The sequence below is a fragment of the Corapipo altera genome, unplaced genomic scaffold (genome assembly GCF_003945725.1).
Source record: "Corapipo altera isolate COAL_440 unplaced genomic scaffold, ASM394572v1 360, whole genome shotgun sequence".
In the NCBI taxonomy this organism is placed as follows: Eukaryota; Metazoa; Chordata; class Aves; order Passeriformes; family Pipridae; genus Corapipo; species Corapipo altera.
Genome location: NW_020885015.1, coordinates 104,470 through 176,558, shown reverse-complemented (window position 1 = coordinate 176,558; position 72,089 = coordinate 104,470).

The following is a 72,089-nucleotide window of genomic DNA, read 5'->3' as shown; positions in this document are numbered from 1 at the left end:
AAGGCAGATGAGTTAGAATATTTTGGCCAAGCTTATAAAATCCCAAAGTCACATTGTCTTCATTGGTAGCCGAGTTAAGAGAGACAGGAGATGAAGTTCTGTGACCTTTTGAAAACAGGCAATTACAGTTGCTGGGAAATTAACATATATTAAATTTTTGTAGAGTTACATAATTGAAGCTGTACAAATGGATTAACATTAATACTACCATTCCTCTGCACATACCTTTAGCACAGATTAAATTTATTATAGATCTTCTGAAATGTTTTCTCAAATCTGTGTGCTAATCTGAATGTTTTTTATATTCTACCTTGAGTAGATAAAATGAAATATCAGGGTAAATAAAGTAATAAAATATTTATTCTAAACTGTTGATGACAGCATCAACAACGTATTAGAAGCCAACCCAAGGAAGTACTGATTTCTATCTCGTCTGCTTAATGTGAATCTGAAAGAAGCCATTAAAAGGTAAGGGATATATTAATACAGTTAAGTCAGTGTAAAATTGGCATGAAAAGAAGATGAAAATGTAATATTGAACCACTGGTTCAGAGCAAAATACTATTTCGGTTAAATGCAAAAATTCTTATCGCTGATGAATAGCATCTGCTTCTGGATGCAAGTTATTCCTCTGGTCCTGTTCACACCAACCATTGGGACACCCTTGTATTTTGTGTATCTTGAATATTCGTGTCAGGGAGCTGAAAATATTTGGGTACTAGAAATTTAAAAGAACAGTTCTTAGGAGTTATTCCAGGAGTTCTGCAAGGTTGTTTAAAGTTATCATGCTACTCCTAGTATGCATAATCACATTTTTTTGTCCAACTATACATGGCAATTTAATATGACTAGGCTCTATTGTCCTCTGCATGACATGGCATGGGAAAGGGTTAAATCTCTCAGGTTGTGCTGGATGGATATAGGAAGTCGCAAAACTGGCAAATATATCTATTCATATAAATATGTATAATATGTATACATTTAAATATTCATATCGTATGATATGAATTAACAGAATTTTAAGGTAAGAAAGCACAAGCTCCTGCATGTCCAGCTGCATCATCATTCTTTTTCCATCCTGGCTATCTTGAAATGGCTTTACATATGGATATATATATATATAGTCAAAGTACAACCTCTATTACACTGACTTCCTGCAGATTCCTCTTGTATATCATATATGTACTTCTGTTTGACACTTCTATAACCTGATGCGAAATGTACTAGTTCCTGTAATTGGTTGATAGGTGGAGAAGCCACTGATTGATAGGTGGTCTGGCTTGACTGCAAGGAAGCACTTCATGTTCACGTTGCGTAGCTCACATCTTTGTTTCCTGTATCACTGCATCATGATTATGATTCTAATTAGTTTATTTTAATCACGATCAATACACCAAGGAGAAGCATCAGACTGCTAATATGATTTATTACAGATTCCAAGAGCATTTGTCTCAGATTTGGCCTTTCTACCGTCTTCAGAATGGCTGTGCCCACTTGACAGCAGCCTGTCAGTGCTGTTGTGATTGCTCTATGCAGTGACTTTAACTGCCAGCTTTTCCTGCAGGCTCGCTGAGTGATCGATCAGCACTACAATTACAGCAATGTGGAATATTTTAACACTTGCTTATGGCCCTGTCAATTATGAAAGGGTGGAGTATCAATACATATTGCAATCTGGTGTTGTACCATTTAGGGCTCAAACAGAAGATAAAAAGTAAATGTTGGTGACTGTCTTTATGTATATCTTTCTCTCTTCTGAAGCTTTTTTCCCTTATAGCTGCTGTTTTACACATAGCTCTGGAGGAAGATTAAGAGCTGTCTTTGTAACATTAAGGATTCTTGAAGGTATTGTAGGTACTGAAGTAGTGGTAAAGAAATGCAGTAATGCTAAGGATTTTCATAAACTGTCTTTCAAATGTGTGGAGGCAAAGGTCAGGTGAGGTAATGGTTTATTATTATTAATGAATATAGGAGCAAGAGAGGATATTAAGGTTTTGTTAAAAACATACAGTATTCTACAGCTGAGTTTCAAGGCATCTTCTTTTTCAGAACCTCTAATACAGGTGACTTGACCCTGGTTTTATTGATTAAACTTTTATTCTTCCCCAATGAATAATTTAAATTATGAGCTGTAGTCTGGCATGATTAGCAGGAGCCTATGAAAGATTTTAAAGTAGTAGACCATATACTTTTACTGCATAGGATTCCTTCTGCATCATGCCACTCTGGATCGAAAACTTAATATGCAACTTGGTAACTTGTTTAGCAATTCTCTTTCTTGAGAGACCTAATAAAACACCAAAATCTCTGCTTTTCTCTGGAGAGTTGTTATGGAGCTGGTTTTAGTTTCCTGCTTGCCATGTCAGTCTCCAGCCTTGCTGGAGTTTCTAATTTGTGCCCATAGTTTAGCTGACCTAACACAGGTCTATCAGCTGTGCTGCAGTAAAGCATTCCAATGACCTTTACATTTCCCTGAATGAGATGTGTACCAGTCCTGTTGGATGGGGAGAAGGGCAAGACCCCTGGTTCACCCCAAAGACTATTGCAATAAGTTGTGTTATATCACAGGGAATTTTTATACAGAAGGCATGAGTAAACTCATGTTGTAAGTTGCATAGCACAAAAGGCTAATGTTGGTGACCTAATATTCTGACTTAAGTCTGACCCTTAAAGCATTTCTGAGATTCTGTATTTGTCAAGAGTTAATTTGACATTGCACATAGCAGTCATTATACTCTCACTAAGATTTTTTATCCTCAGATATTTTTTTGGTTCACACTGAGATACCACAACATTAATTTTTGAGTCCTGAAAACAATTGTCGATCAATGTAATGACTGCATGACTGTATTACATATAAGAGACAGAAAGGTATGTGCAGGTGAAACTGAAAAGCAATCTCAAATTGTAAATGATATTTAGAAATATGACTTGGAAATATATAAAAAAACCCAAACAGAACAACAACGAAAGAAAAAAAATTCAAAAATTCCACAAATCCATAAACAGGCACTCAGATCATAGAGCAGGGAAAGTAAAGGGCATGGTCTGCTGTCTCAGGCATGCTTGGTTTCCCAGCCACGTGGAGAAGAAAGAGGAGGAAAAATAATTTCTTGGGACCGCAGTGCTGTTAAGTAGAGGAAGCACTCCAATATTTTTTTTCCTTCTCTTTATTTCAAATGATTGCATTTGGGTTGGTTATTTACATATATATTACAGTGTCTGCCCTATTACAAACTCTATATTTCTTAAATCCTTTGTGGAACACTTCCTTTAAAAAAACTTTTGAAATCTTTTAGTGGGCTGTTTTTCTAACCAAATAGAAGTATATATTTAATAAGAGTATATATTTAATGAAAATATAGTACATTTTTCCTACAAGCTGTTTAATGCATGGACATATTTCAAGCATTAGAACTTGGCAGTTTCCAGATGGATTCAGTTTTAATTCAGTCTTAAACAACATCTTGTTAAATATTTTTAGGCATTTTTAGAACTTGCTGTTTTGGGGTAAAATCTACTGCAGCAGAAAACCATTTCAGAGAACAGTTATTAGGGTAATCCCAGTCTTAAAATTCTAGAATTGATCCGAAGATGGTATATTGAAGACAATATGCTTCAATAAATGTTTCCTGGGAAGAGAAATATTTTAAAAAGAAATTGTATCACACAAAGGTTAAGACAGGACAATCCTACCTCTACCCACCTAAAATTTAGGAGGCTAAAAAAACAAAAGGAGTGGCATGTTCATGTCTGCTAACCTTCATAACACCTATAGTATTGCAGTATTCCATTTGCAAGGTTATCACTTTAGAACAGATTTCAGAGAATAACAAGCATCCATATTTTCATCAAATTGTCGGTCTAATATGAAATCAATTGTGATCTTAGAGGCTTTTATTTTTATTCATTGGAGGATTAGATACGCAAGCCAGGTATTCTGGTGTGTGTATATGGGAAAGAGGATTATGCCTTAAGTGGGTCACAGCTGATGCGAGGCATTAAAAGTACTGATGAGATCCAAGGATGTGGCTCTCTGGAAGCAGTCTGCTGACCACACTGTTGCTAGTGATGCTTCAAAGAATGTTTAGCAGTGCCTATCAGCTCAGCTTTTTTACAAGTTACTGTTTGCAGTGTAAGGCCTTATCTTCAATCTTTTCTGATGGCTCAGGTTTAGTGGTTTAAAACTTTCTGACAACCATTATCCTTTAGCAATTTTTATAGGGGAAGAAAGTCTCTGTCCTAAATTTCAGAGCAGGCCTATCCCATATCTCAACTGTGATGGATAAGGTTTACACATCTATGAACTTGTGATAATACGCATTTTAATTTATCTTCCTAAACCTTGGCAGACCTATTTGGACAATTTATTAATAATCTAGGGAAATAGCAGAAGACCTCCTTTCATTTGGAGCCTGGAGCTGTAAATTGTTCACTTTTCCCCAATGATCTACAGTCACTGTGAAAATACTTAAAGAATGGAAAATAAAATACCATGCAGAGATAAAAATGTGGTTTATGGATTGAATTTGAACTTGTGATATTGGTTGTTATGTATATATAGATTTTTTTTTTTTAATCTTTAGTGCTGTAATGGACTATAAGTGCATTTGTACATTGAAACTGTAAAAAAGAAATTGATCTCATTTTACAATAATTTGGTGGTATTTTAATACATCTACATCTATTCCAGCTATAGTAAAGACAAAGAAACAAATTCTGTGCTGCTCTTAACGCATTTTTAGTACCTGAAGCTGAAGAGCCAAATGCAGTTCAAATGCAAGACATTGGATGATTTTTACTAGGAACAACATGGAATTGGATCTAAAATTATAACTTTAGCTGTAATGAACTTTATCTTTTCCTATATATTTGGGAATTTGGATGCAAACCAAAAACATGCCTGGGTTATAAAAATGAAAGTCAAATTAAGGCTGTTAAATTTAAAGGATGAAGGTTAATAACTAAAATGTGCTTATTTTTAAGAGGGAAATTGTTTCTGGTGCAATGTTTAGATAAGTTTTTGGTAAAGGTACCACTTTCTAATTAAAATGCTTGAAGTTAAAAACTTCAGCATTGCCTGTAGGTTCCTTACTGTGCCTGGGGACTTTTTCCACTTTCACTTGAACATGTGAGTTTCTGCTAGTGTCATCTGAGATTAATAAGCATTCTTATTAATTGGCATTAATTTCTCTGTCTTGTTTCTTCATGTTAGTAACTTCCTGCAAGGAACAAGTAGAGTTTTCATGGATTTCAGGATAAAATGACAGGTTTACATTGTCCTGCATCTGAAATATAGTGCTGTAGTGAATAATTATTGTTTTGGTTTCATGGTTTAGCCATGAAATAAAATCAAGTTGTTCAGTTTCTGGAGTACGGAAGAGTTTTCTCTCATATTTTGAAATGAAATTACCAAAACTTTGATCTAAAATTGATTTGTAGAATTATATGTTTTGAAAGTAAGCGTTTTAAAAATTTTCTCTTTTTCAGATGAAACTTATTAGTAAATTTGAGTATTTGCTGAATTAGGTAAATAATTTTAATATGTTCATGATTCTGGAGTTTTTTTGCAAACAGACCATTCATTTAAACAATTGTGATTATAGTGTCAGATAGTATTGGTAGTCATGTCTGTTTCTGCCTGCAGGCTCACTCAGGATGTCCTCATTGTAGTGACATCAACATTTTCCTTCTGAACCCATCTTACCACATTAAAAATGTTCCTCACATCCCAGCATTGTCTTTGAAAATTCCATAAATGTAGAGCATTTCCCACATATATTTAGGCACTTGTGAAACCTTTTGGTATAAAAACTAGATTTTTAGATTTTATGTCAACTTCCTAATGTTGTGTGAGCTTAACTGTGTCAAAACTATGAATCTATTAAACTGAAATGTTTTAGTGATCACCAGTAATAATAGATCTGAAGCATTTTTAGGGACACTGCATATGACTTCTGTTCCCAGTCTCTTTGCACCAAATGGAATCGTGATGAAAGTGTTTCCTGACTGCTACAGCTGGGAGAATGTTTGTAGCCTAATCGGGTGGCAGAGGACATTGGTGAGATGTGATTATAAATACATTGATATCACTTACACAAACATGTTTTTATCGCGTTCAGGAGGAATGAAGCAGCTTATGGATTTTCTGATAGATGGGACTCTTCTCTGCCAGAAGATGTTGACTAGACAGAATTAAAATATTTCAGGGAAAATGGTAGATTGGTAGAAAATGTGCTACAGGTTAGAGGGCATTTCACCAAAGTTTTACTTTAAAAAAAAATAAAATATCAGATTTCCAAATTATTTCTGATCACTGTGATTATTCATACTAAGACCATGTTTCTTGGTAGCCCCAGAATAAGGTAATATTCACAACTCTTTGTTGGTAATTGCAGAAATCTTTCTAACTATGTGTAGCCGTCAGCTCTTTAGTCCAAAAGTTCTCTTTGCCCTTGAGTATTTTGCTTTCGTTGCTGGTGATTCTTTTCCTATGGTGAATGGAGGGAAAAACAAAATCCAAGATGTGGGAGTTTTTTTCCCATTCATTAATGAACGATCTCTTTTGCCCAAATTAATTGCTTTATATCCTTGAAAATCCTTGAGAATTAACGTTATTTTCTTTCTGCTCCTATCTCTGAATTTTTTATGTTTGTATCTGACAGAAAGAATCCACTTTGCCCAAACTCAGAAATGAAAATTATGAACTGCTACAATGAAGTCTTACAGTTAAGCTCTACCTTTAGGATCAAGAAACAATTATACTATCTGTTGACTATTACAGGAAAGAAACAGCAATACATCAACCATTTGTAGTCTACAGATGTTACTGGTTGAAATGACAGTAAGCTCCACATAGCAATATACTGTGAAGAACTAGAAATCATAAAGTTTTTAGAATCATGGATTTTTTAACTTATTTTTAAAATAGCCTAACTTTCTTAGTTAAAAAGTTATGATTTACTGTGTTAATAATTCAACCATTCTCACTTTTGAATATAATAGCTAGATATAAAAAGTATATGAATATTGTACCACTTTTTTGGGCCATATGTGTATGAAAGGAATTGTATTAGAAGTTAACCTGATTAAGTTATGTAATACCCATGAAAATGGTGTGTGTGGAGGAAAGGGATCTTGATTTATTGTTTCACTGTATCAGTTTAATTTCCCAAGCTATTCAGAGGAGGGGGGGATGGGTTCTAATGTAGGTTTCTAATTTCTGCCTACGATAAATTTGCTCTTAAGTCTGAATATGGGACACATGTTAAGACATTGATGGGGTGTGTTACTTAAACCCTGCTTCACATTTCTGCCTGTTTGTAATGGGTCCTACTGGCCTCCAGTAGACTTGCACTAATTAGTGAGTGTCAGCTGAGTGCACAGAAGACTGTACTTTTTGACTTCCTTGTTGAGCATAACTTCTTTAGGAAATTACTTTTAGACAATATTTTTGTGAGAAGTTTTTGGCCAAATCATTTCAGCTGACTGTGGGTTTCTACAAAACTGATGATGCCCTTTGGGAACGTAGTTTTCAGAATTGTTTGTATCTAGCCTTGAGAAATAAAGAGGGCAAGCATCAGGAGAGGCAGTGACTTTCATGACCATTAAAACTTCTGTGAACCTTTTAGAAGGATTTGGACCCCAATCACAGAGTATTAACTTCAGGGGCAATTATGCAAATTTGCTTTATCATCTGAGATATTAGTTGCTAAGTCAGGTTCCCATGAGCCATGTAATCCCATTGCATGAACCTCCTTTCTCTTCCTCTCTGCCTTACTTCCTGTCCTGTAAAATCCAAATAGGAACAGCCAGTTGTTAGATCTGTAAGGAGAACTAACCATAACTCCTTAAATGAAGATGTACAGTGTTCCAATAAAGGGCAAGCAGCTGTTATGTGCTGATATATAAAGAACTTAAATGTGGAGAATATTGTTAGAAGAAAGCAGTGAATATAGCATTGCAGAGTCAAAGATTAGCATCATCAAAATATGAAACTCTGATGGCATTTGGGATTAGTGCACCCAGAACTCATGATCAGTTTTTGTGGTCCTCTCTATTGTTCTGCCTAAATACTTTCTAAAGGGAAGGAATGATGAACTTAGTATTTTTGAGTGTGTAGCATAAAAAAGTAGAAGACTCATGGCAGGGATGGTTGTCTTAACCTATTATGTGAGAAATTATTCATAATATGTTCAAGAAATCTCAGTATTATAATTCCTTGTTTTCTATGTTGTCTATATATCCGTGGAGTTTTCCAAATATTAGTATATTTCCTGTCACACAGGGCTGAGTGTTGTCTTTGGGAAAAAAAAAGCTCTTGTTATTTCAATAGGATAAGCAGATTCATGTTTCTCCAAATTCAGGATATAGATGTTTACTGCAACTTTATTAATGCTCTCCTAGTGAATGATTTTGTTAGCTACAAATACCCCTGGGGTATTTTGACTGAGTGGTGTAATCTCTAATATCACTCTTATGGAGCAAGGGAGATGGACTCAAAAACATTCCTGAAGCCAGCCATGACTGTGTTCCCATGGTTTTTGAACCATAACTGGTAGATACTTTTGATAGCTGCTAATAATAATAACTTTGGTAGAGTTGGGAGTCCTAAAGTCTAATCTGAACAAAGTTTTTCCTTTCCACAGTTACAAGAGGAAGAAAGATACTGAATGCATTAGTAAGTGCAAATGTTTTATTACTTTAAATTGTACTCTCATAGTGGGTAAATCCAATTTCATTGCTATTTAGAAATATCTGTGCGAACTGTGTGATGCTATATGAGGAAAGTGGTTAGCAGTCATTCTTTTTATGGTAAGAAAGGGGCACATAAATAATTTGTATTCATGTTAACCGAAGGACCGTTTTCAACGTTTTTCTAGAAGCAGTAGCAACAAGTGTGCCTGCTGCCTGTTGTGTAAATCTCTAATATACTTTCTTACGGTCACTTGTTTTGATTGAAGAGGAATTGCCAGAGCTGAGAAGGCAAAGTGAATGCTATTATAGAGAACGCTTTAAGCACAGAGAAAAGAATAAAAATTAAAGTCCTTATGTGAGCCCTTCATACGTGAGGTCTGCCTATTACTTCTACAACAGTTGAGTGAGCATCCATGAGAGCCGTTTATAATGTGTGTGGCTGAGTGTCGGCTCCGATGGCACACTCTGATGATGGGTTAATTGAATTGTGTCAGGGAGGGCAGTCCTGGCCATGTAAAGAGACTTGACAGGATGATAGTAGCAGTCAGTACTTCATTACTTAGAAACAAAATCAGAAATTCTTCATCTTAAAGGCAGGAACTGCTGAGCAGTTCAAGAGCAAACAGTTTAATGTGTGAGGGTATGAGGTAAGGAGCTTTTATGTGTAAAGAGCTTCACTTAACCCTGTGACAACATTTCACTCTGGATTTGTCTGTGGCATCAGAACAGACAGGCCAGTCCTACCCTCACATGTCCGAGGATCTTTCTCACTTTATTTAAAAGCAACCTTTTTACTCTTCCTACATAAATCATTATCTTTATGGCACAATGTTTGTGAAAGCAAGCAGCTATATGTGTTTGGTGCAGGGGCCCAGGTGCTGGCCCTGGGGGCTGAGGGGTGGCTGCTACCAGGGGAGGCCAGGGCTGGCTCCAGAACAGTCACACAGCCGGGCACCACTAAGCCCTCGGGCAAAGCTGGTGGTGCCTCTCTGAAAGCATATCTAAGAAAGGGAAAAATGCCCCACAGGCAGTGAAGAGTGATGGGGAAAAAAGTGTGAGCTGTGTTTGGGCTTTCTGTCTCTGTTTTCACCTGTGGATTGAGTTCTCTAGCTGAGGAATGTTTTCTATAGTTAGCACTTCTCAGAGGAGAAAGTAAAAATCACGCAGACTACAAGATTCAAAATTAGTTTTGTTTTTTTTTTTTTTTTTCCTGAATTAGAACATATTAGGTATAACTCCATATTTCTCATTTTACTGTTATTTCATTTTTTTTGGTGAAAACCATTGGTTCTCTACAGAAAATTCCAGAAACTGTGAATGCTGGGAGGTGCCCAGGAAGGTGAAGAAGATGCTTGAGTGATCTGGAATGAGTGCTGCCACACTTTATACCTGGATGCTTAACCCCTCCATGTCAGATGTAGCCATACCCACCAAAGGAAAAAAATACCTCCTTTTCTGATCCTCTTAGCCATGAAAGCAGGTTTGTCTGTGAGGTAAAGTCACAACAACAGGCTGGGATTTTAAGTCTTGTCCAACAGGTACTCCTGGATAGTGCTGGTTATTCCATGATGTCCTTTGCTGTCCCTTTTACTATTTCTTGTCACATTTTTTTGTCAGTTATTTTACAAATCTTACTACTTATTTTACTGCTTTCATACATGCTGAGTTCTTCTGAAAATGTGGTTTAAATGGTCTTTGGAGCATTCTTTATAATCCATAGACTGTGGAATAGTAAACTTCTAGACTGAAAGTTTGAAAAGCCTGCTTTTACTACCATTTTCAGAAGTAGTGAATGTCAGTATTCAATCTTGGCTTCCTCCAGCTGACCAATACAAGTTTAGTTTCTTATCAGCTTTTCTATTTTTATAACTTATTGGATTTGGATGAGTATTTAAGATTACATGTGAATTTTTCCATTTTACCTTGCATTCAAGAAACCATGCAATTTTTGTTACCTGTCCAGTTGTTAGGGGTTGTTCATTGAATCAGACTTCGGGAAATTACGGCTCATGTAAAGACAAAAGGATGGCATAATGCAAATAAGAAGCAGCACGATAGATTTTGAAAAACTTAGTTTTAACTTCATATGCCTCTATCTGGTGGTTGTTGGTGGCAATTTTTCCTTGACGGTTTGTTTATTTATTTTAGATTAGATTTAATTTTAGATTTGAGGCCCAGATCCAAATGATTTCTCCCATAGCAGCCTCAAAACTTTCATCCTGAAGAGGATGAACTAATAATGAGAACAAAATTGTAGTGGTATTTGCTTAGGCTGCTCTTTACTCATCTGCCACTTACCAGCATTTACCAGGATTTATCACTGTTTAATGAGTAGTTTTGGTGAGACCTGAAAGACAGAAGTTATCTGTATTCTCTAAGAAACTCATGCACTGACTATTTCTTCTTCTGTTTCTTTTGCTTTTTATAGGAAATCATTTCAAATACTTTATGTCTTACCATGTGAATTTCTTTTCAATCCTCTGGTTATATTCTGAGCCCCTTCATTTTTTCAATAATCTTTCTGTGATAAAGTGACCAGAACAGTGTTTGAATGACTAACAAAATCACTGATGTGTTATAAGATATGCATAAGTTTTGATATTGCATTATGTCCTACTCTTTGGACAACCTAACATATATTTGCTCTATGATTTCTTTACCTATTGGAGAGAAACTTTCACTGAGCTCACACAGTGATAATTCCACCCCTTTCTTGTGTTGATTTTTGAGATAAGAGAATTCTAATTGGTGTAAAATAAATTTAAATTTTTCTCTCTCTTATTCTACATTTCTGGACTTGCACCTTTCACTTCCATTGTGTGGCCTTTTCCTGGAGTCTATGATATCAAAACATTTCTCAAGATTACAGAGATTACATCAAAAAATTCCATAGGAGTCAGGTCTGGCAGGAAATCTGGCCAGATTGCATAGTTTCTAGCCAGCCTTTTCAGCTGCCACAGTGCCAGTCTAAAGAGCTGCCATGTAGCTCCTCCTGGACTCTTCAGGCTGTGCTGATCTTAGGAACATTTCCTTTGTGAGACTGGATGTTGCAAGTTCTGCCCTCCCAGGCAGCCCCAGCTTTGGCTGTCCTAGCTGCAAGATAAGCTGACATCTCCCTTGTGGGCCTGCACCTTACACTGCCATACAGAGGAGAGTGGCTCACATTGTGCCCACTGACACTCCATCTTACAGCTTGTCCAGCAAACACTATTCCAACACCAGTAATTCGTTCCTCCTTTCTCTCCTACCTCCACAGTAAATTACTGACAGATTTCCAAGGGATATTTTGAAGTAAAAGAAATCAACCACTTCAAATTGCTAAACAGTTGGCCCTTTGAAAAAGCAGGTCTTCGGCATCACTGCAGTGCACACGTTCAGTTGGTGGAAGGATGTGCCGGGCTTTCAGTGGCTATTTTGGGTCTGGAGTAGAAAACTGTTGGCAGGAAGTTTAAATCACTGCTTGTGCTGCTCTGGTAGTTCCGTAAAGAAATTTCCTTTTTCTTGGTTAATGAAAACTAGCTTTTTCATGAAACCTTTGAACCTTTGACAGGTTTCTTGGACACCTCAGTCTGGAAGATCATCTGGCTCGATTGTTGTGTTTCATGCCCTGAGAAATCTAAGGTTACAGAAACTGTTTTACTAGTTGCACCTTACTTGATCATGATATGCCAGATATTTCATTTCTCTTAATCAGCCTTATAATTGTTTGCCGAGCTCATATGTAAAACTTTCTCGTATGTTGTATTGATATGTGTTATATGTCACATATAACTCCATAATTCTATGGTATATTTGCACAATTTTTAAAAACTAGAACACAGTATTCATCATTTCCCATTCCTCTGAAACAATGGCAGTTCAGTATAGCTGCTGATTGAATTACTAAGTTACTCTGGCCACGTGGGAGGATGGTGAGGGAACATCTTCCAGTTTTACGAATGAAAAAAATATTTGTGCAAACACTTTTGGAAGGTAGAGGACTGCTGAGACTCTTGAGACATAATGCACAGGATAGGGCTCTCAAGCAGAATGACAGTGAGGAAAAGGTTTGCATAGGGAGAATGCTGTGAGTAATATTTGTGAACCTTATGGGAATAGGGGAACAGGACCTTAAATACTTGTGAATAAATGTTCTCATGGGTTTCTTGCCTATTGCAAAGATATTTTATGTATTTCATTGTGTAAAAAGCTATGATATTGCTGGAGAACATCTATTAAGGAGGAGGGGGAGGTGTCATTTACAAAAAATTTGAGCAAATGGACCAGCTTCTCATTTTTCTCTTGCTAAGACAGGAAGGTATCATAGAAATGCATCAGTCCACAAGCAGACTTGCGGAAATATCCCAAAGTAGACAAATATTCCTTAGAGTCATTTGATGTTTATCTTACTTGAATTCTAGAGCTGTAGACTCTATATAGAATTTGTGGTTTTCGAATGACTGGGATAATGTGGGAAGTTTTGTAATTTTTTAGGCAAAATGTTGGAATTTTTGGTGGCATTTTAATCCCAGGAATGGAAACATGAATTTTATATAAGAGAATTCTTTTTGGCTTCGCACCATCAGGTTACAAAATTCAGCATGATACATCATGCTAGTAACAATGGTTAATATAATAGAGACAAAATCTATTGAATATATTTAATTGGCAGATGTTTCAAGAAAACCACACAAAAAATTGCTACATATCTGGTGTGTGAGTTGGCCAGTTCTAGACTAGTTTTAGATTAATGTAATTAACATCACTCTCATACTTTTCACGATTGATTTTTCTAAGATTTTGAACCAGAAACTAAAAATAAAAGAAGCATTCTATTATATTTCGTATTAACTTGAAAATCAGGTCTAATAGTTTACGAGTCAAATAGTTGTATGACTAGGTCTTGTTATCCTCCAACCATCTCATATTTTAATTGATTTGCTTTTTTGGAGATAAATGTCTTGTGTCACATATATAGCACAAAGCAAAACAAAACAATGCAATTTCATCAAGGATCTTTTGTAATTGCTTATCACACATGGCTGTTCATGATAGATAGAAACAATAAAAGAATAAATGAAAAATATTGAAGCCAAACCATGTTAGCAAAATAAATATTTTGGCTGCTTCTGAAATGTAGATTTTTTTTTAATTTTTTTTTTTTTTGCAGTATGCCCTGACCTGAACACTCAGAAAACATCAATCTCTTCAGGAACGCATTAGGAACTGTGGGATAGAATTGATAAAGAGCTTACTTTCCACAGATTTAAAATCAATAGTAGAGACTTAAAGGAATACGACTCCTGGCTGCTGTATAGAGTGTAAGGCACACTTCTGAGTGCCTGGAGCAAGGTCATCATATTTATCCAGTGAATTCTTGCTTTTCATCTTGTTTGTTTTATTGAGACAGTGTTAGGAGAGCAGGTACAAAGCATCTTTTTAACTTAATGAAAATACATTATCAAAAAAGTGGTATAGTTTAAGAATCAGGAAGTCATAAAAAACTAATTTTAAAAAATAATTATTTACATATAATATAAGAATTTAAGATTTGTGTTTCAGACGCAAACTTCAATTTGTACACCTGCATAGCTGCCGCAGATGTGCTTGGATGTGGTCCACCTGTAATAGGCCTTCATTCCTTCCTAAAACCCAAGTCAGACAACTATAACTTAAAAATGTATCTACCATCCCTCTGTAGCCTCAGAGGGATGAGGCTAGTATCTAGCCTCTAGTATCAGTAGTTCACAAAATACTGTTACATATACATAAATGATCAGTCCCTTGCTTTCTGTAGCCTGTGATGACCCAGACCCTACAGTAAACTGAATTTGTTGTTGACTACTATACTGTTGTCTCATCTTGTCCCACCCAGTGCTGAGGAACCATTTCTTTCCCTTCGAAGAGAACCTGGAAAAACCTTATAACAAAATGAGGAAACAGATGTTGAATACTGAAGTGGCTTTTTACAGTCTCGTAGAACTCTATCCTTACCACTGAGCCATGCAGGCTGGAAGGCACCTTCAGACGTCTCTAGTCCAGCCTCTTGCACAAAGAAGATCCAGGCTTTGTCCAACCAGGCTTTTGGTATCTACTGGGTGGGAGCTGCACTGCCTTTCTAAGCAATGTGTTCCCCGAGTTTGAACATCCTCATTGTGAAAATGCTTTCTTATAAATCAAGATTTCCTGTGTTCTAACTGATATCTGCTGTCTCTCCTCCTAGTGATGCACGCTTTTGTGATGAGTCTGAATCCATCTTTTCTACACTTCTCACTGGCTTGTTGAAGACAGAAATGGGGTCTCCCCACAGGCTCTTTTTAAGACTACACGAACCCATTTGTATCACTCCTTTCTCACGTGTCATGTGTTTCAGTCCCTTATCATTTTGATGGCAGAGTTTACTGCTGTACATCATCACATTTTGGGTTTTTTTCAGTAGCAATAGAAATATGTACTTTGCCTGTAAAAAAAGTCTTACTACCTCTAGTGTTTGAAATGTGTTCTTTGCATTGACAATATTTGGTATCACAGGTCAAAATGGAAAAACAGTTGTCAATTCTGACTCCAAGATGTAGGGTATCTTTTAACAAATTTTCAGTGTCTGTGATAAACTCCAGACAATATTCCACGTGGCAGCCTAATACACTGATACGGACCCCTCATGAACACTTGTAGCAGCACATTTTTTATAGTTTTGTGGGATTTTCTTTGTTTACCTCATTTTTCTGACACTGTAAGATGTTTGGGATACTATCATGTTAAGGCTTCCTTAATGTTGTCTATTCGTGGGACATGTTTTCTGAGTTGGGGACCTGCTTCATTGTGGCTTACAATTCCTGCAGACATTCTTAGCATTAATATGTGATGTTCGTAAACTAGTGACAGAAGGGAAACTATGTTTACCTGACCCCACTTCTTGTACCTTAACTCATATATTTCATTTGACATCTGATTTTGGTCTCAGTTATAAATACTAGTTGTTGTGTTCTCTCAGGCTCAGAAGTTGTCTTTAAGTAAGGGAGAGTGCAGAGTGATGGGTGCTCCACTATGATTGCCAATTGCTGGATCTGAACTGAAAACTATAGCTGAGATCATAACTAATTCTTATTAGCTACAGCTTAATTCAGCTAAAATGAGGACTTGTGCTTATAGACCGTGTCTTTCATTGAATTCCTAAAAGTAGGGAAGAAAAGGGTTGAATATTGTAACTTTTGTCCAGCTTGTATACATAATAGCTGCTAAGAGAAACTGTCACACCGGTACACTATTGTGAGTCATTGTTTACTGTGGTAAAGTCCCATTTTCTTCCATTTCTGAAGCAATATAGTTTATTCTCTAACCACCAGTCAGTTGCTCTCCTTTATTCTTTCAGAAACTCTGCTTGTTCAAGAATAGTGACTGCTTTTAATCTTTGGAGTTTTGCTGTTTAGGAGGTTTTTATTGTTTATTGGGGGGGTTGTGTGTTTTTGTTTGTTTGGGGGATCATCTATTTGAAACATGAGACCATTTAAAATGTATAAAGTTAAATAAAATGAACAGTTTAGACCCTTACCACCTAACTTCACATTTTGATTGAGTTAGTTTGACTATTTGCATTCCATGAGCAGATCTGGTATTTTTTTTTCTCTGCTGTTTCCATTGCTCTTGTTAATTCTACTGCTTTGGGCCATGTTAAATTTGCTTTTGCCAGGAATCATCTTTGAAATCTCTCATTATTAACAGAGCATTCATTCTCTCAGTTTGTCCTCTAGGACATTTCTAAATAGGCAATTTTCTGTTAGACTTTTAGGCTGTCGCATACACAGTTATTGTATCATACAGCTACACTATCATATTGCCTCTTCCTATAATGAAATATTTCACAATGATGTTGGGTTTGATATGTATTACTCTTTTACAACTATTTGCACATCTTCTGAGGTTTTATCTCCTGGTTTTTGAGGCTACCACAAACTGCTTGAGACAGGATAAGTTTAACACTTTATACTATATTTAAGAAAATTATTTGTTCTCTGTAATCTTATATGAGGAAAAACACTGGTCCAGGGTTTCTATATATTGCTGCCAGTCCTCATTTTCTGCATTGAAGTGTTCATTTTTCCTACAAACTGCCACTCTTTTGTTTGTTTGTTTTTAGCATTTATATATTGAAACCTTTAGTTTATAAAAGTAAATGGTGCTTACATCAGTGAAAAGATATTCCTGCTCTATTTCAGCAGCATGAAAAATACAGTAGAGGAAAAAACTCTGTGTAATTAAACAGTAAACAGAGATGGAAATGGAGAATTACTGCCTTATGTCTTGCTTTTTGTTCATTTCCTGAGACACTATTTTTTAACTCTCTGGAATATTTTGTTCTGGGTGCTACAAGGTGGTTGACCAGTGCACCTTTGGAGGCAGTATCCTTAAAATAATTTGTTTAATGACCCTTTTCCATCGCTAATTGCAATTTGGAGGAGTAAATATATAAATGATCTGGTTTTGAAATCATTGCTGTAGCAGATATTTTGATGATTTATATGTATTCTTTATGTCATTTTTTCAGCACAAACTAGAAACTTGCTCCGCAGGGCTTGTGTGTCTATTTATTTTCTCTTCTGCAAAAGTCTTTGAGGTAGATTTCGGCTTTTTTGAAGTAGTTCATGTTTTCTTTCTGTTCTGAGTACAACCCATCAATTTGCTTGGAGCTATGAATGTCCATAGTTTTATTTTATAGGACAATACCAAGCATGAGTTGTGGAATATACTGCCTTTAGGTCTACCAACTTGTAGGCTCTAGAGCAGATAAATCATTACCAAAGCCCCCAGTCTGGTGACTAAATGTAGTCCACGAACAACAGCAACTAAGATCCAACTACAATTCTTACAGCCTCTAGACAACATCTAAAGATCAAGAATGCCAACAGGAACTTTGTGCAATAAGAACTGTTATTTGCTGCAAAATTTAGCATGTCATTTCTCTGTTCATCCCAAATTAACAATTATTCATTTGCTGTAAGGGTGTTATTTAAGAGCTGTCGAGATTAAATTGTCTTCTCTGAACGTGTAAGGGAAGCCTGAGATCTGGGCTTTGGCTGGGAAAAGTTTTCTGTGTCATGTTTTCAACAAATTAAATTTTTGAACTTGGGATATAAAAGGGGCTGGATATACCTCTCAGTTCGCAGTTGCTATCGAGACCAGTGTCATCTCGACAGACCTGCTTTCACACCCTAAACCAGTTTGGTTGGTTGCTCAAATCTTATGTGACTTAAGAGAGCTCTTTGGGACTGGACTACAATCTTCTTTGACAATACATCAGCCTAAACCTTTGTGATCCCTTCTCTGCCCCACTCAACTGGAGATCTCAACTAACTTGTTTGGCTTCCTACCATAAAACAGAGGCAGAGAAAAGTTCTCCTGCAGAAAGGTACTAATCGACTGGTGGAAACAGCTTGTCCTTTCATTTCTTTAAAAGTCATTTATGTAAATTAATATTAACCCCCTTGAAACTTCCATTTAACCCTTCCATTATCAACATCTCTTCTGGCTCCCAGTCTCTCTTCTGTCTCATTTTCCTCCAGCTTAGCCTTTGGGGTCTTTTTTTACTCCTAATTAATATGTAGGAGTATTTTAACTATTGTTAGTTTACCTTATTTTCGTGAATTTTTTTCTGAGTTCAGTCTTGCTTTGTAGCTTCAACTTACAGAGAAGGCTCTTCAAATGAAAAGTCAGGATCAAAGGTCCCTAACCTTTGTAAAATTAAATTTCAAACCCTAGCAGTACTTACCTCAGTGGTTTTCTTTACACAAATTGCTTTTTACATTAATTTCTGGTATTTATAGACATCAGTAGTTTATTTGTGCAGAGGTTAAGGAGAAGAGAGATCCTGAAAATTATGCAAATTGAGAGGTACTTTCAGATCTGCCAGATATGAACTGGTTGGAACTCCAGAGAAGCACAACAGAACCACTACATTTGGTTTAATGTAGACACATAGCCAAAGAGGAAAGCTATTTTGTCAAAATAGCTTTTTCCGTACAGCCTAATATAGTCAGGCATCAGACTCCTCTTGTATTTCTAAAGAAATCAAGTTCCTATGTCATTTAGTCTTCTGTCATAATTCTAATCCATTTTTTGTGTATCTTTTATCTAGTCATAGGTAATATATGTTGCTGAAATATGGTAGGAAACATTCAATTCCTTTATTATTTATTAGAAAGAAATATTTCACTATTTAAATGATTAAATTTAAAAAGATCAAATCTAAACCAAAGCCAGCCTGTAGTTTAGCCGCTTGCCTGGGGAAAATCATTTAAAGTTATTTATATTTTATATTTCTCTGCTCAGCACTTTTTGTGGGTTCAATGTTTCAGTGATTTACGCGCAATAAACTTGGTCTGTTTTCCAGAGTCTCCCAAAGGCCTTTTTAGTGACCTTGGGCAAGTTCATGGCAAATAAATAATAGGATTGAACCTAATATCCTTTACAAAGGAAACCAGTGTGGCTATAAGTATAAATGTTTATGTACTCATTTGTGGTACTGCAGTGAAAGAGTTCTGTTGACCACAAAACAGCATTATTTATTGGCGTGGGTAAGATTGAATGATGAACATGCTAACACTATCTACTCAATCTGCATACATGTTAGTGTGACGTAAACACAACACTTCCCATCAAATACACTCTTCCTGATATGAATCAAACTCTTTTATTACAGTGTTCTACGCTATCATCAATCTGCCTCCCTGGCCTTGAGTGCCAAATACAAAATGCTTGCTGATTTTCAGGAATACCACTTGATAGCAATCTGCTCTTGGTTTAGAGTAATGGACTATCAGCAAACGCATACAAAAAATATTTGCAAACGTTTAGAATTGAATTTGGGGTCCTTACTTTGTACCAGAAATGCAATTCAGGTACAGTCTCCTGCGATTAATGGGCTTACACTAGGTATACACACAGAATTTGGACCTTCATTCATCATTAGAAATTAAGTAAAGTGTTCATAGAGAATCACTACATGAGGCTTAGTTTCACTGTCAGACATGGGAGGGTCTGTTGCAGTTGAGGATTTTATTCATCCTTGCACACTGCATGATACTTGTATTTTTTTTCTCTGTTTAAAATGTTGAACATTTTGGATAGGCAGTCCATACCAATACAGGAAGGCATCATTGCTAGCCATGTATAGATTAACAAAACCTGTAAATAATCAAAGAATTCTAAATAATCAATAAACCCTATTGCAGTGAATAATCAGTCCAGTTTGCAAATACTTTTGGCACTAAAGCTCAAGATAGGCAGTTTGGAGGTTTTAGTACCCCCCCAAAAAAATCATTCTTCTCTTGCAGAATTCTACCAGAAAGCAAAAATCCTCTGTTTAATTGACTTTATTACTGTTGTTTTAGGTTAATGAATCCATGTGTCAGTCTCGTAATCTCTTAAGTGACTTTGTCCAGTGCTGTACACCAGGAGTTGAGCAATCAGTGATCTTCACCTTGTGAAAAATCACAAAAAGTGTGTTATGTGTGGGAGGTGCAAAAAGTCAAGGTTTGAAATACAGAAGCAGCTGTTAACATCACACTTTCCTAGGTGTTTTGTGATGATAGGAAAGCTGATGCGCTGTGAGATTGTTGGCTAGAAGGGTACAGTAACGTGGAAGATCTATTTATGTTTAATGCAGACACATTTAATTGGATACACTGAAAAAATTTGAGATACTGAAAAAACGTGAGATTCGTTGTGCATTTTGTGCTCAAATTGAAGGAAATCGATGCCAATAAGATCATTGCATCCTTTTTGAAGGAATTTCATTTTTCTTGAATGAACTTGGGGTTCTTTTGAAGTCAGAGACATTAAATTCTCCTCTGGAACTAACCTTTATGTAAAATGAAAAGGATGGTCTTTCAGTCTTGGTAGCAAAGCAGGGCCTTAAAAATGCATTAATTACTTTAGGGTTTCCCAATGGCTGACTGTGAGCAAATTACTGATACTCCCTGTGTCTGTTTTATTTGACTAGCAGAAAAATATTAAATTTATATCTCTAATGTTGCAAACTTCATGTGTTGAAAAAGCTTTGTTTTTATTGTGTGTGTCGTAAGGGATCCTCCCTTGCGTTGGAGGGTATGCAGCAGCAAAGAAGGAAGAAAGCAAATCAATGTCTAGGAGAAAATAGATAAGATTTAATTTAGATGCCTTAAATCCCATGTTGTGACATTTTCTTATTCTTCTTGCCATGCTTGAACCCATGCATGGGCAATAACTTCTTGATGAAGCATTTTGTTTAAGACTTCAGGGACCACAGAGACCAGGCAGTATACCCCACTAACTGTTCAGCTCCAAAGCTGATCTATAACCATACTGCAGGCAGCAATACTGCTGTTACCAAAAAAAATTCCAGAGAAACTCTGTGACTGAAATATGCTTGTTTTTGTAATTTTTTTTTTTTTTTAAATAATCTATTCTGGTGGAAAGACAAAGACATCTGAATATTTAAGTTAATCATCCATTAATTTTCCTGACAACTCCATCTTGCAAATGTCACATTACTAATGGTCAGCTTTTAAAATCTGGGATATAATCGTCCTCTAGCTTATGTATGCTGAAGTGTCCTTTATTTCCACGGAGGACTCTGGGTGATACCGGCAGAGAGAGTGGTAGAAGAAGACTGTGAAAAATCTGTATTTATATTTTCATTCCATTTCCTACTTTAGGTAGTTTTTTGTGGTCTCCTTATGTGTGGCCCTATGATCCATTCTCATTTGAAAAACACTCAAGATTTCAAATGGGATTTGACTTGTTCTATCTCTCTGGGTTTTTTTTTTTTTATTTTTTTTATAATGTTGTTTAAAGGAATCAACCAGGAAATACTGACATGACTTGTTTCTGTTTGGTACTATGCAAAACAAAATTTCTTTGTCCCTTCAATTCCAGTCTTTGAATTGGGCATCATAATGTCTGTTTTATACAGCAGGCTGCATGAGCTTGGAAAAAACTATTACTGAGGTTTTGAAGAAAAGTTATATCTGTACAATACCTGCAGAAATTGTACAGAGTAGCTGCAGTCTTACATCCCAGACTGAGGACTGAAAAAAAAAGGACAAGCTTAGCATTTCAAACATCCTCTGAAATGAGAGGGCACAGAATGACCTGAAAGATGACTGATTTTTAGAAAAAAACCCTGGTGTTAAAGTTGTATATCATCAAATTTCCTCTTAGTATTATGATCTTCTCACACTGGTTTGGAAAAAGTCGAAATAATTCGGTTCGTCTAAAGTATAAATTGCTGACAAAGGAACAAAATCAAGGACATCCATATCAGTACTTTAGTTGTTTTTATTCTTGTACTGATGCAAACAAAAAGTGTTAAGCTATTTGCAGTCTGCCCATGTGTGTCATTCCCAGTAGAACAGACACCTGAAGGGTTTGATTTTAAAACACCATTTAGATGGGAATTATCTGTTGGTCTAAGGTTGTAGCTTTTGGTTTTAGTTTTCTCCTTAGGGGAAACAGAACATAAGTGACCAATGAGAAAGATCTGTTCTTCTGTTCAGAGAAGAGCTGCTCTGTTATGCTGCCAGTTCAATAGCTTAACTGTGTTTGTTTTATTATATATATTACTATTTAATCGCTGGATTCAGTTTTAATCTTTCATTGGTTCTTTTCCAGACAGTGCTTTGGAGCTGCTTATTAGCTCTATCCTTATAATCCTAGATTTTTTCTATTAAACTGTTAAATGGAAATTTAGCTTTAAGACTTGTGGGAATTCATGTTGGCTACAACTGTGTTATCTGTACAGCTGGCTTTATATGATCCTTGATTCTAGTGGAGAATTGAGAGTTGAGAAAGGTGGATTAGGAGAGATTCTGGACAGCAAGCGTTCACAGCTAGAAAAGTGAGCATTTTATTTTAAAAGCAGTTCTAATGGCAACTGGGTTCATCTGATGTCAGGACAACATGCAGCAGAGGCAGCATACAGCAGACAGTGTAACGGCATCTGGTGGATGGAATTGGGGTAATTTAGGGAATTTCTTAACTTATTGTTAATTTTTCTGAATTGAGATTCTGCCATAAACATTATTAATTCAGTTAGCATTTTAGTTCAGATTGCAAGTGGAAATAATCCCACCACCTTTTAATTTAATGAAAAAGGAACTAACTGTTAGAAATCATAGAGGCACACTGAATAGACAAATTCCACTGGGAAGAAGAAAAAATTATTCCCTGAGGGCCTTCATCGTGGGAAGACTTTGAAAGGAAAATGTATGTGACAATAAAGTAGATCTAGGTGACTTGGAAGGTGATTTTGCCAAGTGCTGATGGGAGACTGTGGTGTGAACCTTTCTAAAGGCTGTGATCTGGAGAAGTAAAATATTACTTCTTGTGGTGTTAGTCTTTATACTCTGGTGCCAATTAAACAAGTTCATCTGACTAGGATAACCAGGAGCAGTTCTCATCTTGGACATAGAATGTCTGTCCTTACCAGGACTTTGTGACTCTATATGAATCAGAGTCCCATTTGGCTCAGCACTAAACATAAATGTGCTGGCACCAAACCCAACACCACAACACAGTGGGGCAGCAAGTGTTGCTGCTGTTGAGAAATCTGAACAAGTGATGAAGTGCCAGACACCACTCAGTGTACTCATGCAGGATTCAGATAGTGTTGTCACTGCTGGCTGTGTTAAAATGTTGGACTGATCTTTGAAGTATTTGAGCTTTTTCAGCTCAAAGAGTTAGTTAAGTAAGTTAGTTAACACAAATTTTCTTACTGATGCTATTTTTTGTCTACCCCAATAAAAAGGCAACTCTTGAAACAGACACCTAGAATAGGCTAAAAAGATTTTCGGCTAAGGAGATTTAAGTTGTTCTGCAGTGCAGTCATGTATGTGAATACGGAAACTGCTAAGCAAACTGGATACCACCAGTATGATATTAGGCTGTACAGGACAAATATATCCTTACTGACTTCTGTGTTGTCACGGATACATTGCCATTGGTACCTGAGCTAGATACTTTAAAACTAGCTCAGCTATGTCAGTTGTATTGTGATTTCTGCAAAGTTTTGGTCTAGTCTGAAAGGGACTAGAAAAGGGATCCTGTATGGTGCTGGTTTCAAAGCAGCAAAAGTTCTACTTTCCTCCTTCTGTTACCTCTCATATTACTGGTTTAATAATGAGAAATGATTTTGTTGTAGAACATTGTAGGGCACTTTTAGGGTAAGATTTTTCCTGTGGGACATTTATTTGCATTAGATATTGGACAGTATTCTTGATGGAAGTGTACTTTTTTGATACTTTATTCCCCACAACTCTCTTATTTCACCAAATCTGAGCGTAAACATTTTGGAGAAATATACTTTAAATATTTGTATTTATTACTGTAAATCGAAATCACAGAGCTAAATCCTCATGCACTGGACTAAATATTTACCCTGCTGTGCAGATTTTAAGTATATTCAAGGACAGAACAATAATTTTCAATGTTCAGAAACAGTAAAAAGTGCCATTAAAGAGCTATGGACATTTTCTTATTATTGAGTAGGAGAATTTGAAACTAATATGAAAGATTGGAATGGGTTCTAAAACATAAACATAAATATTTTGTGTCTTAAAATATTTCAGTGTTCATGTTATAATGCTGTTAATTGCTTGGTTACCTATTAGTTCAGCCAACCTCTAGGAAACCTTTTATACATAGTATCACATGTTAAAACCCAACAGCCCCTGATTAAAGAGTTAATAGTATAAAGGGTCCAAATGGACAAAAATGTAGGATATCAGATGAAAGTAAAATGAAGTGAAGTTTCTTACCAAAGTCATAGAGCTAGTCAGGTGAATACGAAATGTGCTTGTTGCTTCTTAGTCCTGTCCAGCACCTAATACACAGGCCCAGACAGCTATAGCTTAAAATGGGAACCACTCAGGCAGACCATAAGGAATTGCTTGGGAGTAGAATCACAATGACAGGGTTACATGGCTCCTAGATTTACTATGATCCTACTTCTGGCTTCCCAAATGGTGCAGGAAGGTCTGTGCCTTTCATCATCTCCACACATCTGTCCTTTATAAAATGGTGTCAGGAGAAGTCTCTGTACCAGCCCAGGGGCTACAGCCTGAACTCATGAGCACATCATCAGGGGCCTGGCTTGGACCGATGGGCACCACAGAGACACCTGACCATTTGCCAGGAAATGGGAGGCCAGATCACCCCTGCACCCTAAAGGAGGGCCTCCAATATAGATCTAACTCATACAAGAACTTCTTTCCCTTTGGTGGTATTTTGAAGGTGACAGTGGGAAAAACATCAGCAAACTTTCCCCAGAGTGAGACTCCAGTTCCCTCTGTTATAGTCTATCCTGCCTGCCCTTGACAGGGTAAATCAATGCTGTTGCATTTAAGGATAAATTACATAACTTTGCATATACCTGTGCTAGTAAATGTGGCTTTTTTTTTTTAATAGAAAAATTGACAAAAGGGCAAGTTATGACAAGAGTAAAGTAGATTAAATGTGGAATACCTTGCTGAGGTTTTAGCTCACTAAAACCAAAACTATGTCTGTGATTTACTAAGCCAGGAAAATAACTTAGAGTTTACAGTTGTTTTTCTCTTCCTTTTGAGACCCAGGGAGGCTAATACTTTTATAATAACTGTTTATTGAATGTCTCACTTCATGATCCTGACCTAAGCACTGAACAGGAGACCACTACAGGAAATTTATGCCTCAAACCAGCATAGTATCTCCAACTATTATTGAGTTGTAGCACTACAATATAGCTCACAATAAAGCTTGTAACAGTGGTGAGTTCATTGCAGCTCTTTCTCTTCAAAATCTCCTGCTACACTTTTAAATCAATTTCTAACAGGGAAACATTTTTTCCCAGGGCAGTAAGTAAAATGTTTATGGCGAGAAGACACCTCTCTTGCCCCACTGTGCCTGAGCAATCCAGGAATTGCAGTAGATCAGGAGTCACTCACTTCCCCTTTGAGGGAAAGGATGACTGGGGATGTACTCGATGGTGGCCTTGTCCACCACACAAATCCTCCTCTGGGCTAGATGACCCAGACTTAGAGTCCACACAAATATTTATACCTCTCAGTGGTGCCCTTAAAATCCATCCTACCATGGACAGTAGAGCTGTATTTTGTGCCACGGGATGAAGTTTTTGTCAGTTACAATATAGAGAGGAAAGGGTATATAATTAATAAAGATTTAATTTTATGGTTAGAGTGAGATTTTTTTTGATTTTTTTTTTTTTAAATAACAAACTACTAACTGTCTTAAATCAAACTAGTAGTTGTAAAACCTGGGAATAGAGAGAAATTCAGATTCATCTTCAATTTCTCTATTCTGGTCCTATCTTAAATAAGCATTAGTTTAATATCAGATCTGCCTCTGAAGCCAAACATAAAAAAAATCATAACAAAAAACTCATACAACACTTACATCTACAGTAACATGGAGCTAGTTTGCTAATAATGAAAATAGCTTGAGGGGTTTGGAGAGGTAAATTGTATTGGTAGGTAAGTGAAAAGTGACAGTATCTATTTTTATGACCAGATTTGCTCTGAATCAGGGAAAAACCTCTGATCTGTTTTAACAAACTAGACTACAGATGTAATCTAAATAAATTACATTTCTTATTCATGTAAGGTTCTTTCTCTATAAGAAATTTAAAAGCCGTATTTCTTCTATATTATTATGTAGTGGCTGCTTACCAGGATCATAATTTTTTCTAACACCAAAGAAAAAAATGAAGAAATCAGAGTTAGGCATATTCATTAAAGGAAAGAAGTTGCTCATTACAGATTAAATTTTTAGGGGATTTTGATGTTGCCTTTTAAGAGCATGAGCAGATAATAATTCAGAACCTTGCAGTTCAGTTAGGTCTGCTTGGTAGAAAGCGTATTCAACCTTCCATGCAGTATCCTCAAATTCAAGTTGCTGCCAAACTTTGCAAAATCCCATTGCAAATCATGAAGTTGTTTTCTCATAACCAACTGATTTTTTTTTACTTTTGAAAAATGTCCTGTATAAAAAGTGGATTAATTATTTTTCTAAAACTATTTTTAAAATTACATTTGGAGGGAGAACTTAATCTCAGATATTTAAAGTGAAGTGTAATGAGAGCAACTGCAAGATAGTTACACTGAGAAACGCTTTCTTATAATAACTGTGGGTATTTCTGTGAGCTCTATCTATATTGAAAATGACATAAATAGAAAAGTAAATGCTATTCTCCCTCTTTTTTATACTCTTTAAATGTTCCTTCAAATAAGATTAATTTAATTTGTTTCTATAAGAAAACTGGGCTATCAGGCTGGTGATTTAATGGATAAATGTCTGTTCAAAATGATTAATTTTACCCTGGGACTTCAGTAAAGGCTCCAACTCATTGTGCTCTGCAATAGTGTAGTACATTTCATAGCTGTGGGCTTTGATGGAGAGCAGCCTGCCCTCTGCTCCGGAGAATGCCTCTCAGGGGAATGTTCACCACAGTACTTTAGATGATAACCACTTCCAGAGAGTGTAATGGATGACAAAAGAAACGGCAAGATAGTTTGACCCATGCCAGTTTGAAGGCTTTAAAATTACTGACCTTACTCTAAACTTACAGGGTTTTAGTTTTTTTACTTCCCTGTGTAGAAAATGGGATACGGGTGTGCTGTGATTTCTACCAGAAAGGCTTGCAGCAGGATGCCCTGTAGCTTCTGTGCAAGTAGAGTTTCTTGCATAATGTGTTTTGGTGAAGGCAGAAATGTAGATCACTGCCGTGTTGTTGCCACGTGAGAGATCACGTGGTAGAGAGTTGGCTCTGCTTTTGGATGATTATAGAGTTTTGACTTCTGTTACCATCTGCACAACTAAAAACGACAAGTGTGAAGTGATGGCCTGTACACATTTTGAAGTTGACTTTAAACTTGCTTCTATAGACCAAGCTGTGTTGTCACAGGAATATTCAATGAAAGTCACCCTACAATGAGATCGTGCCCTGTGCTGCCATGGCTACGTTGCTCATGTTGTCTCTGTGAGCAGCTCTGACATGTCTGCTAATTTATAGACATAGAAGTGACTGCAGTGTTGATACGTCTTTTGGGTTTTCCTTGGTGCACAATATGGGGACAGAATTACGTGAGATACACACATTTGTTTTACAGCAGTACTGCGAAATTTTGCTGACCTAGACATGAAATACACTTACTTATTTTTTTCAATAAGATGCCATTAGAAAGCTAGTATTTCACTCATCCATAAAAATGTTACTAAAAAAGATGTCAGACTTTGTGATGTAGACAAATATCAGCCCATCTCGACTGGATGTACGAAATTTATTGTTATTTTATGACTTTAAGGTATCAACATCAAGTGCAAAGAGTTATTAAGAAAACAGTATTCATCAAATGTATCCATTGCTACCAAACTTTTCTAAAATACCTTTACTGGCATTTACAGATTTTCACAGTGTGGTAGACATAACTCATTTCTGGGTTTCACCAGTCCAAGTTAATGAGGTTGTTCTAAATTTGTGCTGATAAAATCTTTATACCACCTCATGCTGCAGTACCTGCCTTATATAGTGTGCAGAGAGGTGGATGTATATACAGTAGCTCAGCTTATTTATTTGTCTTTAGATTTACAATGCATAAAGCTTGGGATCTAGTATTTATAACACATCAATAGTCCTAAAATGCCCATAACTATAAAGGTAAATGACCTATGAAATTATATACTTAGGATTTGTAAAGGAATAATATGTTTAGAGACCCAATGAAATAAATCTGTCAACGTAAGACTACTTCAGAGAATCTGATTTCCATGAAGTTATTTTTTTGTACAGAATATCAGGAAAGTTAATTTAGTTAGACAAAAAGCCCATTAGAGAGATAAATGGGGGAGAGGGGCAAATATGCATATATTACTTGAATTAAACAAAGGCAGTGAAAAAAATTCCATTTGGCCAACCCAGCTAATATTTGATGTAATACAAATTACCAACAAAATTCACTCAGCAATGAAAATAATTTGGGATTTCTGAGTGTCTAAATATGGAAGTGGTATAAATGCTTCTTTGAAAGTGAAAAAAAATTCAAAGTACTTGAAGTTTCCACAATTAAGTTATTTTATTTTCTTTTGTGCTAGCTTTTATTACTAAGCTCAAATTTGTTTCAAAGCATTTAAAAATGCAGGAATCGATGGGGGAGAGTGAAGTGTTTATACTTATGTCATTTGAATATTTTTTTAGTAATTGCAAAAGTGGCAGTATCTAAGACATCAATATGAAAGAAAGCTTTACATTAGTTTGAACAGTAATATAGCAAACAGCAACAAGACTGAAGTGTATATGCTGTAATAGATACAAAAAGCTCTTACATCTAGAGGTATCACTTCTGCCCAAGGTAGTTTCTGAAATGCAAATTTTGAAACTGAGGAGACATACTAGGAAACTAACCTCTAAGTCTGCTCTGGTTTTAAAATTTCCCTCTGACAACATTAGTTGATCACCTTCCAAGACAGGGTAGACTAGGCAGGCAAGTCCTTATCCTGAGGGGTCACTCGTGTCAGCTTCTTGCATTGTTGGGAATACCAAGGTCTGAGTTTACAATAATTTCACCAAAACAATTGAGCACTAGGAAATTCCATCACTCTAAATATTATTCTTGTACATAAAACTGGACATGTGCTTAATGCCTTTGAAAAAACAACAAACCTAAGTAGATGAAGTACAGGATTATATTACTTGACTTAGAGTAATTGACCTCCTGACTGTGTATTTTCAGAATATATTGATACTTTCTATGTGTAAGCCACCCTAGTGAGACATGTCATCCATTTTGGGCCAGTCAGTGCACATGCTCCTCTTTTAAGATTAATATTTCAGAATTAAATATCAGATCCAGTTCAATAGTATATTCAATTCCAAATATGAACATACCCTCAGAGAGTGAGAATAGAGGGAAAGGTCAGATGATATCATCAGTTGCTAAGAACAGCTACAGGGTTTGAGAAATAGGCTGAAGAGAAGGGAATGTTACTTGAACAGGAGCCAAAATTCTGCACTGTGGTGAAAAATTTTTCTTTAAGTTCTGAGTACGTTATTTCCGTTTCATAAGGATCTTTGAGGATTGCACCATCCAGCTTTCAGGGATTAAAAGCAACAGCAGCCTTTTTAATTGTTAAAAATACTGGTGTTAGGCTTCAAAGGAATAAGACCTATAAAGATGTGATCAAATGGTTAATTAAGATATATGTTTGCTCTCATCCTTCATTTAGAGAAGGAAAACGTTGTAATGGGATGTATTCCTGAGTGGTGTAGCTATTATGTTATCTGCAATTATGTAGTAAGATTTGATATTTCAGGCCTATTCAGATACCTTTCAGAGTTTTTCAATACAAAAGCAGTTTAGTCCCTCAATGTATCTAATAAAGTGAATTCATTGAGATGATGTGTTGAAGATTAAAGAACTAAATCTTGCAATTATTGCTGTCATAAAACATGCTATGTAATAAAACTGAGAAGCATTTTATAGAATGATTTAGCACATTTGGTAGTCAGTGGAAAGAAACAAATGAGATTGGTCCTAATGGACTTTACTTGAAAATCAAGGAAATCAAAGTGAGTTACAAAATCAGTGAGAACAAGGCACGTAACAGCCTTAAATCTCTTAACATGTCTATAATGCAAGGCAGATGCTTGCAAGCATTTCTGAGGTAAAATTGGCAAAGTAAGCTCTTGACTGTGTGAGCCGTGTATCAGCATACCCCTGAGCTAAGCAGCCCACTGAACGACATGCTGGGGAGTCAGGTGCCATCTTTTCCTAAAGAAAACAGTTCACCCTAGGACATGTATCTGTATAGGAGTCTGTGCCTGAGCTCTGTGGACAGACCATCTTGGACATCATCACACAGCTCTCCATCCTGCCATGACAGGTATTCCCTTGATTTCCAAGTTTTATGCAAACTTTCAAAGAATAAAAGATTCTATATATTCTCCACAGTGTTTATTCATTTCACATAGTAGCTTTCACTACTCTCACTGCCATTCCTCTTGGCAACTCTTTTTAAAAATGTAACCTACTCAGTTGCCATCTTTCATTATAATCCCAAATTTATAAATAGAAGAAAATGACTGCTTTAAAAAAAATCAAAGCACTTGGCTGACTATCAGGATGTGTTATTACAAATCTCTTTGTGTGCTGTGAAAGGGCTTGTCTTTTCCTTCCAAATGCTAGTCTAATTTTCATAATAATGATTTTAGCTTTGCCTTCCTTTTTAAAAACAGCGTTAAATTAAAAAATGAGTGTTCCAGCGGTCAAATCTATTGGTGGCAAAACATACTTATTGTTAATGGGAGTATAACCTTGTTAAAGGCTGAGTGAAAACTAAATGATGTCCTTACAAAGAGAAAAATAATGCAGCTTGTTTCTGGCAGAAATGGGGGAAGGGGAAAAGAGAGGAAGTGTGAGCTATAAACAAATCTGTGTGATGGAGGCAAGCTTGGTGTCTAACAGGATAACTGTCTTTGGTACAGAAATGACAGGAGTAGTGACTGATAGAAGTCAGTGATTGGCAGAAGGGGAGGCTGCTGTGGTGCCCCTTGAAAAAGCAGTTTTCTTCCATAGTCTGTGCTTTTCACTATCCTTGGCTAAGGAAATAATGCACACTTCCTAAACTGCATAACCATGGTTTTTCTAAATGGGGACTCAGCCACTGAATATCCCTATGCACAGTAAGGGAGAACCTTTCTCTTGGTAGTAAATCACACAGTTAAATTTTTGAATTTGGTATGCAGAAAAATTATTCTTAGATGTTGGAAGATGAACTTCCATTGGAACTGCGCTGATTTACATGAACTGGCAACCAGGACTTTAACTTCAGCAGCAATGGAAAACAATAATAGATGTGTCAAAAAATAAATTATAAACAATCATAATAATTTCAGATTTCCTATCTGAAGTTAAAGCAAGTATATAAAATAGCAGTGAGCTAAAAATATTTATTTCCCATGGACTTCAAAATGACCCTGTGGTGAGATTGGTTTCTATTTTTAATGGAAAAGAGGTATAATGAGGGAGAATTTTTAAATTAATATTTTTAATTAACATTTCCATCTTTACAGAAAAGAGAGAGTGTGTAAAGAAGTGTTAAAATTATGTGGACATCCAAAGAAGTAACCTTAACTTTTAAATACGGGCCACCTGCAGGGCTGCCTTTGGCATTCCTCTGACCACAGCTTGAAGTTGTGCTGCTGGAACACCCAGCAAGAAGCACCTAATCATGCTTGCCCATGGGAGTGTTTTATGGTGAGGTTAGAGAGCAAAAACTGAAACACATGAGTAAACCTCCAAAAGAAATGTTTCCTGGGTTTTTTGGCAAACTACACACTAGCATGCAGGAGCTCAGTGGTTAAAGGGACAGTTGTATCAGTATCTAAGGAAATAGTCAGCATAACTGGATATCATCATTGCTATGACAACAACTTTTTTCCAGATCAGTGGAGAAAATACTTCTTCCAAACTTGTGTCTATAAGTTGTAAGTAGACTTATTTTTCCTCTGTTTTATTTCCTCCTGTATTCTCAATGTAATTAACAATGAAGCCTGTAAAGAGCACTTGTAAAGAACACAGTATAACAATTGGTGAAGTAAGTGGGCTCAGCACTTCATATATTGACACAGTGAACTCAATGGAAAACTAATTATTAATAATAATAATAATAATTAAAAAAAATAGTAGTTTACCCTCTATGGCTTTTTTCATCAAAGAAGCTCAAAGAGCTTTGCAAATATTAATTAAGCCTCAGAACACACTGATAAGCATCTTTCTCTTCCTCTCATTTTCTCCCTGTAACTAATATTAATTTCTGGATTAAAGTGAATCAGACCTACTAATCAAGAAGAACTGAAAGGTAAAAAAATCCCACCTTGTTTTAAGATTACCCACAGAGTCAAGGCCTGCACAGGTGAAACCAAGTGCTGCATTTGATGTTATGCAAAATAACCTGTGCACCTGCCTCTGCACTCTAATGTTTATGAAATTTTACTTTGGTTCACAGTGTGTACAGCCATCTAATCGGATTTTTTTAATCAACATATAATCCTTTCCTAATCAGTAAACTGTATTGATTGTTCTTACTACTACATTTACAGCCTAACGCACAGATTTAGTCGAAGTGAAGTGAATATTTTTTTAATTCTAATTTTAAGAAAGTATTCCCCAAAGCTTAATAAATAGTTCATATATTCTAGCGTGCAGGAGGCTGGTCTAGGATCTTGAGATCTAATCCTATTTGCAAATGCTTGAATTGTAGCTTTGGAAAAATATTTTAATCTCATTACTTCAATTTCCTGCTTTGGAGAAGAGATAAATAGTATTTGTTTATTTTCAGGGTTTCAGAAGGATTATTTAAATGTTGTTTTAAAGACAGTGTAGCTGAGTGCACTGTCTCAGAACAGGAATAAGGCAATTATCTGTTTATTGAGGCATTTATTTTTTTATTCCCTAATTTTATGAACTTGGCCTGGCTGATCTGGGCCATTCTATAGAAGATAAGATTTTGATGAGAATTTTTTTCTACAACCTTATCAAAAGCTTCTGCTTCCTGGTTTCACTTTAATCACCTAGAAGAAGGCAAAAACCTTAATTATTTTCCAGTGTAAAGTCAAACCTTTTCAGGCTTTTATAGCAAGTATACAATGCCATTTCCCAAGTGCTGTTTTCTTTGGTTCTTGGAATACCAGTTCTGTTTCACATTGCTGTTCCTCACCTCATTATCCCTTTGTATTCTTGGGCCCCACACAGTTCTTCTATCCAATAACTTACCTGCTGAATCTAATCGTTCGTACTAGCTTTTGAAATGCAAGGATGAGTTGGTTTGATCTCTGCAACCTGGCCTGGTGAAGGGGAGAATGTCTAGATTGAAATTATTCACAGGAAGCTGTTTGATCTGGTTTGTACAGTTATTTCAGACAGGTAAATGATTTCTGCTCAAGTAGATAACGGCGTGATGCCACTGGACGAGCTGCGTGTGCTTGTTCAGAGCTGTGTGAAAGTCACTGGTTTGGCAAACAGTCCCTGGCGTCAGTCACACTCGTTCTCATCTTCTGAGTTTTACGCAGGATTTCATTTTCTGACTGAACTTGAAGGTCTTAAACTAAAACTCCCCTGAACAGGGAAGCAAGTGTGAGAGGGGAAGAGAGGTGAAGTGATCCTTAGGCAGCCTAGTTCTCTGACAAATATTTCTCACCCATTGGAAAGTCATGGCACAGGTTCTGATGCAGCAGCTCTTGTCAAGAACTCAGGAGTGTAAACATATTTGTCCCTGTTCTCCTGTGGACAATTTTAGAGAAATGCAGTATTGCTTAATTCTAATGATTTATATACAAATATTTGATTAGTCACTGCAGAGTAATATTGCAGATGGTATCTTTAAATGCAGGAAAACATTTGAAGTTCTTTTGCTACCCGTTCATGAGCCCAGAAAGGAGAGACTGTTCAAGACAGGTGCCCTTCCAGTGCCTGAGTGGATACTTTTAGTTTCCTGAAATTTCTGTCTTCTAAGGGCGGTTAGGAGTCCGACTTTGAGAAATGCAGCTTCCTGACAATGCTCTGAACTGCACGCAAACTATTGTTTAAAGCAGATGGTCTAAATATGACTTTTGGGTCTAATTCTCTGTATTATGCTAGAAAGGGGGAAAAGATGGTATAGGGAAAATCTGAACTGGAATCCATTCTGGTTACTATCAAGGACAAAAAAATGACAAATAAAAGAAGTCAGAATCCATTTTCTAAAATATGAACATTAAAAAGGTTGACATTTTCTGTTGCATTAGTTGCCCAAATAAGAATAATTATCTTTTAAGGTGATTACATTTGTTGAGATTACTCATTTGTGCAAAATTAGGTCCCTTAGTGATTCTCTCCAAGTCTGTGGCCCAAATCTGTGATATTAGAAATTTTAAGCATATGTTCATGTGTTTTAAATTGTATTTCATAAAAAGTGTATAACAAATAGTTCCAAAAATTATTCACTGTTACATGAGTTCAAAGAGTAAATTTACTGTTATGTTCACTCAGAACTTCTGTACTTCTTTGTAAAGCTGTAAATCAAAAATAGAAGTTCGCATGAGGACTGCATGCTCTTGAAATGGCTCTTGCAATTTAGAAGTTTTTTTAAAGAATCTTTTGACTTTCAAGGATAAAGTAAAGAAAAATTTCTTCATCAGTTTAATTTACTGTAAAAAAATCTTAGTTAGCTCTTGCAGACTGTTGCATCTTACACAGAGGTCAGTGTTGTAACACGAACACCATGCCAAAAGTGGTGCACATTTAGCAGCCACTTATGAATATAGTATCCAGCTAATGATTTTGTCATCCATTTCTCATATTTTTTCTGATCTTATAGGATAACTTATTTATAGCACATATATAAAATTTACTGTTTTGACTGAAGCACCTTAGCAGAGCCATCTTTCAGCAGTTCCTTCGGGTTTCAGGTTTCATCACTGTGCTATTACTGTGGGCTAATTAGCCTTTCCCAACAGCTGGTGTTAGAATATCAATGAAGTCCTGCAGCAATCCCTTTCAAGTGTGGGATCACTGGGTTAATCTCTACATGAAACAGTTTGGTTACTGAATGGAAGAGCTGCCATGTGGGCTAAAGCTGGCAGAGTCAATATATTTTAAGAGATTTAGTAAGACACACTCTTCAGAAGTAGCTTCACAAGAACTGCGTGGTCTGCAATAATTTAATAAATTGGAATTACTTTTATATCTAATTGGAGTGAAGCTTTTATTTCCATCCTTTCCATTTGCTGTATAACAAAGACCTAAAGTAATTGAGTGTAATCCTAGGCTGTCACCCTGGGAGCTGGCAGAGCAGGGAGGGTGCTACTTCAAAAGTTTTCCTGATATATTTCAGCTACTACAGAAACATTAAATGAACCCCATTATTAGCCTGTGGTTTTGTTATCTTTTCTCTGACAGAGAACAGCAAACCCAATAAAGGAGGCTGTACACAGATCCCACATAGGGATTTGAGTTCAGCATCAGTATGACCCAGTTGTGATCTGGGAGCTGGTTGGGCTGAGGATCCTCTCCCTTACCCCTGTTTGAGTTTTCAGTCAAGGGTTCACACTCGGCTTCCTTTGTCTGCTCACTGTCATGCTTGTCACGTTTGCTTACTGTTAATGTTTTGGGCATCCTACAAAGTGTAGTACCTGAATTCCTTCCACAAATGCCGTATGTCGAGTCCTCTAAGGCTAAGATTCTCACCTCAGTGATTTTGCTTTGCTGACTGTCCCAGACTGGCAGAGGGGGTTGCATCTCTGTGCAGGGCACCTGGGGAGTGGTAACAAGGGAAAAAGCATATCAGTTGTATGAGCCTTTTCCTCAGGGAGAGCAGTCCTAAGCTGGAGCTGGATGTGTGACTTGTGGCTGGAATGAAAGCAGAAGGAATGCAGTCCTTGCGTCAGAAACAGCGTGGGCATTTCTTACCGGACAAGTATTCTCAGTGGCAGCTTGCTTGATGTTCTTTCTCAGAAAAGTAATTTTTATGTTTATTTTTCCACTGAATGGTCATTGTCCTACTGAGTTATATGCTCTCTGTATTGCCAGAAGGAGAAAACTGTAAAGGGATTATTTCATTTTAAGTAAATATTCTTTGCTCTTATGTTTTTCCACTCTGAAATCATAGTTCAACAGCAGTGACTAAAGTGGGTCAGACTTGTTTTGCCTGATTTCCAAGTAGACTTGACAAAGTGGATTCAGACATCTAACTCTAACATTATTTAGTTTACCTTCCACTTAGAAAGGGCTGTGAAAAAAGCACAGAGATTGAAAAGAAAAAACCTCTGGAAAATATGAAAAAGAAATGAAGGCGGAGGAGAAGGAGGATTTATTAGTACCTGCACGCAACTTTCCATAGGTACATAGGCTGAGAGCAATCATTAGCTATCAGTTAAGTAGCCTAGTGAGTAGTTTTTAGCCAGAAAGCTGTTCAGCTTGTAGATGACATTTATTATTCAAGATATTGTCTTTTTTTTTTTTTTTTAAACCTCAATACAGACTAAAAAGAAATATTAACTGGAAGAGAAAAGCTGCCAATTAGTAACAAATCTTGCTATGGGTCCCAGCACTAAATTTTCATCTACTCCTGTCCTGCTTGTTGTTTCCCATTTCCTTTCTTACTCTTGCGGTTGTGGAGGGCTTTCATGGGAGCACCCACTTGCATTTGCAGCAGGGGAGAGATAAGGATTTCTAATGGGATACCTTTCTCATACAGTGGACACAGATTAGCAGAATTATGAGCCTTCAGTGTCAGAGGCTGCAGGAGGGTGGGTAGAGGGCACATGCTTTTCTGAAGGACCCCCAGGTAGTCTTTCAAATCACTCCGTTACCCTGTGTCCCTCCTCTTTGCTCTCTTCTGATAAAGTAGAGGAAAGTGAGATGGCAGCCTGCTCTTTGGGAAATGTGTCTGCTAGGGTAGCTGTGGAGGGCTACACTTGACAAGCTGACAGGATATGCATAGCCAAGATATACAATTTCTGCAGTTTTTACTTTAAAAAAAAATATTTCTTTGTTACTGTGTAACAAAGGTGCCAAAAATATCTTGAGATTTTTTCTTGAGAATTGGCTTCTGTTAAAACTAATTTCACTACACCTGAAGCATTGCCATCAATTTTTCTTTTAATTTTTTTTTAACTGATTAGTTTCAGCAGAATTGTCTGTTACGCATTTACTTTTTTTCCCTTTACATTTTTCTCTGACGTAGAATGAAAAATTCTTCTTGTATGGAACAAGTGTACAGGAAGAATTAGTCTCCCTGTTCAGTATGCAACGTAATTTAGTGCTTGTATTACCTGTTCTGTAATTGTGTATGTGTGTACACAGCTAAGTATGTACTTCTAAGTAGGGTTTAACCTTCTTATCAACATATGATACTGTAAGGCTACAGTGTTTGCATAATGTTTAACCAAATTGCTAAAATTCTAAAATCTGGTGCTATAGAAAACTGAATGTGTTTTTTAGCATGGTAAATGTGTGTAGAGGGGATCATGAGATCAGCTGGAGTGCTGTTTGTGTTGTCTTGGCTCCCGTGGTGCTTTGAAGTGCAGCTGAGCAGGGGTGACAGTACTGCTTTGTGGTACTATTGCCAGTTCTGCTGCTGTTCCTCCACCATCTCTAAACAATGTATTTGGAAAATTGACAGATCTCTGTTGAGTTTTAGCCCTACTAGATCTTGTAAAATAGTAGCGGCGTCAGATGATGCTTTTTATATTTTTTTCTTCAGTTTCTTGATTATTGTACTGGAAGCAGTCTGCAGATTTTAAATTTGAACTGATGGATAAAATTGTGCAGCTGAAGAGACACAACAGAGGTTTGAGGCTTGCAATAGGTTTGTTCAGCTTCCCGTGCTAAATGCATGAACATCAGCTGTGGTGAAATAGCATTACATATCTAGGTCTAATGGGCTGGCAAATGGATGTTTCCTGAGATACTGAGAAATGGGAGTTTTTTTGGTAGAAAATGTTATTGTACTGTTAATCTGAAGATGTTATGGCAAGAGATTTAGTGTCTGTTCTTTGTGGATTTAAATAGGAGGATTTAGTTGTTCCATTTTAATTAATTTCGTTCTCCAACCTAGTTTATAGAATTTGAAGAACATAAGAATGGATGAATCAAGTTTTATTGTCTTCTTCTACATTGTCAGGTTTCCTATGGTGGAAATTTTTTTGTGTTGTCAACGGTTGCAGATCTAAACTTGATTTTTTAACGTTTTCATTGGATGAAAATACAGTTGACGGAGAGAGAATACTGTCTGAAGGAAAGGAAAAAATTACTTCTAGTGGGAAAAAGGAATGCTATAAGCAGAAGGAAAGAGCAGCAAAACTCCAGTGGGACTACTTGCTAAAGATAATGTTATTATACATCGAAAGGAAAGAAAAATCTTTAAACATGTAATTTCCATCACTCAACCCAAGAAAAGGAGAAAAACTTCAAAAACCCTCTAACTTCGTCAGCTGTTTACCATTTTTGATCTTTAGAACTATATTTTTAATTTTTGTCCTGAAGTACCACAAGAACCATAAACAGAGCCATCTTATCTCTTTTCCCGTAATTTTTATTACAGGTCACTGTTACAATGAGATTGAACGAATGGAAAAACACTCTCCACACACCATGCTACATGTTGTTTGTGGTAAGTGATTTACAAATAATGGTGTAGCCTGAAATGAAAATGAGTGAATTCTGGGTGCAAATAGCAGGCATTTACTGTTATACAAAGGAGAGGATATCTCCAAAATCTCTTATCTGAAGCTCTGCAAGTCTGGCAGGCTAATGTGCCAAAAGAGGATTAAACCACAGGCCCTGCAGAGGCAATAGTCATGTGTTCAGTTCCTTCCATGGTGTGCTGAGAGAATAATTTGGCTAAATATTGGAAACATATGATATAGGGAATAAACTCTGCTGACTTCAAGGCATCTCTGTCAGCCCTTAAAAGCAGTGCATCTGGTTGTAACCAGGCTTTTCTGAATTCTTTAGGCATGCATTCAGTTTCATCCAGGTTTAGAGTCTGTGTTTTGAACCAGATAAATTTAATGCACAGAGAAGTATAAAAAGACCTTTCAGATACATGCTCAAGACTCTGCTTAGGTCTGACACTTTGCAGATTTCAGTACCATTTTCTCCAGAGAGATCCAATTCAATAATGACATCGTTAGCACTGCCTCTGTCTCCCACTGATGCTATAAAATCATTTATAAGATCCAGATGATCAGTTGTACATTCAAAAATGTGTGATATAGAAAACAGTATTAACTCACAGCGTTTTATTAAAAATGTGTTGTTGAATTTTTCTAAAAGAAGAAACTCATTCAACGACTATTCGGACGCCTCTGTTAAAAACAAAGCAACAGAGTGACTTTGCTAAAACAAAGCAACTCATGAGGAGTCACTAGAGCCTTGTGTTATAGAAATAGTAAAAGTGAGAAAACTCATGGGTTGAGATAAAGGCAGTTTAAAAGGTAAAGCAAAAGCCACACACACAAGCAAAGCAAAACAAGGAATTAATTCACCACTTCCCCTGGGAAGGCAGGTGTTCAGCCATCCCCATTCCCAGTGATGGAAAGCAGGGTTCCATCACTTTTAACAGTGACTTGAGAAGACAAATGCTCCTGTGCTGAGCATGACTCTGTGTGGTCTGGGATATCTCTTTGGTCAGTTTTGGTCAGCTGCTCTGGCTGTGTCTCCTCCCAACTGCTTGCACACCCCCAGTCTCCTCATTGGGGGGTGTTAAAAGAGTAGAAAAGGCCTTGGCTCTGTGTAAGCACTGCTCAGCAATAACAAAAACATCTCTATTATCAAACTGTGTACAGCAAAAGTCTAAAATGTAGTCCCATACCCATGACTCTTAAGAAAGCTAACTATTGCAGCCAAAACCAGCACACTCAAGGCACCACTGAAAAGAGTATTATTGGAAAAAAAAGGAAGTCCTTGCATGCACATATACAATGCAGATGATTCCTTGATTCATGAAACTGAACAGTCTGGAAAAACACAGTGTGACAGGAGATGACAAAGAAACAGGAATGTAATTATATTTGCTACAAAGTGGGCCATTTATAATTATTTTTTTTTTTTTTTAGAATGTCTAATATTGATGCACCCTTTGGCTTTCTGTATGAACAGGCAACTTTCATCTGACTTTCCGTGTATTTTGGTTGATACTTAAATTTTCCAGTTTGTAGCAAGGAAAACTATAGCGCAATGACTGTATGGAGGCTGTAAAATATGTATTTTATTCTTTCTTTTAAAAGACTGGTCATCATTAAAGCTCTTCTTAGGGCTTTAAAGCAGATTGCTCAGGACATGAAACATGAGGTTTTAAGATGACATTGCTGTGCTGTAGAAAGTCTTTATAGAAGGGCAGGTGTAAGAAAAATTTGATCTGTGATTACCCTATCAAGTCACATTTGTCTGCTAACTTTAAAGCTTCTTTTAATCACAGGTCATAGTCTTTGATGTGCATGGTGACTTTTCATCCCTTTTCCAAAATTTTTTTCTCTGTCTTCCTTACATGCCAAAATCATAATTCTCAGTACTGCTAAATCCACACGTCAGACATTTTTATTTGGGTACTCAGGAAGAGTTTTACAATTTTAACTATAAATTATTTCATTTAAATTCTAGTCTTAGTATAAAGAGTGAATGGACCTTTGCTTTTTTAACCTTTGTCTTTAAAATATTTCTCACTCTATGCCTAAGGTTTGTTTTTATTGCTTATTGGGTAATTTTGTTTTAACTGCTCAGTACACTTCTAAAAGAGCTAGCAAAACTTTTTAATGACTTGTTAATTAAATGGTAACTCCTCCAAAACTTTATAAAGGACCTGTAGGTAGACTAAATTCTGCCTTTTGGACTAGAGTGCTGTGGACATCTTCCCCTGATGCCTTCTTGCACTCCTTGTCAAGTTCCCATCTGTCATACCTGGTGCTCTTAATCTCATGCATGTTGCTCTGATTTCACTGAGATTACTTTCAATGTAAATTGTGGTCTAGCATCAGGTAGGCCAATAGGATCTCACTCCTCCTTCACTTTCTAAGGATACATCCAGGCAGCAAATGAAGCACATTCACAACGAATCAGCATTAGGGGACTACAATAATTTGTCACAAACCTTCTGGGGCTTGTGGTCAAAGCAGTGGCTTGATTTGATTTTGGAGCGTGTGGCAGAAAGGGCAACAAACTAGTTGGCCAGTGTATGTATAGAAAGGCACAGTGTTATGACTTTCGTGCCTATTTAAATTATCTGAATTTGTCCTTTATTGTCAGACATGAACTTGTTGAGGGACTACTAGAATTTTTGAAAAGATTGACTCTTTTAATCCTTCTGTTGTAATCATCCCTAACAACAGGAGCCTGGGAAAGTTGCTGTGCATTAAGTGTTTATTGCAAGAGAGCAGAAGTTATGCATTTCATTACAATTGTTCAAACCTCAGCCTAAATCTGGAAAATGTAGTGGCTTTGCAAATCTCAGATTCATTCAGTCAGAAGTCTTTGGCACCAGGGATCGACTGATGAAAATTAGAGAAACAACAGGTGGCTTTGAGCTTTTTTGTTTCCTTTTTCCTACCCGGTTGACAGTAGAATCCTACAATAATAGAGTGAGCTACAATGGCATCTAATGATTTTCTGGGAAGCAGGGAGTACACTTCAGCAGGGAACCAGAAGCCATGTCATACTGGTGTTTAATATGCTGAAGTTTAAAACCCAAAGCCCCAGCAGTTGGTGACTGAGACATGCTGAGGAAGAAACAAGTAGCCCTGCATTTATTCACCAGCTTATATTTTACTAAAATTTATAACATTCTAGTTTCAAAATACTGAAAAAGCATACATAAATGGGGAAAGACTTATACTGATTTTAATCCAAATGAAGATTGCAGCCTGCAGAAAGTTATTTCTTGGACACTATGTCAGACATCTTTGGCTGTTCAACTGAAGCAAATTTCCTAGGATGTTATTTTCAGTAATTTTAAATAAAGGAGACTTATTTAGTCTTTTTTAAACAAAATATATTAAAAATTAATAATAATTAATAGAAAATTTAATTATAAAACAAGCTATGGAGCAACAGAGAGGCAGAAATGCCAGCCTTTCCACCAATCTGCACTTCCCAGAACACCTGGAGGCAGGGTCAGGCTGCACTCCCAGCTGCAGCTATCCATGTGGCAGTTACCTACAGGGAATCACACCTGATGGCATGGACTGTTTTCTACAAGTCACCCATCCAGGATAGGAATTACTTGCTTAAACCTCAGGGCTAGTACCTTGTTGGATGGCTTTGGTATCCAGGTTACCTGCAGAGGGCTGGCAAATACATCACAGTACACAGATGATCCTCTGTCCCCTTGAGGAGGGAGTGTGAGGCAGGAGATCTAATCTACAGTATCCAAAACTGTGCTAGATGCTTATGTTTTGTGTGCCAAGACCTGGTGTCAGAGACAACCAGATAACACCATGAAAAACAGAAAAAGAAAAGTCTGTTTTGGACAGTACTATTTAGGTCACCTGTTATAATCCTGGGATTAATTCTATTACCTTCAATTAGAAAGAGGTTAGGCCCATTACCAATGATGTTCTATATTTACTTCTTCCTTACAGAGAAAAAAAAATCATCTTTCCTATCTATCTAATATTTTTTATGCATTTGTAAAATGTCAGATTCCCCCCGTGCATTCTTCCATTTATTCACACAAAAGTACTCCATCTGTATATCAATATCATTAAGAGGATATACATTTCTCTGAGTAGAAGTCAGACATGTTTGAATTATACTGTAAATGTGGAGTGGGGGTTTTGGACTACTTTTTTCTACCTTCTGGGCTTAAATAATGCACACAATGAATAAAAACATGTGGTCTCTATGCTGTGCCTGCAAATAATGTTTGGTGTTGTATCAGAATGGAATCATATGTTGAATTATTAAAATATATTTATGCATATTCTGATACATAAAGGTGTAAAAAAAAATCTATGAATACATATTTCCTCTATATGTAAAAGTTTAGAGTGTTTTTATTGTGTGTTGGTGGTTGCCAAATATGAGTTCTAAGTGTTTTATGAGACCAGTCAGCAGCAAGAGCTTGTACTCTTAAAAAAGAGATGAGTTTTTTCCTGCTGTTATTAACCTTATTACCCTTTGTAATAATTACCTGATTTAGCAGGTTTTAGATGTGGGAATGGCAGTTACAGCTTCATTCTGGAAAAAACCTATGTGCTTTTCATTTGCTTGGCTACTCTGTGAAATGTATCTTAGTTCCTACTTCTTAAGCTTTGAGGAAAACATCAGGGAGGTCTGTGGAACATTAGGGACATAAGACTGCCACATTGACTCTTACTCTTAATGTTTTAATATTTTTATGGGTACTGAATCATTTTGAATTGCAGACCTTTGCATGCATAACTCCTTATACACGATGTTGATAATATAGTCCTACATTTTAGTGACAGATGGATTGATACAATTTGGATGAAGATGTGCTAATCTGAACAAAATGACAGGTGTACTTTATGCCTGATGCAGAAAGAGAACGATATATTTGTTTCTAGAAAGGAAAGAGTCATATGGTGTGTTAAATACAATTTTTTATACGGGGATATACTTTTTGATGTGAAAATCTGTAGGAGTGACTTGTTGATATGTGAGTTGTGTTAATAACTCTTTCACAGCTCTTACTGTATATCCTGGATAGGTAAACCTTTTGTATCAGGTTTCTATTTGCAAAAAAAATACCTAATTATCTAGTTAGACTTACTAACAGAGAGGAAATGCAAACCAAACTTCAATACCTTGTAATTAAACAAATATAGTATTTGGTTTTCGATACTGATTGAAAGGATAAATTATGTCATCAACAAGGGAGTACATTCCTAGCTGTATTTGTTTGATTTCTGGATAGATTCTTGAAGCTTTTTGTAGCGAGTGAAGTGCACCACTGGCAGGAAGATTTATTGTATTTCTTAACTCTTAAACATCTAGCAACATTATAAAACCTGCAGAGAGGAATGAACCCTTAGGGAGTAGCAGAGGTACTTACCTCTCATGTGGGAGACCTGTGTCTGTAACTTCTGTCTTCCCCTGAATCCCCAAAGAGTACCCTGCCCGCCAGCCACTCATATCCTTGGAGCTATTCCACTTCCCCGCTTAACCGCAATCTCTCAGGTGTGTCACGGCTGTCTCAACCACCACTGCATTTTATTTCATTCCAGTAAAAATCTTGTTTGCCTGAACAAGCGGAGAAGATATGCAGACCTTTGAAAAAAAAAAAAAAATTGTAATAAAGCTCTAATTCCTTGGATAGGATTAAATCTGATTCCTTTTTATCTATGACTGGTGCTTGTGATCCAGGAACAATAGCTTTTTTGTAGTTAGTCTGTGTTAGATGTTTCTTGGGCCACAGTTGCAAATATCTGTAGGCCAGGGAAGAAAGCTAACCATGCAATATCTGTGCACACATCAGAAGCCCCCATTAGCACCTGAAACATTAATGAAGTGTAAAATTGAGAATGTTAATTGAGAGGTCGCTGAAGTTTTTACAGTGTCAGCTTTTATTCTTCTATCTTCTATCTTGTAGGTGACTAGGGAGCAGTAATATGCATTTAAGCAATAAGAATGAAGATAAATATATAGTAAATATGAAGTGAAAATAATTTTATAAAAGTACTGAAATAGAAATACAATGAAAAATCAGGACATATCTACCCTAGATCACTTAGAAGTGGTGATCTAGAAGAAACAACCTTTCTGAAATCTAAAGCATTACACATCCTTGAGTTTCTCCTTTTTAAATTTCTTTAAAAGCTTATGGGGAGATCTAAGGCTTTATCTCAGTTAATCTGAACGATCTCAACATGGTGCTTTAATGTTATATCACAGACAGAAAAACTGTAAATTTAACTACTATGCTTTTTTAAATAGGAGTTGTCTGTCAGGAAATAGTAGCTTTTAACAAATGAATGTTTTAAAATGTTTACTTTAAAAAATCTTAGCAGATGTAATAGAAAAATAATATATATATATACAAATATATATATATATATGTATGTAAGAAGTCCATTTCAAGTTATTAAAATTCAGATAGTAACTGGGGAGGGAGGGGAAGTAGGGGAGAGGCTTAGAAAAAAACCCAGGAAATCTACTTCTCACGTATGCATGAGCTCAGCTTCTTAAATGGTTGGTACCTTGGTTTCCCATTGCAAACGTGAATTACAACCCTATTTCTGTTGACAAGTAGAAGTTGTATGCTGATGATATCAGTCTTTCTTTTCTTTGCTCATCTATGGAAATGAAATTTGCAATACCTGCTGGTATGGTCAAGTGATTATGACACAAGTGTAATGTGAAGTGTATTTTCTAAGCTGTGCCTCCGCTTACAGTCTTCTATTTCCTAACTTTGCTGATCACTGACTCATACATTTGTTAATGGGAGAAAAAATGAAAAGCCAGTCTTCTTCAACTGAATTGGAAGAGTGAAGCTGGCAGGATCATACATCTTCCTCTCACTGAGGATGATACTTAAGGCTGAATTGCAAAGAGGGAAGGTTAATGATTGGAAACAATAGGAAATGTAGCAGCAGATTTGGTTTGATCTTCATTTGCGTTACATCTTTGTCTGGTTTTCAGAAGTTGTTCTATTCAGATTGAATGATTTTGTCCTGAAACAGAAAGGCTATTTCATAATACATGGGCTTGGTGACTCCAAAAGGTGGAGAAGAGAGTCCTGTTATCTGAGGCTGTTTCCCAACGGAAGAGTGCCTATGATCCTTTTTAAATGAATGGCACACTTGACTTAGTGTGGCAGAAATGGTATTCTCGAGTTTTAAGGGCTGCCCCGTGCACATAGTCTGCCTCTCACGAAGTTGGAGAGGAGTTACTCCATTTATTATTAGTACTTGTAGCAGGCAATTTTATGATTTTAATAGTGATTACTCAAAATTAATTAAATCCTATAGTCATCCTTCCAACCTTTGAAAATCTTGGGACTAAATGAAAGGTATTCAACACCTTAACATCTGTTTTCTGGAAGCCAGTTATCACTTACTCAGCAAATTGTTTTAGCCAGGATATGTAATCTGTGTAAATAAACACAAAATAAGGAAAATAATTATATTCAAAATGGTGATAGTCTCAGCTTAAATAATTAATGTGTCATTTTTTTGGTAACTACAGTGGGAAGTGTCAGTAAAGCTAAGCATCTATATAGAAGTCAGCAGATATTCATACTAACCACACCATTTTTTCTAGAATTTATCTTTTTCCCTTTTTCTTTAAGTATTAGACATATTATTTGATATGTTATACAATTGTGATAAGAATAATATTTCCCTCTATTATAGTGAATAGAGAAATAACTAATTAACTTTATATTAGTAATACACAAGTCTCCATTGTTAGGATCAGTTATCTAAATAGATCTAAACCAGAAAAAATAAATCTAGCATAAGTCCTGAAGTAATTTCACGTTTTTCTCAAATTATCCATAACCTTATACTCCCTGCTTTATGACTGCTGTGCACAATTACCGTTGTAACTGTGAAGATTATTCTCTTTATTCATTTCAATTTCACAATTAAAAAAAAATAAATTATATGATTAATCAAGATACATTGGTCAATATCAGCAGCTTTAAAGGTGTTTTAAGCTTTTGATTAAGTTACCCGATCAGAGTGTTGCTGCGCTCAGAATTTCAACAACAGCGCTGTGTCAATACATGGTCAAGAACTAAGGCTTTGTTGTTCGAAATAGCAACAGAACTGCGACAGAAATTTATCTTCCTGTAATTGACAAGTTCATGGAGAAGGACTGGAATTATTAACTAAACATCTTAATAGAAGTTAACTCACCTACAGAATGATTTGGGTTTTTCAGATCTTTCAGACTTCAATAGAAAAGTATTTTCTATTACACTTGAAAGAAAGGCTGGCTGGTAGATATGACGTGGTCAGATGCCTGAAGGAACACTAATTATCTCTGTAGTATTGTGTTGCACATGATAGCAGGAGGCAAAACCTGTTCTCATTATGTTTACATCACTACAATTTGAAAAGCATATCTCTTGTACTTCTTCACATAAAGCCATCAAGTATTTTAAAATGTTAATGGGTCTTAATGAGGATAGTTTCATATAGCCTTTTTGTGGTTTCTTTGGAAATTAACTATTGTTGTGTTCTTTAGATCACTTGTATCATTCATTTTGGTGACTTATAATGAGAATACTACTAGTAATACTTATTCATTTCTTCATACTGTTACAAGCAGGTTTTCAGATATTGACATAAATCTACATCCTTTCCAGGTAGTGAAAATTACCCTGTTTGTCTCCCTCACCAGAGATCTTAGAATTTCAGTTTTGTAAATTTACACATTGCTCTTTTATTCCTTTGATTTTTGATGGCTTGATCACCTTTCAGATAGAGGAGGAATACACAATTTCTCTGAATGTATTTGCTATTCTGTTAGATTAGGCCCTTATGAATTTCTGATCTTCTGTGCTTTCCACCCTTGGCCATGATTCTAAGCAAGCATGTCAAATTCCCCATCTGTATTTTCTGGTGCTAAGATAAACTTGTGTTTTCTATCAAGGAAAATACTATACATTGATGCTGTTATGTATATGAATATCAAACTCATCACCTGCCTCTTCTGTTGCAAAATGTTTTTCAAGAAAAATATAAAAGCTACTGCAAATCATGATGAAAAGGCTTTTGATTGGTTGTTTTTTTTTTTTGCTATAATATCTCTGGCAGTGTGTCTTTGCTATCTACTTTGGATGCATGTTTTTGAGCACCGAATATCACATGAAGTGTTAACATTTGGTAGAATCTTGCAAATTTAATCTGATTTTCATGTGGGTTGTGGAAATCAATAGAAAAATATACATCTTTATGTAAATTGTTTTAACATCAAATAACAAAGGTCTGTTGATATGGCAAATGCAGGACAAATTCAATAGGAAATACAAAAGAGATGCTCAGAGATTTGAAAACATTCTCACGTTGCACAGTGTCGTGTTAAATCTTATTTCATAATGGGAGGATAATGCAATGATAACTGCAGATGATGTCCCAGAGGTAGGTGATTTGGGAACAAGTATTAGCAGGACTGTCTTGTCAATACTATTTTGTGCTACTGCCAGTTCTGAGAAGAAAATATAAGCCATGTTAAGATGTATGCATGATTGTTATTTGGTAAAAGAATCATTTTCTGTAATGGGATATAACTTGTTTCATGCTACCAAGCTTACATTTCTGGTCTGATAGAATTGCTGTAGAAAATTACAGATTGTCTATGTTGTTATACCACACTAGCTTTGTTTTTTCTGTCCATTAGAATGACCAAAATTGTTGTTTATATGCATCCTAAGGATTTTTAGATATTAAAGGTGAAGGTAAGTGGGTCAAATAAGACCTTAACTCTATCACATGCTATTTTTTCTGATTTAAATAGTAGAAAAATACAAAAAGAATTGCCAGCAATATCTATTTGATTAACTGTTTTTTTCTCTGTGAAATTTCTTTAACCATTTTCTTCTCCCAGCCAGAACCATTAATTTACTGAGTATCATATTTGAACTTTGCTGATGCCAAAATCTTCCTTCTTAAGTCTTCAAATGTTTTCTTGAAGATATATGTGTCTGTTTGGATACACACTTGGGCAGAGTTATGAAACTGCAACTTCTTCAGAGAAGGAAATAAAATTATTTTGTGAAAATGATTGGAATTAGCATGGTCCACTTGGATCCAAGCTAAGAACAAAACTTACAGCATTTGTGGCATTCTTTTGCTTTTTTCTTGTTTTGTTTGCTGTAGTCATTTGTTTGATTATACTGAACTGTGCCACTAAAAAAGAAAATGATTGAGCAACTATGTTTCTAACCATCAGTACTCCAGCACCAATAATTAGAATCTCATATTATGTAATACCGTTAATTTCACATGTTCCCAAAGTGCTTCAGTAACTTTAAATTTGGATTAGTTCAGTTCTTCCTGGATAAAACTTTCACTAAGATCAAATAATCCTTACTTGCTTAAGACAAGAAACAGTATAGTATGTCTTATTCAGATGGAAACTTACAGCAGAATTTAGGGAAGGGGCACTTATTTCCTTATTTAAAAATCAAGTATGACATAGCTTCTACTGCACATACTCTGAAAATGCCACAGACAATTTTTAATGATCATGGAAGTGCACACTCTGATATGATGTCCTTTCCAACAGCAGTCTCTTTCTACCACACTGAATATCTGTCTAAGCTAAGTCCAGCCATCCTCTTGGTGCCTGGGAGCAGAGAGGGCTGCAGTCCCCCTGGTTGAGATACAATAACTCGTACTTCTTTTCAGTCTTTGAGTAATATAAAAATTTAGATAGAGGTTGAGCATCAACTTTAAAATACAGATGTGAAAGCCGATATGGATTGGGCTGAGAAGCGTAATAGCAACAAAAAGACAATGTACTAGAGAAAGTACTAATACTTAAGTATATAGAGAAGATGCCAACCTAAAATTAGGCTGAACTATATTTAAAAAAATCAAGATTTTTCTAAAGCTTTAAATAGATTATTTTTCAATTTCTAACTGTCATAGTTGGAGACTGTACAACAGCCAGATCCACAGCTTGACCTGCTATTATTTCCTTAGGAGCCTTTTATTTGAACACAGCATCCTTCAGCCATTCAAGAGAAGACCTTGAACTCTGCTTCTACTCATAGCAGAGGTTATGCTGAGAATACTTTTGATAACACGTCTTTTCTTCTAGGGATGCTTCTAGAATATATATGCTACTGGTTTCCTTGGAGACTGACATGCAGTCAGCACAATGGTTCTATAGCACCTGTAAATCAAACTTCAAAAGGAGACACTGTCCTTGTTAGTGGAAATGGTATGCATGATGGTGAATGAAGAGAGTTTTCCTTTCTACTTGCCTTCCAGAGAATGATGGCTGTAGTGCTATAGAGAGACTGAGGTTGTGTCAGATGGTGAAGGCTAGGTAGACTGTGTAGCAGACTTCAGACTGCCTGGAGATTTTATCAAAATATAGCATAGGACTGCATTTAATTTTTAGAGAATAAGGCCTTGTTTTGCAAGTGGTTTTGTGAATGGTGATAATTGTATATGTATCATTAACTGTTTAGATATGAAAAGATACATTAGTAACTCTGATAAGCTTGGGCATCTCTGTAGCAACTTCTTTTATCACAGATCCTGTTATCTTCACGTATCCCTTTTATGTACCCTTTGTGCATGGAGAGATAGGGCCAGTACACTGTGAGGAGGTGAGTTTGGATCTGTTTTCTACAAGTCAAACACTTCATATTTCTCCTCTGTCCTTTGCCGGGTGGTTAAGGAATATGTCCTAATGGTTTCCTACTTCTTTGCCTTATTTTAGTGTTTTAAAATGTTATTAGCTTTGCCAGTTAGAAATTTGGTCAACATTCAGCTTCCCAGCTCTCACACAGAACAAAATTAAAGGACTCATTTGCTTCTAGATTAGCCACTGATTCAAAAAGGTCTAAAAATAAATAATTGGAGGCTCAGCTTGGGAACAGGTGATGTACTACAAGTGAGGCAAAGGGCTTCCCATTGGAACAGATACATGGCAATTCAGTTGAACAACACTTGGTCAAATAACACTTATATATAATCCTTTTTATTCCAACTTTATATAATAAGTACTGTTACTGCCAATGTGAACAACAAAATTTCCTGTGACTTCACTTTTAGTGTCAAGTTTCTGGCGTAAACCCACAGCTAAAAATTACCAGCAGTAGATACAAATAATTTAAAAAACATATCAAATGTCCTTCACAGTCTGAACAAATTTTAAGAGCATGATGCTCAAATGTTTGATTTGATAGTGCTGTGGGCTGTTCATGTGCTGAGCCTGCTGACTGAGGAGATCCTTTAGACTGCTTACCCTTGCCTTTGCAAGGGAGGTGGGCAGGGGAACCCCACAGTGAGAGTAAATGGATATTACATCTTATCATGGCATTTCTGAGTGAAGATAGGGGGGCACAGTCAACTACTCTGTGATTTTTATAATCCATAGCTTCAGAATCTGGTATATTAATGACTACAACAATGAGTAAAGCTACAGTTGAATCACATTTGATCAAATATGATGTGTAGCCGTAGGGCAGTTCTAATTCTTGTGTTGTTTTCTGCGGTCTCCCACTGTTCTTTGATGCTGTTAGGACATGGCCATATTTTCTTCTCTACTCTGACCTCCCTCAGCCACTTCTTATAGTCTTCTAGGAGTTATGCAGAATTAATCAGATTCATCTACTAAGAGGCTTTGTCATCTTTGCATGATGAAGTTGCATATCTGCACAGTGAGTTAATCCTCACCTTGCATTTCCTCCCAGACACTGCAAAAAATTGCCTGATTGCAGTTTCCACTGAGTGGGTACAGGTATCAGACCTTTTGTTAACAGGTCAGCTTCGCCTCAGTTCCTGGAGTAGCAGCTGTCCAGCTGAATTGTTTTGGACAGCAAAACTATCCAAACAGCAATGTCTCCTGTGAATTATGTGAAGTGCATTGTAATTTGTAATGTACTGCTAAAGACCATCCATGGCTCTCTTCTAGAGGAAGAGAGGACTACATAGCCAGTCTACCAATACACACTCTACAGCACTCCTCCATCATGGTTTGGGACACCTGAACATAGATCATATGGCAGAGGCACATCTGAGTAGGCACTTGGAAAGATCCTTTAATGTCCTTTGGATGAAAGTAGAAAGTTAAAATTTGAGACTCCAGAAAACCTCAAACATCTTATAATCTTCTTGCAGCCCAAAAATGAGGCACTAGCCGAAGGTAGGATATAGTAAGATGAATTGTTTCTCAGCCTGATTTCAGCATGATTAACAGGAGCCATTCCAGCCTCAAAAGAGCAATGCAGGAAGCACAGCTCAGCTCCAGCTAAATCAGCAAGCTGTCCCTTCTCAATTACCCTCTGGGTGCCATTCAGCCCTACATACTTATTTCCACTATAATTTTATTTTTATCATTGTTTGCTTCAGCACTCAGTGCATGTGCACACACTGTTGCTAAGAACTCTGGTATGTGACACTTATCAGCACACAAGAAAAAATTAAAGGTGCTCATCACAAAATATATAGTTGGTAAATCATTGACGTAGGCTGGAAACATAGAGCCCCAAACCCAGCTTGTTCATTAGATTCAAATAAGACATAACTGATGGTTTGGAGAACCTATTATGAGTGTTGCCTGGGTGAAATGCAAAAAGCTCTCTAGAAATTAATTATACCACCCTCTGTGCCCTGATTTTGTAGCTACGTGAATCTGGGATATCTGTGAACTTACATGCACACTCTTATTGTTTTTATTTTCTAGTCAGAATTACACCTTCTATTATTCGCCTTCAAGTTTTTAGGTTGTTAGGTATGAAAATCATTAGCACATTATAGCACACATGAAACTCTTTAAAGAACTTTAGTTAAATGTTCAACATAAGAGGGCTTTGTCTTCCCTTGATGTACAGACTAAACTCCCATTAGCATTAATAGAACTTACATGTGTTTGATGAAAAGAAAATGGGACCACAGTTTGTAGGGGAAAAACTTGAAAGAAAATTAGTTTCTTAATTATAAATAAAATCTACATTAATAAATGTTACAGATATGCCATGGGAAAAAAAATCTGAAACTCACAGTTTACACTATGTAAAAAAATTATTTTAAATTAAGTACTTAGATAGTAGTAGCTTGTTTCTAATTCTTTTATTTTTCATGTATTCATATATTTTGTAGTATCCACAGATCTTATCTAGGTGGTGTCTTTGTTATTGGTGCTGTATAAATATGTAATGAAATTACTGACCCAAAGATATTGCAGTGTTAATTTTATTTATAGCCCAAGTAAACCCTACTGTCTATGACATTGAGTTCCTACATAAGCAAAGCATTTGCTATCAATTACAGATAAACTTCAATGAAACATTAAATAAACTAATCTTCCTTACTAGGATTGGTTATATGAGTTAACCACTAATATTTATCCCTGTTTATTAATTAGTATTCCTAATATATCCTTGGATAATCATGTATAGTTGGAGCAGTTACTGTCACTTAGCCCAAGTCAAAGTTGACAGAACAAGTCTAGTTATTTCAATTGTTAGTTAAATAAGCATTTGGATTCCTGAAATGTTTCAATTCTATCCTGCCAGAAAAAAAGGCATTTTTTTCTTTTCTACCTGAAAACTAGATGAGCAGGACTAATTCACAACTGATTTCAAGAGTAAAGAAAATTTGTAGTATGTTTTCCAGGATGTAACGAGATACAATTCTGACCCTGAATCAGGAATTTCTATAATTTGAAAAGATTGTTTCTTGATTGGAATAAAAATCTTGTAATGATGGAATATTTCAGAACACTAAAAAAATATTTTAAGTGGGTGATGACAGTTCACTGCTACAGTAAGGAATCCTTTTACTTTTTAACATCTTATATGGCAACAATTATTTAATTTTAAAAATGCAAATATTTTATTTCTGCTATAGTTACTTTTTCATTTGTGTGTATCTGTTAATTTGCACAATCTATGGGAGAACATTGTTACAACCCGCCCCAGGAAAAGGGGAGAGGGGGTAACTCAGGTTTTTATCAATAATTCCCTTGGGGTGGATTAAAGTGAAACAACACTAAATAATCAGTGTCTGAAAACATATACTGGCAAGGTTTATTTTAACAATTCTGTATCAACAGGCATGCTAGCAATTTGGGTGCTGTCATACAACAGTGTGATACAGAGATAACCTTTGGGGGGGGAAGAAAATGCATAGGGGAGAGAAAGGCAGGATAAGAGCAAGGGAGAGTAAGGGAAAGAAAAGCTGAGAGTGGACAGATGTATATAGTCACCGCCCACGGGGTCCAGCGATGAAACTTGATAGTTGCAGCTTCCATGTCTGTCAGTTGAAGTGGTGGCCTTGATCCGCCGGGAGTGAAGGAGGGAAGCCCCCACACTCCAAGAAGTTATGAATTATTATATCCATGGTCAGTGTCACAGGCCATGCCTCAAGCCTCCAACCTCTCCTTGGGCCCTGCGCAAGAGCTGCTGTGTCTGACCTGGTTCCCGCCCTTTTCCCCGACAGGCAGAGGGGGGGGGATGGCTCCTATGGGCCATCAGAGGTACAATGTAACAGTCAAAAGCCTGCAACCTCGGCTCTTCCCGCCTTTTCGGGGCTTGACATCTGCGCTGGAGGAGGGGGATGGGCCCAGTTGCCCATCAGAAGTCAAAAGCCTGCAAAAGTCTCCTAGAATGCATAAATCATCAAACATTTCAGTCTCTGACAAACATCAAAACTGGACCCATAATCTATATGAAATAATGTCTCTGTTGGCCACACAATTTACTACAAAGGGAAACAAATATATGATTCCACTTTGATTTTTGTGCCAAAGGATTGTGGGGTAGGTTGATCCCCTTGGTGTGGCTTATTAGTTAATATCAAGGGTATGGAATGCAAGTCAGTGTATAATTTCTATAGGAAGCATTAACTGCTCAGAGGAGGCATGGATGTTCCTGGGGAAAATTTGCCAGGAGAGGACAGGGACAGCCTGTGCTCCTGAGCTCGGTCATGTGGGACAGACGGAAGGGCTGCGGAGTACTGAGAGACTGGTAGTTGCAGCAGCAAAGAGGAAGCTTTAGAATTTTTTCTCTAGTGATTATGCCCTATTGCAAGGTTGGAACTCATCTGCCTAACTACTGGACTAGATCCAAAGAAAGAGGAAGCCTTCAGAGGCCATATGTTCCATTTTTAAAAAATACCAGGTCAACAATTGCCAAGTTCTTCCTGTTTATATCTTAGGGCTTTCTAGGGAGCTTGACATGTCTGAGTGATTCATGCATTACTTCAGCTACCACATTTGATAAGCCAAACAGAACCTCATAGTTAAAATCTCCCTTTCTGCACTGCAGCTACTTTGTGCTTTTTGTGGAAACCCATTGGGACACAGTTTCTATTAAGCTCTCTTGTACCTCCAGCAATTTGCTGGCAAGATGGTTGCACTAGGGGGATGCTGGTGGCACATAGCAGCTATAGGATTCCTCCAGTTATCCTCTACATCCTTCCCTGTTTCCATTTGCTCCTTACAGCAAGAAGTTGCAAAAGTAGCAACAGAGGGTAATTTTAGCAATTCTGCTCTACCGTGCAAGTCCTATTAAACCAGCAATATGATACACTTTAGACTCTCTTGTTTATGGATTATAGAGCTGGGACAGAACACCAGAACAACAACAAAAAGATTTCTTTGCAGCCAGCCACTGGCTCAGTCAGTAGCACGGATGGGTTTCCCTGGATCATTGAAGCCAGCAATGACTGGGGTCAATTTCTGAGCAACTCTGTCCTTCATAAAAGTCATTTCTTTTTTCCAAAAGCTTTCAATATTAGACACAAAAAAAATAGCCAACAAGACAGAAAAAGAAAAGGGTTCTCTTTAAAACTGCTCATAGAACTGAGCTTCTAAATTATTGTATTCATGCCCTCCTTGCTGCTGGTTGTACTCGAGAATCAGTACAAGCTAATTTGCCCACAATTGGCTGAAGATGGAAAGTAATATAAGTAAAGTACGAAATTCCAAAGTACACTGCTGACTTACAACCAGTTTAGATAGTTTTTACAAATTGTTTACACTGTTATTCCCAATGCCAAATAATTGAATTGCAAAATTCTTATTGATGCTGTTGTAACTAATATTTTCCTCTCCAGGTATGTGTATCAGTGTTGTGAGCCTTGGCTGTTGCTTTTTTGGGTCTTATTTCATTGGATGACTTGCATATTTATTTAACGTCTTTTTGGAATTTTTTTCTCACACTGTGAACAAGTTTGGTTTAAACAGTATAGATGGTGACATGCAAGTTAAACCACTGAGCTTTATTTTAATAAATCTGGCATAAATACTTGGGATTTAAAGATTTCCTTTCAGTATTGTGTGGTTAATGGATCTATATAGCTGTCAGTTTTCAGTATAGCTCTTGAAATCAAAGCTCACTAGCTGACCTGCTCACAAGAACTTGCTTATAAAAGCAAAAACTAAAAAAAAATGCATTAGAGGACAAACAAAAAAAAAGATAAAAATAAATGAAAATAAAAGAAATAAAAAGAGAAAAAAAAAAGGAATTGGGGGCGTCAGTGGCAGTGAAGTATTACTTAATCTTCTTGATTTTCTAGGATAGTATGGGCACTGAAAGAGAAAAAAAGGCTGCACGCACAGAGTTTGATTTCGGGACTTGCCCACCAACCCTTTTTGGCGTTCCCCTTTTGTTCATATTCTCTCGTAAGCAGCACATGGTATTTTTCTGTTAGTCAACCAGAATTCCCAGGATCGTCCCAGACCAGTGCCCTGATCCCACACATTCACACTCCCATTGTGGTGGCTGTCTGCAGCCATGAGAGAAAACCATACGCTTATCCTGCAGGCTGGGTAACGTGGTTTTCTGCTTTGAGACATAACATTCTCTCTCTCAAAGCGCTTGGCCAGGGTCGGTCCTCCTTTTCCATTCTGATTAACTAAATGCAGGTGCAGAGTAACTCAGCTTGTTCCCACAGATTGCTGCTGGAACAGGTAGTGTGGTTTTTATGCTCATCACTAAGCAGCAATTGCAGAGTTAATTAGTCTTCAGTGTTAGCAAGTGGGTGGCATTTACTTTTATAATTATAGGTCTGTCTCTAAAAAGGAGATAGCACAGATCATGATTGTGTACCTTATCTTTTGAGGCAGGAACAGTAAAGACTCTGTAAATGGGTTTAAGCAGAAAGTTAACTAAAAGCATTTTACTCTGTCCCAAGAATGTCATGTGTTCTAATTATAGAATGGCAAATATCAAGTAGAAATGATGCTGTGCTGGGGTGGTGATGGTGACTCAGTGTTCACTACTCACTGTAGAGCAGGCTGTCAGAAAGTGCTGCTTTTCTGACTCACTGCATCTTGTAAATGAAGAAAGAAACATGAACTATGTTCATATTATATTCATACATGCCATGTTATTTAATTCTAACAGTGTTTGGAGTATTTGCTCAGTTACTGAGCCCTTTGAAGTGTTAGGCCCTTACTTAGTAGTAATCCATAATAAAGTTACTAGTATTTTAGATATGCCTGTGGGATTAAGTGCCACACTTAAGCAATAATAAGAATAATAGCAAAGATAGTGTCTTATTGCAACAGAAATGAAATCTCATCTATGGCTCTTTTACATGAGTTTCAAACAAATACAGAAGCACATACACAACACTAAAAAGATTTTTAATAGAAGACTTACAATAAAAATAATTTCAATGATTCTGTTGTGCTAATTCAACAAAGAAACAAATAACTAATAACCCTGTGAAAAAATATTCGTTTTGAGGAATACCTTTTTCTAAAGAAACTTATCTCATTTCCTTTTTACATCAGAAAAAGAGTTGTAATTCTGTGATTGTCATTTGTTATTATGTAATATAAACTATTAACATCTATTTTACTATTTATACGAGTTTTATTTGTAACTATCATTTCGACATTTGTTCACATTTCAAGGATGTTGAGCAAGACTCATCACCTACATGAAGTAATGGATAATTCCGAGCTTCTTCAAAGGGGGCTTTTTACCCTAAATTTCCAAATTTTTTTGCAGTATCATACCTAGAGTAATAGGGAACTTTTTTTTTCCGGTTTCAGAAACTACTGATAATTTTGCTATAAAATTATCATAGATATTTTGTGGAATTCTACTTAACTCTGCTTTTGAAAACCGGCTAGTTTTTTACATTGGTGCTTTAAAAAAGACAGTTTTGTTAACTAATTGTATATTTTGTTGAAGAGACAGTCAATAGCTGAGTGGTAACTGATATATATTTCTTTAAAACTTTCCCTCAAGAGCCCTATCAGCTCTTCTAAAAAATCTTCCCCTTCCTCCACACCATCAATGTAACACTTCAGTATTTTTCTCCAAATTTTAGAGTACTGTCCATAATAACCAATATGCTGGAAGACCTCCTTGGAACAGGTCTTGGGGAAAAAATGTGTAAGGGGTTTATTTCATTTTGTAAATGGAGTGTATAGGAGGAAACTGCAGAACAGATGGAAGAAATGCTATTACAGATTTGCCAACAGTGCGATCAAAGACACAGCTAGTTAGTGCCTGGCAATATTTTGGCTACGTATTTTTGTTATTTGAGAAATCTCTTGCTAAGAATGGGTGAACTGGTTTTAAAAGTGAGATAAGAACTAACATTTATGTTACTTTCCTGTTTTTTTGCTTATTGTTCATTATATCCCATTGAAGTTGAATGTAGTGGTTTGGTAGCAGCTACATGCTAAAACACAGACCAAACCAGTGAATGGAGTAATTTAGCAGACTGTTTACTGCTACTAAGGATGGAGCTCTGAGGACCTTTAGTCTGTTTTCTACTTGCTTTTTTATTTCTCTGGTTGTAAACTGGGCTCAACACTGAACATTTCAGAAGCTGATCTTCAGAGCCTTCCTTTCTGCACTATGGATGCTTGGATTTAAATGTGCATAATGCCTATGTGTATATGTATATATCCATAGCTATTTATATTTACAAAAAAAGTTGGGGAGCTGCATTTTAGCTTAAACAAGACTAGCATACTGAGAAGAACCTGAAAAATAATATAAATTATTCTTCATTTTTCTTTAATCTCATTAAGACTGAATGCACATTTTTGAAAGTGCTTTTGAACTTTCAAAACTGACTCTGCCTGATTCTCAACCATTAACTTTCATGCAAAATCTACTTACTCTACAACTAAGGCGTATTTTTAGTTTCTAGCTTCCAGGTTCTTTAGAGCCACTCTAGAACAACAAATTCACTTGGTATTATTTTATTTGTATTAATTATTATCAGTAATCATCATGTGCCTGTTTAGCTGTGGAGCTACATTGTCTAATTGTCTCAGTCATGTCTTATCAGTATACTCTTTAATGAAAAAGCACAGATGTAATGAACAGTCATTTAAGAAAAATAATTATACAGATCACCTGTGCAGACACACACACAAAGAATCCAGCTCTCAGCAGCATTGGTTCCACAGACATAAAAGCAGGAATATGTAGGAACAATCAGCAATTTCAGGCTTACCAGAAAAATATGACAGAAAAGTAGATCCCAATTTCTAACAAATCCAGGGAAAGGTTAACAATTATTTTGATGGTGGTGGATCAAGGAAGAAAGAAAATATTAGCAGCTCTGTGAATTTTCCTGTAATGTTGGGGCTTGGGTGCTGTAAAAGTGTTTGGATATTGTGGTAACAGGATAAACCTCTAAGAGATGTTAAAATGATAAGAAATTGCTGTAAGAATTTTGTACTACATGCTTCCAAACATGTCCTTCATATCAATTTTTTTTTTGTGCTTCATTGTAGAATAAACATTTTTCTGATCTCATCTCTCGTATTGACATGTGTTGCTTAGCAAACAGCTGTGGCCCTTAAACGTGCTTCACCCAGAGGTTGTCAGTGTTGAGGGGGAAAGCACAGGGTAGAACGTGTGAATGTGCTTCTGAGTTCAGTGAAATGACCAAGAATAAGAAAAGGGAGATTGAGGGAAAGATGATAAAGAAATCAAACAGCAGATCTTTACAAAGAGGTAAGCATGGAAATCCCAGTGTGCCAGCTTGGCCCTGCAGCTGACTCAACACACCGCTGGGAGTGTAGTCTGATACCTTGACACTGGCAGTGCTGCAGCCTATCTGTCCGTCCCTGCTCCCTGGATTACAGATTTTAACACCTTCACTCCTAAAACAGTTGGGGCAAGGTCTGTGGGTCATATCACCTCTCTTAACTATTCCACATTATGGCTTGTACCAATTTGCACCTGTTAAACCTCAAGCCTCTTATTTCCCGAGAAAGCCTGCAAAACAATTTGCCCAGACAATGACAGAGTTTTCCTCCTTCCCACACTCCACAACCTAACCCCGCCCTCCATTTTTCATGAAAGAGCAACATTAAAGTGTGCTTTTTATAAACATTACTGGTATAAATCACATCCATATGCTGAATGATTCTATTAGCTAATTTTTAATACAAATCTCTTAAACAGAATCCCAGAGAATGCATTTCTGCTTTAATCTCTCAGCAGTCAAGCAAAAATATGTATTTTACAAGATTTCACGAACAAATGCTTAGATTGAACTATAATTTGCATGTTAGTACCTGTGTTGTTTCTGACTTTAATGACTTAACAGTTTTATGCTACTATTCAAATTGTGTTTGGAGTCTTTTATCAATATTTTTCCATCAATATTTTTATCAATATTATATTGACATTGATGGGACCTTGGTGATATTGTCTTCTGTTACTTTGGCAATATAGGTGTTCCACTTTATGGTAATAACGGTAGACCTGTGGATTCCTGGCAGGAAAAGAATCCAGGCTTTACTAGACGTTTATCAACAGTTTCTGTGAAGGCTTTGGACTAGATCATCTTCTTTGATCATTATAGCTCCACCAAGTTTAGGTGTGCTGCTCTGACTTGGGTGATTTTTTGTTTGTTTGTTTGTTTGTTTTTCCTTTTTTTTCTTTTTTTTGGTTGGTTTGTTTTTATTTGTTTTTTTGTTTGGGGGGTTTGTTTGTTTTTTGTTTTTATTTTTTGGTTGGGTTTCGGTTTTTTTGGTGTATATTTCCTGGATAAAAACATCCCAGTGATTTCTTAAACAGGTGGATTTTGATTACCCTCATGGTGATGCTAACAGCCTGCAGGAGGTCTGCTGTCAGAACAGTGGACTGCTCAGTTAGAGGCAGCAGAATTCACTCCCACAGATGTTTGCAGCTAGCATGGAGAAATAAGTGATTTTAGCCAAAGGTATGGAAGACAGAAGACTAATGGAAGACTGTTCCTCACCACGAGTACTGAAAGTGTGTATTACTGTGCTGATTGCTCAAAAAAATTCCCTTGCTCAAGTAAAACAATAGGAATTTTGAATTAACTTTTTTAGAGTTTGGTTTCTTAACCTATGGCTTTGGAAACTTTTTCTACCTTTTCTGTCTTTTTAGAAATTCTCAAAGGAAAAGTCTTTATCTGCAACAGATATAATATAAATTTTAAATAACTGTTACAACACAATTCTCTGTAACTGCTGACATGAATTTCAATGCTAATCTCTGAATATAATGAACTTCTGTCTGTTATTTTGCTCTCAGATTGATGCTTAGTTCCAGGTATCCAGTAGGGCAGAAAAATAACTTATCAGCATTCATTAGATACATGAAACTCTCTGGAATATTTCCTGTTGCCTGTGAAAGTTGCTTTCTAAACTAGGAAAGGATGTATGAAAGGAGAGAAGGCAAAACAGAGTTGAAATTGGATAGGGAGCCTTTCACATAGGGGTTATTAGTTATCAAGAGCTATTCTTACATGATGGCTCACTGGTATTCTATATTTAATACCATATGTGGGTGATATCATCATTGCTTCTTACTTAATAATTTAACATCTCTCACATCTCTTGTTTTTTTAAAAAGCTACCACTGTTGGGACCTTGGTTTCTTGGTTGTTGTGGTTTGGGGGTTTTCTTGTCAAATGTTTCACCAAATAAAAGTAACACTGTTTTTCACGACTATATTTTCAGATTTAGATCCCTTTTCTTCACAAAGTTTATGAGAAGAGCTGGTCTGGAGAGGATAGACCACACCTCAAGGAGAAGGGTGAACAAAGAGTCTCTCCTATGTTCTTTTGCCTCCTGGACCCAATGGCAGTGCCACATCAATTTCTGGTTTGCTTCAGAGATGTCCATAAGTATAGGTGAGCTGCTAACCCTCCTCTTGTTCTATAACTGCATTTTGGAATAATTTGTTTTCACTTAGGGTGATTTGGTTGATCTGAGTCAGAATGGATTTTTTTGGTCTCAGTAGCAGGAACTCTGTGCTTTTTTTCCTACATTCCTCATAACAATACCAAGGCAAAATTAGATGGAACAATTCCAGCAATATAAAACTCAAGAACAACTGAAAAACTGAAAATCAGATACCAGAACTGTGTCAGACTTATGATTCTATTTTCACACCTTGACCTATGATCCACATTTTTTTAAATGTTGAAAATAAGAATTTTCTGTGAAAGGATTATTTCTAAGGGGAGGATGATGTTTCAAAACAGTAATATCTTGCAGATATCCAGCGAGTAACATCTATGTTTCCTATAACAAATCTTAAGTTCTTTTCCTTAACAACTAAACAATAACATCCTCACTTCCAAGCACCCTTTACCCCCCCATGCCTATCTTTGAAAAGCACAAGACTGACAGATTTAAAGAAAAAAACGTGTTATTATTTTTCAGGATACTACTCCAGTAATAGTTAAATAAGATTCCCTGTATTGATCTGGACATGAAAACAAACACCGAGATGGTTCTGTTAACTTAATGTATGAATTTAGTGTGTGAATTCAACTAACAGGGTCATAAACAAACAGGGAAAGATTAGCTCACCCTCATTTCTGGGTTACAGATGTAAAGAATGAAGACAGAAGACTTAAAAGGAATCTATTTTTTGCCCTTACCATATTTAAGTCAGGGTAGAGTACTTGTAAATATGCCATGAACTTTAGACATTTCACTGTGTCTGGACTTCTGAAATAGAAATATTTGTAAGGGATTTTAGAATTCTGAATGTTTTAGAGGCCCTGAACCTCAGAAATTAAATATGAAAGTCTTCACATTCCTCCTTACTGCTAAAGTGACTTTCTAAACTGCTTTGTTAAAAATTTCTTATATTGAAAATATATACATGTGATAAACCTGATCCATCAGGCATGTTAAACTGATGTTGATTCCTAAGGTAAATTCTGTAATTTAAACCAGTTATCTTCATTAGATTTTAAGTGGCAGAAATTAAATAAAAGCTGCTTAATTTTAGGTGCTTTTTATGTGTGATAAACGCTGTGAAATTATAACTATGACTTCAAAAATATAGTAAAAGAATTTTATAATTATTTTGACTCCCTGGACTCAAATTGAGCTTACAGGATGCAACGTGCTGTTTCAGACAATTTTAGCAAGGGGCATGGAACTCTCTCCTCCCGATATTTCACGTATATTAGGGTAAGTGTAGTCAATTAATACTGTGTTTAAAGGACAGTTTCAGTTTAAAGGAGTCCAGGTCTAGCACTGTTCTACAGACCTTATTGTAGATTCATTCCTACTTGTTATTCTTGCAAAATACGTATTTGTAAAGATATGCTTGAGTAGAGCATATAAAAAACTCCCTGTTTTATTATAGACGTTTTCTTTGTTTTAAAAAAAGTTTTTGTTTTATGTAAACTTTTAATGCAACTGAGCAGAACAAAATGAAACATCAGAATATTTTTGCTTTAAGGGTAAACAAATTTGATATTCCTATATGAATTCTCTATAAAAGCAGTTGAAATGAATGATCACGCAACTTTCACAGAAAGAGGGGTTTTTAGTACATGTAAACCTCTGTAGAGCACATTAGTTATGTTTCTATGGCTCCAGTGCCTTGTATTTAGAGGGATTATTTCAGGGACAAAAAACCATTTGAATTGTTTTGCCTAGTTAACTTGCTATTGAAAGAAGCTTGTAGCGTACCCAGGAATTCCATTCTAATTCAAGCAGAAGAATTAAAATTTTAGCCTAATGATTCACAAAATAAGAATTTTTTTTGTTATTATTATGAACTGATATGTTTGTGGGTGATTTTAGTTGAACAAAATTTGGTCTAACGCATAATTCTAAACAATAAAGATTCAAATACTAACTACTAACATGCACATTTGGTTTTAGTTAATACAGAGAAAATTAACATAACCCCAAATATGAAAGAAAACATAATTGAGTTTACATTATTTATGATTTTGAAGTGCAAATGATGAGGCTGAAGAATCCATATCAATAAATCTGGGTCTAACCAGGTATCCAAATATGGGAGAAAAAATTCTGAAAAAGGAATGCAAGAAAAAAAGGATCCACAGGTAACCAAGAGCTGTCAGAAAATCATTAAATACCTTTCACATTTTAGCCTCTCTGCTTAGGAAAATTTAAAGCTCATTATCAGGGTACATGGTTTATCTCTATGACCCACTCATGTTAGTGAGGTCTTCCCAGTTTATAGTAGCAACAGCAAAACTGTGGTGTTTTAGGACACTGAAAGAGTTGTTGCCATGGGTGAGACAAAGATTTACTCAACAGAAAATCAAATGCTGTAGAAGTTCTTTGGGGTTTGGTTTCTTTGTCCTTTTTTACTTTTGGAGGCTCATCCTTCTATTTTATTGCTCTTTGGAGAATTATTTATACTGTAAATTAACTTTTCCTAAATCATTGTTCAAGTAGTGGTCCTTCTTTGAGATGCATAATCCAAATTAAATTATTCTTGTGTACCTATTTGCCTACCCTCTAATCTCCATTCACTTAATGAGGCTACTTTAAAATCATACCTGAGATTTTGATGACTGACAAAAATAAATAAGAGATCATAAGCAAAGGAAAGTATGCACCACTTGCCCTTCTAAAGACAGCTTGAAGATATGGATTTGATTGACTAAATGTCATCAGCTAGAAGTATTCCCATGTCTTTGTTTCCAATGTTGATATCTTTCTACTTTATTGGTTCTTACTGTTCTTACCTGCATTCATAATATAGGTGCAACCTAGAAAAATATGCACATTTTTTAATTTTTGTTGCACATTGAATTGAGCTTTTCAATAATCCATCTATAACAACATTCAGCTTTCCTGTCTAAGTGGTTACAGCACAGTTTGTTTGGGACATAGCAATGTGTAAAAGTAAATGACATTATTGTTTCCCAGATGCAATTATTGCTTTGCAGATGGATTATCTGGCTTCTACAAACTTCAATGAGACCAATTCTAGTTTTCTGACTCTTGGCCAACATTTATTTAATGACAAAATATTAGCTTTTATCAGAAGTTGAATCACAACTGTTTATAAAGAGGAGAGGAATCCTGTACCAAAGTGCAAGAGGAAGTCAAACTACTTTTGTTGAGGCACAGTCTGTGCTGATCCACTCTTCTGCATTCCGAATTAGCAGTGCAGCAATGAGAACAGTCAACCACCTCTTCAGAGTAAGTGATGGAGTCTGTGAATGTCTGTTCTAGTCAGTGGACTGAAAATGTATCTGAGTAGAATCTGCGCTCTAATCTTCTATCTATTTTTCTTCTGCAGGCATCTAATCACTGTTAGCTCAGAGATCCACCTAAATCTAGCTGTCTGTTATACTCCTGTGATTAAACCCTGCAGTTTTCTGTGACAAATGCACAGAGAGGTACAATCAGTAAACACCTTCACTCCAGCTGACTGAATAGCTATTTGCTCTTAGGTTGATAGGTTTTTGGCACAAACCTAAAGTCAGGATCCATAGCAAGATGCTTTCAAGTATCCTTTCCTCCTCTCTTTGTCCTGCATTTTCTGATGCTTTCTTGTACTTGATGTACTTGAAAACATGTATCTGCATATTTCACGTTGCTTAACTTATTATTCTAGAAGATCTTTCATTCCATGATAAAATATAGTGTTTGTTAACTTCCTCTACCTTTAAATAATTTTCATATTGGCAGCTAAAAATATTCCTCTAACAATACATGTACTATTTATTACTCCAGTGGAGTAGTTCTAAATTTTCTCTATTTCCGATCCAATTCCTTTATCAAATAGTGTGATGCTTCAAAAGATTATTTTATGAAGTTACGCTTTTGGTTATATGTTTTCTATCAAATGATATAAGGAAATACTGCAAATAGGGTCAGACTGTTTGTGTCCATAACTGGGGAAAAAAACTTTCACAGTTCTGACATCCCACTGTTCCATTTATGATCAGGCAATCTTGATAGTTCATTGTTGATTGCACTTCCATCTTCTAAGATTTTGGACATTATCATGTATGAGAATCCTACTCTGCTTCCTGTTTTCAATAAATGTCAGACCACAACCGTGGAAGAAAGTTGAGGATTCTTTGGTCCTGCTCAGAGATTTCTTAGGTCTTGACTTTCTAAAGATTTGTGGTTAATTGACACTCTCTGAAACTGAAGTTCTGCAAAGTACAAATGAGAAGCTTGTGTTTAAAAAGTGTGAAATAGAACTCAAAAAGCTTTAGAAGAGAAAAAAGCTAGGGATTGTACCACCAATGCGCCCAGGAATCTGTACAAATATGACGTTTTGGTAAACAGGAGTCTGACTTAATTAGACATTAAGGGTTCTTGAACTGAAATTCATTTTAGAATCATGGAGCCGCAGTGAGCAAACTGATGCTATTTCCACATTACCACCTGAAATTTCGTATGACTAATCTTTTAAAAATTAGGCTTTCCAGTTGTACAGATTTAAGATAAAGTGACTCTGAAAACCCCAGAGTACTTTTGTAAAAGTATATCTGGTTGTTTTACGTTATTTTAAAATAGTTGTTAAAATAAACTAACCACTGCAAAGTACAGAATGCAAACACAAATGGTACATGTGTTAGCACATTTCTGCCTATCTGTTAGTGCTGTATCTGTTGTCAGCCACAGGCTGACAGAGCAAGACTTAATCTAAAACTTGCTTACTTAGTTCCACTGAATTTCTCTTCTGACCTGCAGCTGAATAACCCAGTCATACAGCACAGATATTTTACGTGGTGCCTTCATCCTATCTCATTAGGCTGAAGATTTGTGCTTAATGCCAGCCTGAGATGGTTGAATGGATTTTAAAAAATATAATTCTACGGTTCTTATTTTGTTCTTTACATTTTACTTTGGTTTCTGGCAATCATTATTGGTTTTGCACACTGTTTGCACCTCGCTCTGGCTGCTGAAGAGCAGCATTCATTCTCCCAGAATATACAGGACCTGCAGGTACAAAGACAGCTACTTTGCAGCTCTTCTGAAAAAATGGAGATGGAAATACTATGCTCTTTCCTAGCAAAAAAATACGTGAAATTAAACAAAAGAAGATATGAAGGGGTTACAGCAGAGAGAGTGATGCAACCATAAAATTTCCAGAAATGGAGAACTAAAAACCTTGACTAAAGCAGGCTTTTTCCAGGGAGTATGAGAACAGATTTGCATGTGAGGGTGTATTTCTTATCATTTTATACTATTCATAAAATCTTCCAGGCCATCACGGAACCTCAGGTCTGGTCTTCCCTACCCCAATTTGTTCAAACAAGTGGAAGGGTAAGCGAAACAGACCATAAACATGCTGCTGATGCTCATCTTGCATCATGTTTGTAATCAAAAATCTTCACAGTAAACGTGTGAAAGTATCACCTGTTTCCTGGACCTGATCCACGTTGAATGTAACAATTCTGTTTATGTTCCTAAGGTAATTTATTTGGTGTGACCTATGTCTTGCAGCTGTGATAGTCTTTGCCTCAATTCCTGCTTCAGAGAAGCTCCTGTGGCTACTTAATGATGGGCTAGGAGAGAAAATCTCAACTAGAAAGTACCAAAAAAATTTATTTAATTTGTTCTATTTTGTCTTCCCCTAAACAACCCCTTTCTCCAACAAGCCGTTGTGTAGGGGTGAAATTTAATATCTGATATGAGAACAAGCATTGGTAATCTTATGACAGCACATGAGATTAGGAACAATGAAGAGATTAATTTGATGAGGTTTGTTTATATCTTCTCTCTAAAACCTTTTCTGGGAAATTCTAAAGGGTTTTTTTAATCTGTGATTAAATTCCAATATATCTCCCACAGGGTTCCTATTTTCTGTTTACTTAAATAACATGTGTTTTATGTAAGAGCTGTATTTTCATTTTTCTTTAACCTAAAATGTTTCAGTTGGGTTATTAGTGTCGAGAGAAAACTTATTTTAATAACATCGACGCTACCTTCTCCAGCATATACTGCTTTATATTTTGGTTTTCTAAATGTTTTACTTTATTATGAAGAAATTGAGAATACTGTGACACTGAGGCCCAACAACTTTGCCATGTCATCACTGCAAACTGTGAGCAAGAGCTCAGCAGCCCTGTGTCTGTCAGTGCTACTGGATTGTAGTGCCCACAGTGGATGATACACTGGGACTGTGTATCCACAGCATGCACTCTTCTTGGTGTGCTGAGATCTTAGGTCTTCCAAAGGATCCCATATACCAATAAGGCATCTCTCTCCCTGTAATGTGCCAGTATAGCAGTGAGCACATGAGCTGTCCTACATGTGAGCTGCATGTGAACTTTGGTTATGCAACTGTGGAAATGTTTCCCCACAAGATAACTGCTCTGGAATCTCTCCACTTCTGATTCACCTTCTAAAATCTCGCTCTTTCCTCAGCTGTTTTCAGAGGTTGGGAGGCATCCACACCTTCTAAAATAAATGTAAAAGAAGAAAATGAGGATAAGATGACAAAAAAGGGCGGTGAAATAGAAGAGGAGAAAATAAACTAATTTTTTTTCTGAGACGTTAGGTCTCAGAAAGATATTAAGGTACTCAATTAAAAAACAAACAAGATAATTTTATGAAATTCCATTGCTATTGTAATAGAACAAATTTATGTAGAAAATACTTAATAATGAGACCTGCCTTATACTTTAAGACAATTGATTAGATACCTATGTTGAAAAACCATATTCAGTTACAAGTAATTCTAAAATATGCATCTGAGTGAGGCTTTAAATTTGATTTTTTCACTTATTTCTTTGATGTGAAATAAGAAAAGGAAAATAAACAAAAGAACAAAAAAACCCCATACTTTGTTTTTAACTGCTGCTATCAACGGGGAAAAAACCATGGCCAGTAACACTAAGTGAATGTTCCACGTCCAGTGAAACAGGGAACAGGATGTGACATTAATTAAATCCATGAATTTTTAAAGAATGAGTTGATTCAAACATCAATTTGCAGAATGACGTAGCAAAAGAGTCCAAAAACTCTTCCCTGAAGGGCTGCATAAACACTCAGTGGAGACAGCCACTGTGCCTACTGGAGACAGAGAAAGTAAGGTGGAGGACGGGGAGGGGGGAGCAGGACTGGTGTAATAGATGTTAAATGAAGTGTGACTTTCATGTGGTTGTGGCCTCTGGTCCTTTAGTGTTTGAATGCAATACGTTTTTTTTAGATGACAAATGTTAGCGAGCTGTTTATTGCCCAGGGTGATTTAGGTGCCAAAAAACTTGCAGATGAAGGATGGCGAAGAAAACATCAGAGCGAACATGAAACTATTAAAGGAATGGCAATTCACATATACAAGTACAGAAATAAAAACAAAATTATGTTAATATCTTCCTCATTATTTTCTCTGGAAATAGACCTTTACTCATGTGTCCTTTCTTTTATATCCTTTAATTAAATGTGCTTAAATAAATAAAAAGCCCTAAGCATATGTTATGACTAATTATACTACTCTAACATCAGTTCCCCAATAGCAATCGTAGCTGAATTCTTAGTACATTTTCAATGAGGCCATGGTTCTCATTCACCAGTTCTTGTGAAAAAGGGTAGCACTGGTTCACCATATAGATTAAATGATTATTACAGCAAGTTCTAGGTTATAACAGTGTGTACGTCTGTGCATGTCAGGAGGGTGAATACTATTTTTTTAATTAAAACAAAAGAAAGGAAAAAAATATTTTGGAAAGTAATATTTTGTGTCACATTTTGTAATATATAAATAGATATACATAAATATATATAATGAAATGTATGGCAGAGTTTTCATGTATATCAAGGCCAACATTAATATTAATATTTTAAGTTATTTGCTCTATCTCTGCTAAAATTTGTCTTTTCTTGTTTATGATTCTATAAAATAGGATTGTCTAGCTCTGAGAAAAAGAAATAGTGGAGTAGTCTGCCCATTGGTACAAAATAGACCCAATTTTACCTTTTTGTACCCAGCCTCATAATTCTGAAAAAAATTGAATAAATTTTTAGTTAAATGTTATATTTAACATATTAGAAGTGCAACATATATAAAATTTTATAAAATCTCTACTTCTCGCACTCAGATTCTCCATAATACTCAAGGCTAAAAGCTTTTGTATAAAGGTATAACAAGTTATGCCTTATATTTGTATTATATGGGTGTTGGGGGAAGGAGAAGGAGCCATTTGAACTACTGGTGAACTACTTATTGTAACTCTAACAACTTTCCTGGGAGTCTATTAGCACTGGCATTGTCTGCAACAGGACATTTTATGACTTTATTATAGATTCTCATTTACTTTAATGCAGAGACAGAATGCAGCTGGTTTGTTCCATGTTTAGCAGTTTAACTATTAATTGTCCTGGCTCTCACCATGTCCAAGTATGTAACACTGAGTGCATTCAATAATACACTAAGAAATCTCCATTAGCCAGCATAAGGGTCATTAACACAGCACAATGAGTTTAACTAATAAAGTTGAAAACAACTAATAAATCTACCTGTTTTTCTTGTCAATTAAAATCTGCATACATACTATGACATTCATTAAAAATTAAGTAGATAGATACAATCAGAGATAATCATGCATGCCACTTATTACTGGGAACATGACGCATTGTTAATTCACAGGAACTGAAAGCCTAATTACTTCTATCACTGTAATTGATGGGCTTTGTATGTATTGCTTCATCATATAAATTAATGTGAAACAAAATTTCCTCTGATTTATTGGCACTTCTGAAATAAAAGAATTGTAGTTAAATATGCAGAATTCTGCATATGTATGCTGTTGGAAATTTCCATATTAATATTTACAATCTTTCATAAGTTTTTTCAGCATAGTATTTAAGTATATGGTAATTAGTTCATTACCTAATTGCCTAATATGTTATTGACCATATAGCAAAATTAATTTTTTGTTGGCTAATATGTTCACTGACCATATGACCAAACATCACTACGTTTGAGATATGAAGTAGCTTATGGTATTAAATCATCCTAGAGTAACCTGAATACTTCATAAAACACACAGCCAAGGATATATTCATATTCAAACATTAAATTTTCTACATCTATGATGTTGACATTTCTTTCCTTACTCCCTGTTAAGTACATTGAATGTACCTTCCATGTCTAATTTATTTTCTAATATTACTGTAAATTCAGCAACATTGGTCAGATTAATCTGATGGTAGCATGACTGATAAAATTCTGCTCACTTGATGCTATGGACATGAAATACAATTCAGATTAACTTGCTGGAGTGAATGTGCTCCAAAATTATGTAGTGGGGTTTTTTTTGGTTTTTTTTTTTTTTTTTTACTTTCAGCTCACTGCTGTGGATTTTTTTAATATATTTTTTATATATTGAGCCAAATATTTGTTCTGTTCTTTGAGGTTGTGTTTCTAGAATAAATGAACCATTTACTAGAGAGGTGACTGTCTTCCCTGGTAACTGTAAGGTGTAAAAATTTTGGCATTGTGGTGCGGGGACTGTGAGGGAATTTTGACTTCTGTTTTAACCAAAACCTTAAATTAATGGTGGTGTTTAGGCCTTAAGCAACAATGATTAGGCTTCTTTTCTGAATAACTTGGGAGTTGTCTCTTGTCCTTTCTCCTACTCTCTCTGGCCTTCAATGAAGTAATACAGCAGATGAGTGTCTCTATATTAGGTTTTAGAGCATACTTGGAGATTCTATACTTTACAGCTCACAAAACTGACAGCTGGAAAGAAAACACCTTGTTCAACTGAAAAATGAATCAATGTTATATGTGTAGAGTTTGAGGGCAAATTTATTTCCCATATTCAAGCTAGACCAGATGTCTTTGTTCTAGGATATGTAAGGTGGATTGAATTAAGGCATGTGGTTTAGGATTGATTTTGTGGTTGTAATGCATATTTTTAGACCTATAAAGATGTGCTTTTGATGAGATTGAGTTGCTTTCCTCGCCCTTCTAGATGCACTATTTAATCTGCTTTCTATGTTCACTTACTATTCCTGTATTCCAGAAGCACAAAAATCAGTTACTTCTATAGT